General features: G+C 46.6%; 2 protein-coding genes and 1 long non-coding RNA gene across 10 annotated transcripts; 2 read left to right on the top strand and 1 right to left on the bottom strand.

The window, feature by feature from the left end:
* Positions 1–6991: 6991 nt before the first annotated feature.
* Positions 6992–27656, top strand: C8A (complement C8 alpha chain). Of its 5 annotated transcripts, none has more exons than XM_050977273.1 (12): positions 6993–7209; positions 9263–9359; positions 10291–10435; positions 11511–11655; positions 13818–14007; positions 15890–16090; positions 17393–17633; positions 21856–21984; positions 22588–22745; positions 24782–24863; positions 26885–27045; positions 27211–27380. In XM_050977273.1, exons 1-11 carry the CDS (start codon positions 7103–7105, stop codon positions 27034–27036), a joined length of 1647 nt encoding a protein of 548 aa, XP_050833230.1. In that variant the 5' UTR covers positions 6993–7102; the 3' UTR covers positions 27037–27045; positions 27211–27380. The 5 variants fall into 5 exon arrangements, with proteins under 5 accessions (XP_018768038.3, XP_050833228.1, XP_050833230.1 ...); XM_050977270.1 differs by having other exon boundaries at positions 24782–25004; positions 27231–27380; XM_018912492.3 differs by having other exon boundaries at positions 24782–25004.
* LOC127059846 (uncharacterized) lies at positions 11664–13573 on the top strand. The gene is made up of 2 exons (XR_007778048.1): positions 11664–11937; positions 13497–13573. It is a non-coding gene; the product is annotated as an uncharacterized LOC127059846 (long non-coding RNA).
* Positions 27657–32457: 4801 nt separating the features above from the next.
* C8B (complement C8 beta chain) lies at positions 32458–50448 on the bottom strand. 4 transcript variants are annotated; one of them, XM_009088925.4, is made up of 12 exons: positions 50255–50447; positions 48748–48883; positions 47570–47711; positions 46771–46912; positions 44618–44750; positions 43780–43977; positions 42230–42470; positions 39937–40065; positions 39081–39244; positions 36372–36525; positions 34415–34483; positions 32458–33034 (listed from the first exon to the last, which is right to left on the bottom strand). In XM_009088925.4, exons 1-12 carry the CDS (start codon positions 50317–50319, stop codon positions 32883–32885), a joined length of 1725 nt encoding a protein of 574 aa, XP_009087173.3. In that variant the 5' UTR covers positions 50320–50447; the 3' UTR covers positions 32458–32882. The 4 variants fall into 4 exon arrangements, with proteins under 4 accessions (XP_009087173.3, XP_030082545.2, XP_050833232.1 ...); XM_030226685.2 differs by lacking the exon at positions 34415–34483 and having other exon boundaries at positions 50255–50448; XM_050977275.1 differs by lacking the exon at positions 43780–43977 and having other exon boundaries at positions 50255–50448.
* Positions 50449–50743: the final 295 nt, after the last annotated feature.

Here is a 50743-nt window from a genome sequence, read left to right as displayed (position 1 = left end):
AGGTCAGGTTTGGCGATGGAAAGGGATGGGAAAGGGACAGGTCATGTTTGGTGGGGCAAAGGGAGAGGTCAGGTTTGGTGAGGGAAAGGGACAGGTCAGGTTTGGTGAGGGAAAGGGACAGGCCAGGTTTGGCATGGAAAGGGATGGCAAAGGGAGAGGTCAGGTTTGGTGAGGAAAAGGGATGGGAAAGGGACAGGTCAGGTTTGGCGAGGGAAAGGGATGGGAAAGGGACAGGCCAGGTTTGGCATGGAAAGGGATGGCAAAGGGACAGGTCAGGTTTGGTGAGGGAAAGGGATGGCAAAGGGACAGGTCAGGTTTGGTTTGCTTTTTGAGGGAGAGAATGGCACTTGCCCCCAGCACGGGTGCCCTCACAGCACTGTCTGTGCCCATGGGATGCCCATGTCTGTGGAAGTTTATGGGATCTCTGAGGTTTGGTAAGAAGGGATTGTAATGATTGTCCAGTTCCCCCCTCCCTGAGAGTGTTTTCAGGTCCCTTCCCACACCTGGCAAGCAAACCTGAGCAGGGATGAGGAGCCCCAGGATGTCCAGCAGTAATTCTCACCCCAAATTTTATGTCTCCCCATAGGTGACACCCACCCTTCTGCACCAACCCAGCCTGCACCCGGCTCTCCCCCACAGGCACCTCAGAGTGACTGAACCAGACATTTCCCCAGAGGAACCAGGAGTTTCCCTTATCTCTGGACAGCACAACCAGACATCCTTGCTGCAGCTCCTCTCCATGGAGAGATGTTCCTCAGGGTCCTCAGGACAGCCCAGTTAAATCAGGGCAAACAAGGCTTCTCCTATCACTGGGTTTCTGCCCTGGAGGACACTGAAAGTATCTGTCCAAACACTGAGCCCATGTTTTTACAGAGCATGTCTCCCAGGAAAAGCAAGGCTGGTTAGCTTGGCAAGAAGAGAGCTGAGAGCCTCAGGACTTCCTTTTTCCCTCTGTAACTGGTCAAATGTTATTTCATCTCTCTCTGGAGTGCTTGGTGTTTTCCTTGGAGCAGGGGCAGCTGCTGCATGGAGCCTGGGTGCTGGTGGCATTCAGAGGTGGCTGCTGATGGGGCTGGGAAGGCAGGAAGCCACAGGCAGCCTGAGCAATACTCATGAGCTGGCCCTAATCCCACACACCAACACTGAACCCCTCTCCTATAGGTCATTCCCAATAAGATGTCTGGAAAAAAAAAACCATGAAGAGACCTTAAAAATCATCCAATTCCAACCCCCTGCCATGGGCAGGGACACATTCCACTATCCCAGGTTGCTCCAAGCCCCATCCAGCCTGGCCTGGCACACTTCCAGGGATCCAAGGGCAGCCACAGCTGCTCTGGGCACCCTGTGCCAGGGCCTCACCACTTTACAGAGAATATATTTTTCCCTAATATCTGCCCTAACACACTGCCCCTCTTTCAGCTTGAAGCCATTCTCCTCCGTCCTAGCCCCCTCTGCCCGTGGGCATCGAGCAAACCCTTGCCCTGAGCATCCCTAATGCCTCCAGGAACTGACCCTGCTTTCCAGAGCCAAATGTGAGGGGAGCTGGAAAATACCAGGAAGAGAAATGGAGGGAAAGAAAAAGGCTTGTTTGTCAGGGACATGACTGGGAGCATGAGTCTGGTTCCTCACCACATGAAAAGCCAGCCCTGCTGCTGCTGCCTGCAGGTCTTGGAGAAGAAAGGGGGATCCTGCTGAGCTGGAAGCTGGCAGGGAAGTCTCCCAAGGCAGTGCTGGAGTCCCAGCAGGATGGGAATCAATGCCAGCTTTGTGTACAGGTAGCTGGGGAGGATTTATGACCTGCCCAGTGGTGTGAACACAGACCATGAATTAAAGCACTGTTGGAGAATCAGGAGGTTCTGACTTCAGAGCTGCAGTCCCGAGGAACAGGACAGGGCAGATCCCTCTAAATGCACTCTAAAATTTAAAGTGAAACGCCAAAAGTTTCTTTAAAACATGCATTTTGTGAGTGCTGGCCCATCAGGGCTGCCATAAACCACTCTGGGCTACAAGAACAGCACAGGGGGCCCGGGGCAGCCCTGGTGGTGGGAACACCAAACACGGCACAAGGGGAAGCCAAATCTTTGTTTGGTGTCCCAGCAAAACAGAGAGTGACCCCCTCCTTCAGGCAGAAGCTTGGGGTTTGCATCTCAGAGGCACCAACCCAGGATGGGAATTCCCAGTTTTATTCCCAATGGGAATAAACCCAAACACCACTATTGAGGGCAGCAGCCCCAAACACCCCCTGCACAGCACAGCCTCCCCAGAACAAACCACTCCAGCCTGTTTAAAAATTTTATATTTCATTTCTTGGCTGCTTTTCTCCCCCTGTAGTGAAGCATTTAGTACATTATGTAGTTGCATCAGTCTGACTTATCTTCCCAGAATCATTCTTATTCTATTCAGCTACTTAGTGGTGTTGTATATAAGTCTGGGTTAGAGATTTGGGATTTTTTTTTCAACTTTTTTATCCTTTTTGGATTTTATAGAGGTGCTGCTGGAAGCCAAGAACAACAGCAGATCTTTATATTATTCCTAATATTTCAGCTTATTCTTAATAGTCTTATTCTTAACATTTCAGCTTTTTAGGAAGGTGTGTGACTGGTGAAGATGAGGCAAATTTTGGGGCAATCCAGTCTTTTTTGGAACATAATAAAATGTAGGTATTGCCCATGACATAACTGGTGATAACATTAGCCCAGTGTCAAGATATCTGACAATTTGTTTTCCTTTGTCACAGCTACTGGCCCCACACCAACACTGGGAAAAAGCAGTAGGGTTCATATCTCTGGAAAAAAAAAAAACACCTAAAACCCCCCAAAATGGGAGGAAATGGAAAGCAGGTCACAGCCTTGTGCTAGGGAAGGATTTGGGTTTAGTGCCTCATTCTGTCCCCAGGAGGGCCAGGACACTTCCCCTGCACATTTCATAGGATTCTGGAATGGCTCGGGTTGGAAGGGATGCTAAAATTCCCACCCCCCGGCATGGGCAGGGACGAGGATGGCTGGAATCTCATCCTTTCCCTGCCAGGAGGTGATATCGTGGTTTTCCAGCAGAGGGGGAACGAGGATCACTTGTTCCACCACCGAGCTGCTGCTGGCTCTGTCTTTCACTGCCGGCAGGAGCCAGGGGTTTAGGAAAACGCAGCATTATTGATCCTTGTATTCCAAAACCCAACTCTTGCTGCGGCTGATTAGGAGCCCAGGGAGGGGACCCACACCAAAAGTTTGCAGATCAGCCCCATCAAAGCCCTGTAGGACCCACGAAGATGAATTTAAAAGCCTTGCAAAGTGTCAGGTAATTTCTCTGCCCAAGGCACAAGGTTGTCTCTGCAGTATGGCCCAGACCCCAACACTTAAGGGCACACCTTTTTTTAGCAATATAACCAATGTAATCCCTTCTGTGCTCAAAGCCAGGTGTTTACTCTGGTGGAATATCCCTTGTCAGAACAGTTCTGGTGTGGGAACCCAGGAAATTCTTCTGGCTGCCCTGGAGGACTCAGGATACTCCCAAGGGGCTCAGAGACTTTGGCACAGAGCCCCAGACCCCTGTGCCTTTGATTTGGCCCTTGGGAAAAAATTACCAACCTTTATATGAAGAATTACAAGTCAAGAAAGTTTTAGCAGAATGACAGTGAATTTATCACAGGGTGAAAATGTAGAATTTTGGGGTTTATAGGATGGGGTTTCAGGAGGCAAGATGGAGGAATCTGGGCGTGTCCAGTCCTTTCTCCTTCTTCTTCTTGGCCTCCATCTCCTGCTGTGATGGTGGCACTTTGGGATTGGTTTAGAGTAGAAGCTCACTGTCTAACAGAGGTGATAGGTATTGGGAAGTTATGGTAAATATTGTACAGGTATAAAAGATAACACCACCCCAGGGGTGTCCAGAGTGCCTCTGTCTGACCTGCTGAATGGACCTCAGCAGAGCAGGAGAAAAAATTTTATAGATAAGAAACAATAAACAACCTTGAGAACAAGAATAGAAGAGTTCTGACTCCTTCTTCGACAGCCAGGCTGGAAAGAGACTTTCCAAGGCATCTCAGGGTCATTCTGACCAGCAGAAATCCCAAAATTCGGGGTTCAGTGGCACCACAGGAGGCCTGGCAGGTCCAGCACTGGGGCTGGGATCTCCTGCTGGCCCTTGGGTGGACCTTTCCCACATCTCTGCACAGCCAGGCTCAGGGACTGAGATGAGCTCAGTGCTGCAGGGAGCAGTTCAGCTGGGGATGAAGAGCTGAGGAAATGGAAGGAGCTGCTGATGAAGGTGGGGAGGCTGAAGTGAAACAATATCCTGTATTCCTGTCAGGGAGTTTGTTTACACTGAGTTAATCTGCCCTGATTTTAGATAGGATTTTAGAGTTGTGAGTGAGGAATTGTGTGTGTTTTAATTCAGGGGTTCTTCAGTGTCAGGGAAAGAGCTCTGTGGTGGGAACAGCCCAAAGTGAGGATGTGAGCTCACTGCCCACCCCAGCCTGCCCACAGCCTTTTTCCATGCTCCTGAAGACTCCATCACCATGGGCAGCACAGCCAGGGGTCCAGAGGCTTAATTCAGGTTTGGAGTGAAGGATCCAACACAAACATTTCAGACACCTTGAATTCAAAATGTTCCAAATGGAACCACAGCTTTTATATATACATACACATATATATATATATCTCACTTTTGGAATGCATCACCTCTGAGAAAGGTTCTTTAATTTCCCCTCTAACGTGGAGTGCCTTGCTGGCTGCTTAAATCTCTCCCCCAGACGACCTCACCCATCAGGGAGAAATTGGTGTTGTGCCTGATTGCACAAACCAGCCCAGCCTTTTGCCTGGGAGATGTGCCACAAATAACTTCCATTATATATAGGGGGTGTTTCTGATGCTGCTATCAGGGGGAAAAAAAAAAAAGAAAAAGAAGATATAATGCTTCCACAGCCTTGCTCAGATGCTGAGGAGGCACTTGGCTGTGCAAAACAGCCATTTGTATCACAGGACAACCCAGGCTGGGATGAAAAACAGTGGGTGCATCCCCACCAGACCTCTATGAGCATGGACAGAACCTTTTTATGTCCTTCTGTCTTTCCAGCCACCTGCAGAGAGGCTGTGATGTGAGGGGGATTGCCTCAGGCCAGTTACATTTCCCTACCTACTTCTTCTCCCAGGCAAAAGCAATTTAAGTTTAATAGTATATTAAAAAAATATTAAAGCCCTTATTGGAGTTCTTCTTGCACAGGCAAAGAGAGGAGAAGGACTTTCTGAGCCCATCTGCAGTGCATTAGCAGGTAAAGGATTGCATTAAGGCACTCCCCAAGGTCACAGAAGAGCTCTGCTCATTTCATTTCAATACTGAGTTTACCCCCGTGCTACAGTTCTTGGTGTTTAGCAAAGACAAGCCCCAGGGTCACTCTGAACTTTAATTACACGAAAATAACTTGCTAAGAGGTCCTTTCATTTTGATAATTTACAGCACCAGCCATGGAAATGAGCTTTGCAGTTGATTTGGGAAATACACAGAATGACACTTCCAGCCCAGCCTTTTGTGGACACAGGACAATTCCCTGTCTGTTTAACAGCCATAACAGCCCAGGACCAGACTTTCCTACAATAATTACACTTTCCCTTGAATTTATTGAGGTTCAAACTTCCAGCTGTCTGCTGGGAACCCTTCATTTGTACACAAAGCATCTCAGGCTGCTTATGCAGAAGAAAAAGCAGGGAGAAAGAGGCACTTGTTTCAACACACAACTCCTCATAGAGCTCTTACTCTTTTTTTAACTGATGCCTGATGAAGATACAGATTCCTGGTGCATTTTTGTGCCTGCCCAGGGCCCTTAGGGGCATTCTGGAGGCTGTGAAAGCTTGAAGAAGCAGCTGTGAGGCTGTGGTGCTTGTGAGGGTCCCCAGGACGAGGTGAGAGATGAGAATCTGAACCCAAGTTCTCAGAAGGCTGATTTATTATTTTATGATATTATATTAAAGAATGCTATACTAAAAATATACTAAAGAAAGAGAAAGGATACATTAGAAGGCTTAACAAGAATGTTAAAGAAAAACCGGTGACTCCTCAGAACCCTGACACAGCTGGACCATGACTGGTCATTAAATTAAAACAATTCACATGCTGGATAAACAATCTCCAAATAACATTCCAAAGCAGCAAAACAGGGAGAAGCTGAAGCCTCCCAGCTTCCCAGGAGAAGAAATCCTGGCAAAGGGATTTTTCAGAAAATATCATGGTGACAACGAGGCAGCTTGGGCTGTGACCAGGTGTCTTTCCCATGGCCATTTTTATTTCCTTCTTACATGACAGAACTAAAAACTGCCATCTTGTGACCATTATCTTAAAAATAAGTAACCTGTGGTGTTCTTGCTTTCTGTGGTATTGCTCTCCTCCACTGGAGCACATCCACTAAGATGCCACCCAGCTAAAAGCATTAGAGCCACCACGAGCAGATGGGTTTGCACAAGGTATGGCCACGACAATTTCAGATGCAGGGGATGTCTTTCTCCCCCCAAATCACTTTAGAAAACAAGGAATTTGATTTTCACGTTGCAGTGGCTGTGCAGGGCCATCCAAAAGCCAGGTGATAACTCACATCAGCTTTAGAGGTGGGAAACTGCCTCGTGGGGCTGGCAAGGGCAGGAAGCTGAACTGACATTTCCTTCATGTATCTGGAAGGTACACGTTCCTCATAACACAATTTTGTGCTAATCTTCAATTTGCTGCACTGGGAAGCTTTTCCCTGGTCAGCAACCAGACACATCAAAATTACAGGGAAGTCACTGTGGGAAATAACAGGAATTTCCTCCTCCTTCAAATTAAAAGGAGGGCTCAGGCTGGGTAGGAAACACGCTGCTGCCATAGGATTGATTGACTTTAATGTGGAAACAGTTGCACAGTTTAATATATTTCCTTGCCAGAAAGCTGGGAATTTGTTTCCAAAAGGGCAAAGGCCTCTGGGATGTGTCCTGATTCTTTGTGATTGGATCTGTGCTGCTGTCAATGATTTACTGCAGCATTTTGGAGCCTGGTGGGCTCCATGCTCCTTCCAGCAGTCCTGAACTCTTTAAAGCTTTGGTTTGCAGCTGCTCCCTAGCAAACATTGACCCATGGCAGAGCGATGTGGTGGGGCCTGGCTCAGCTCTGTGCCTGGATCCTGTCTGTGTGCCCACTGGCTTTAACACCAGCCCAGGCGTGCAGGGAGCTCCAGGCACTGCCTTCCCACAGGTAAGTCTGCTCCCTTCCCCACATTCCCATTCAGGAATTACCAGCACGTCAATCAGCCCATCAGTTCTGTCCTGACTCGAGGCATGTGCACAAAGCTACCAGGAAAAAAAAAAAAATCAAAAACTGGCAGCTGTCCAAAGCCCGAGCCAGGCATCATAATTCCTTCTTAAAGGAACTGTTTGCACAATGATTTTCCTTTTACAGATGAGTATTAAGCCTTCTTAAACTTCCTTACCGAAATTACCAGGCTGGGTTTGGGCACTTGAAATGAATTCTCTATACAGGATGATTTATGAGTTAATATTTTTCATATTCTTTTGCATTCTAATTATTTTACACTCGACAACACGAAGCTAACAAGTGCATGTGAATAACCCAGTTTTCAGTCCAAGCCAGATCCTCATTCCTCAGGTTTTTTTTTTCCCCATGAACAATATTATTAACCTATCCAAGTGTCACTTGGGCTTTGAAGGAAAAGAATAAACAAGTTACATTTTTTTCTAAAGCTACAGTGTCATGATAGGGAAATGGGTGGAGTTTTTTTTTACAGCTATTAATTTCAAGCTTGTTGTAAAGGCAAATATGATTTAGGAGGATCAAAAAAAGGTATCAGTGATAATTGGAACATGGAGACAAGGAGAAGGCAGGAAGGAAAAAAACTGTGGCAGTGATACACTTAATTATGAAGGCTTATTCCGATAATCCCTTTTGAAAATGAACAAAGACAAGATTTTTGATGTTTGATGAACTTATCAAGCAAGGCAGAATAATGAAGAGGTAAATGTAAAATCCAATCGAAGGTGAGCCAATTAAGTACTTTGCGAAGTGCTGAAGGATGCAGCCCACAAATCCTCCTGTCACAGCAAAAAGGCATCAATACCTGCACGTCCTCCAGCTCTGGGTCCACCTGCAGGCTCCTGGGTGTTCACCTCACCCACGGATCTGCACCCACAGGCTCCCTCATTCATTTAGTAAATCTCTCCTTTAGTAAATCTCCCTTGCCCAGCTTCTGATGAATCCCCCATGAGCTCCATACTTCTGCTAATTATCAATATTTCTCTCTGGACTGCAGTCTTGTAAGTAAAACAGACTGCTCATTAGTTAATCACCAAAATAATAACAAAAACAATAATGTTCTGACTCGGAATAAACCCTCAAAATGCTTCGAAGGCTGTGGCAAACGCAGGGTTGTGTTTGCATGGCACAGATTGCTCCTCAAGACAAAGAAATGGCTCAAAACAAATGAAGGTTTTAGAGCAGAGACAGAACTAGAGATTGTTATGACTGGGCTGGGAGGCAGGAGAAATATTTTCTGGCTGTTGAGTAGTGATATTCAGAGTATGTGCAGAGAGTCCGACCCAAGAGCCACTACCATACCATACCTTTGCCCTTTTCTCCTTTCATAATATTCCTTTAGTGATTTTCTTCTCCTCAGTATTTGTGTATTTGGCTTTAGAAATACTCAGCCAACAAATTTCTTAGTCAAGGTCCTTTGTACTTTGTTTTCTCAGCACTGTTGGTGCTCTAACAATTCCCACCCCTTCACAAAGCCCATGGAAATCAGGATCTGATTTCACACTGGCCAGGAAAAATCCTGACCATTTGTGTAAAGAAAGTGACATCAAAACAGGCTCAGTAGTGATAAACATCCCTGCTCCTGGAGATTGTGATGTGCTTCTGAAAAGAAAGGCAAAAAATCAGGTTTTCTCTAAACCCTGTCCCTCCTTCAGGACATTCCTTCTGTTTACTCAGGACGGTTGGTCACATAAATCTAAAAATATATATACTTGCAATCTACCTATTGGAAAGGGCAAAGATGTCTTGGGAGAGCAGGAATCCCAAGACAAAATCCCCAGGTGCTGCACCTGCAGGCCTGCTCAATTCTGATGGTGAATACTTGCATGGGACATCTTGGGATGCTTCCCCATTCCTACAAACCAGTTTCTTGGTGGAAAAACACACACACAAAGATAATTTTCCCCCCTTCCAGCCTTCAGCCCCTCTCAAAACACAGCTTCAAAGACCTTAGACCACTCTTTCTTCCCCTCCCTAGAAGAAGCAGCAGAGATGTTAATTCTCCAGCTCCTGTTGACTGTCAGCTGAGCCAGTGGTCAGGATGGACTGATTGCTTCCCTTGCCAAGAGAAAAAAGTAAGGATCCACTGTAATGTATTCATTTATCTTCAGATGTGTCTGTGATGAGGATGTACACACATTAATTATACATATTATACATATTCATCATTCTGAAGCATCCAGTAAACTCATCCAAATATGATGGAAATGCTCCTCTGCTGGAGAGGCTCTCATTTACCCTGGTGTAAACTGGGGAATAAATTCATTGGAGGCAGCAGAACAGGAAAAGCAAAATCAAGGCAAATGATGGAAGAATCAGGCCAGAATACTTGCTCAAGACTTTCTTCCTTTTCTGTCTCAGATTTAATTAAGTATCCCCTGATTCTTAATGCAAATAGTCCAGTGAAAAGAAATTAGAAGCAGCCTTCATGCATCAGCTCCTGTTCTCATATTTTTATAACATTTCACATATGTCTTCATAGTTTGAGAATTTATTTTCACATACCTGACATAATTCTGCTTTCTACTGAGTTTATCTTATCCCTGCCTTTTTTGTTCCTGTGCTTATAGACAGTATATTATCAGTAAATAATAAGGCTTTTCTCCCTTTTTTTTCCCTCTTCCTAGTTTAAAGAGCAGCAATTCTCATTATTAATCCATCAGAAACGTTGCAGGATCAGTGTTGCAATTAGTGTCCGTGTCCATCTGAGCCTGGTGCATTGCAGGACAAAGCATATGCAGCTGGAAAAATGCCATATTTTCCCAAGGTATAAAACAGAGATATTTTTTAAAAAGCCCTTCCAGCCCCCTCGAAGTTCACACGTGCGAACTCCAGGCACATCTGAGCTCCCACCTCTCTGCTGACCCTCCTGCCTTTATCACACACAGAGCCTTCAAGCCACACACACACATAAATTTGGAATACCTATTAAAGTGGTAGTTTTGGTTGCATTGTGGCCTGTGGAGGGGGTGTCAGTGGGGGACACACGTGGCTGTGTCTCTGCAGCACCGGTACCGGCGGCTGGAGCGGCCAGCGGAGTTCGGAGGGCGACGCTGCGCGGGGCACCTCTGGGATGAGCAAGCCTGCCGAGCTGAGGCAACCTGCTCAGGGCCACCAGGGTGTGGGCAGGACTTCCAGTGCAAGGAAACAGGTGAGTGACCCAGGCACAAACCCCTGACAAAGAGGTTTTGGTCCTGGGGGTGTCAGTCCCCTGCCCCGGGCAGCAGGAGGGTGAACCACTACAAGGGAAAGCAGGGAATTTCCCCTCTTCAGTGTTTTGCCCCCACTTTTACAGAAATCCATCCATGCTGCTCTCAGATTTGGGTAGAAAAGAAGGCTGTGTGGCATGGAGAATGTGAATTTTTCAGTGGAACAAAGAGAGTAGGAATATTCTGCTCTAACTGCTGCGCTGTGTGCTCACGCTCCCCTCCGCTCCCACAGCACGCCACGTTCTCCCCTGCTAGAGACAGAGTTCAGTCATCAATCCAACCAGCAATCTGTTGGGGTGATTTAGTTATTTTTAGCCACCTCCAGCTCTGAGGATCAGGATATAAAACGGCTGTTCTCTGAAAGTTTGAGTAGCCTTGACAGGTTTTTGTTTCTACACAAATGGCTCAGACTTCCTTCCTAAGCATTTAATGAAAATTCTATCGAAATTTGGAGCCACAGGCCAGCTCTGTGACCAGCTCATCAGCTGGAGCAGGTTATCATCACTCCACTGGGGTAAATTAAGCAGTGCCAGTCCCCTCCTCAAGGCTTTCTCCACGCTCCCAGAAGCAAAAGCCCTTCCACATTGCCTTTCCTGCAAATACCTATTCTTGCAATTAATTATTGCAATAAACTCCCCAAATGCCTCCTGCAATGGGAAGAGGAAACATTGCACTTTAATAAGATGGACTTGACTTCCTTAAGCCAAGGGGTGAAGCTATTTCTACAGCAACTTTCTAAGAATGGGATTTTAGAAAATAAAGTCAGGGCAGCGAGGTGACCTCTCCTTGACTCCCACCTGATAGAAACCCATGGGAGTGGCCAGCTTGGACTCTGTGCTGTGCTTAGGTCCCAGAAGCTTGGGAAAGCCAACTCCCCATGGAATAACGCCGTGCTTAACACACAGCATGACTTCTTGTGGCCTTGAGATGTGGGTGAAAAGCAGCACAATCAATGCAAGCTGCCAGCCAGGATTTCTGGAGGGGGGATAAGCCACCGCCTGCATCTGTGCACTTTAGGGCGCTGCATTCAACGGCATCTCGTGTGCAACGGAGACAGAGACTGCAGAGATGGCTCTGATGAGGATAATTGTGAGGATGAAGATATTGAAAGCCCTTGTGAACATCTGTTCCCAATCCCAGGGGTGGAAAAAGTAGTCCAAGGGTGAGTAATTAATCAATAGCTGCTCCTCTCGCAATCAAAACAGGATTATGTTTCTTATATTGCTCTTCCTTAGGAATAGCAGTGATCCATGAATTGATGGGGGCTGTACCCAAAGGGGAGGTGCTGTCCCACGTGTCCAGGGATAGCCATGAGGGTTCATTCCAGCTTTTATTTCCAATTCTGTCTCAGATCTATGACCTGACCACAGAACATGTGATGCCCTTTTTATACTCCTGAAAAAATAGATCCCAGTTGTCTCACAGCTTTCTCCAGTTGTTAAAGGTAAGAGACTAAAGCAAACAGCAGACTTTGGAGATGCAGCACCCTGCTGGCATTCATCCTTAAGGAGATTTAACTCCAGGATTTAGGACTTTAGAGCACAGATTCAAGGCAGAGAGCCTGAGCTCCACACAAGTATATGTAAATACTCCTACCCACAAAAAGTATTTCCCTGCTCAGTTTCAAATTTTGATTAGGTAATACAGGCAAAAGAGAAATCCAGAATCAAATCGAAACTGAAAGACAAATTGTGACTGTGACACTTTTGATGAAAACCTTGTATTTTAACCAAGCTCAGTTTCCCTTGGAGAACAAGGCCCTGTCTGTTGCAGAGGGATTGGAACAAGATGATCTTTAAGGTCCCTCCCAGCCCAAACCATTCTAGGATTTTATGAACATGGGCTGCAGGATGAGAATGGAGCCAGCCATCGTGTAACTTTCCCATCAGCTCAATCCAACACTCTCTGGAGTCCATGAGATAAATATCTCCCTGGCCCAGGGCCTGGGAGGGTCCATCAAAAGTTTTATAAGGCATGCATTAATTACCACTGAGAACCCTGTTTAATTCTGCTCTCTGAAGTGTTTTTCCTGCAGAACACACAAAAGCAGTGGCTTTTGCTATCTTAGTCCTAAGGATGGTTTCGTGTTGAGAAGAGCAGTGCTGCTGCTAGTTTGAATAAAGCTTTCACTTTGGGCCATGCAATTACGTGGAATACTAAGTAATAGGAGGGATTTCAGAGGGCAGCAGCTGTGAGGGCTGGAGAGCAGGAAGAAGGAGGAATAAGGAAATAATAAGTGACAGACTTGGCAAAGCACAGGCTTCATGTCTAGGGAGGGTGTTAACTACCCCGAGAAACGGGACCATTATTAAAAAGAAAGCGATTAAATTAAGACAGAAAATAATTGCAGAGAATGCCAGGAAGCACTTTGTGACAATGAGATGCATTAGGCTCAAGAGGAACCTGGAGGAATTCCAGGACTTTGGGACTTTCATAGCTGTGCTTGCTGGGAGGGGCTGGGCAACTTCACTGATTTCTTCCATTTCTCCCCTGCGAGCCCAAATGAATGCCATGAAAATAAAATGGCTGTTTGCTCCTGGTAGCTTTGGGAAGGAGAAGCAATGAGACAACAAACCCAACCCAGCCTTAAGCTCTATTCCAGCTCCTCAGGAGGCCTGAGGGTGGATAACCTGGTGGGGGGGGGGTATCAGCATCAGGAGAACCTGTGACAGAGACCAAGGCAATAAAACCGGAGTGATGGATAAATTCCTTGTGAAAAATGTTGATCACTAGTTTTTAAATTTTTTAAAGTAATATATTTAGAGTAATAATCATTTGGGCAATTTGCATTAGAACAATATGAGACAATAGAAACAAAGAGTTATGGATGTCTGGGTACCTTTTCTGGGCAAAATAAGCCCAAAAAAAGACACATGTTAACAGAGGATTAACCCTTAAAAGCAACAGCCTGTTGCATATTCATACACCTCATACATGATGCATAAATTCCATTCAAATACAGGATTCTGGTCAGTGTCAACTTCTTCCTCTTAATCCTAACAGATCTTCATGACTGAACAAGGCAGGAAGAAGTTTGTTTCTTCTGATAATGGCGCAATAAATTCTCTTTCTCTGAAAGATTTAGGTGTCCTGTGGCTGCTATCTGGTGTGAGCACCTCATTCCTTTCCTAAAAAAATATCCCACATACACAGTTCCTATTTTAACTACAAATGTGACCTTTTAACTACACAACTACATTTACCACACTATTAAAACGTTAATACGGCGCTACTAATCCATACAACACAATACACATAGCAAATATCTGCACGGAGCCATATAATGTGCACTTTTCACATTCCTGAACTCTACCTCTTTCCAAGGTACAACATCCTGACAGAGGAAGGGGGGCAGAACATTTATGACCCGGGGTTTTTTGGAGGGCTCTGTGAGTACGTGTACAACGGGGAGTGGCGGGAGCTGCGCTACGACGCCGCCTGCGAGCGCCTGCACTACGGGGAGGATGAGAAGTATTTCCGTAAGCCTTACAACCTCCACCTGTACCAGTTCCTGGTGAGTGCTGCAGGGGGGCCAAGTTCAGCAGCAATTCCTCAGCAAAACAGCCAGGCTTCCTCTTGGGATTTCTGCTGGTCAGAATGACCCTGAGGTGTGTTTGAAAGTCTCTTTTCCCAGCCCGGCTGTCGAAGAAGGAGTCAGAACTCTTCTATTATTGTTCCTTATCTATAAAATTCTTTCTCTGGGCTGCTGAGGTCCATTCAGCAGGTCAGACAGAGGCATGCTGACTGCCCCTGGGGTGGTTATCTTTTTATATAAAAAAACTATGTGTACATTTTGTACCGTAACTTCCCAATACCTATCACTTGTGTTAGACAGTGAGCTTCTACTCTAGACCAATCCAAAAGTGCCACCATCACACCAGGAGATGGAGGCCAAGAAGAAGAAGAAGGAGAAAGGACTGGACAAGCCCAGATTCCTCCATCTTGCCCACTGAACCCCCATCCTAAAAACCCCCAAATTCTACATTTTCACCCTGTGATAAATTCACTATCATTCTACTTAAACTTTCTCGACTTGTAACTCTTCATATAAAGGTTGGTAATTGTTTCCATGGCTCTAGATCAAAGGCACAGGGGTCTTGGGCTCTGTGCCAAGGTCTCTGAGCCCCTTGGCAGGGGCTCAAGACCTCCAGGGCAGCCAGAGGAATGAATTTCCTGGGTTCCAACAACTTCCCACAAAGATATCAGGTACATTCTATCTCTAGCTGCTGTCTCTACCTCAGCAGGCACTTGATGTGTAAATGCTGGTTTATGGCATGTCAAGGAACACACGTGCTGTATCACCCAGGCATCCCCACTGCTTCCTCTGGCCCAGGCAGAGCCAAGAGAGAGGTCTAAATTTTTCTAAAAATTCTGCGATTTTTTCTCTAAATTCTGCTATTGATGATCTGTAGAGCTTGCAGAAGCCTTTTGTCTCTCTAGGGACTGAGCTGGCCATGTGTAAAATGGTAACAATGCTGCCGGTTCAATCTTTGGAAGCATTTTAAGTCTACAAGGGGCATAAATCTGAATTCTGAGTGAGACAGGGATCCTCCAACCCACCACCAGGGATCACAACATCTACAGTCCATAAGGTCATGTCTGATGCTGGACACTGATCCAAGCAGAGCAAGGATTCAATTTAGGTCTCCCACATCCTAAGTGGGTGCCTTGGCCACACTGTTAAGCATTTATTGTGTTTTCTGACATGAGTGAATGAAAGCACATTATTCCTGGGAAATATTACTCAATGCAAGTAGCTTTCATGCCCTCCCAGCAGGCAGAGGCCCTTAGACCCCAGTTTGAACACTGGGGCTGGCTTTTTACAGAGCTGGCAAATGACACAGCTCAGACTCAGCAGAGCTGCTCGATTCCACGTGCCAGCAAAGCAGAGCTGTCAAGGAAAAGGTCACTTCTCTAAAACACAGGCAAAACAATGTTTGTTTTCTAGCCTTGCCATTGTAAATAGATGTTGAATTTTTCTTTTCCTAAATAAATTCATCCAGAAGCAGGCTGGAGAGGAAAAAAAAAATTCAGTCCAAATCATCAAGATTTGGCAGAGCTGTAAGGAGCTGGAAGGAGGGTTTTATAATGAGAAATGTCAGGCTGTCTTAATAGGTACCATTACCAGCTCTGGCTTTGAGTGGCTAAACACAGACCTTTTCCCCTGCTTGGAGATGGAAGAAGCAAAAGGCTTGGCTTTATCCACATTTCTCACATATTCCCAAATGAAATGGCACGGGATTTAATTCCTTATATTCCTTATTCCACATTCACTGAAGTCAGTGTTGGTGCTGTCAGGAGCATCATGGGCTTTAACAGTGGTACTCCTTCAAGAAATAGAGATTAAAAAGGAAGGGAAGCACCTGAAAAATTAATGTCTGCTCCTTTCATTTTAGGCACATGCTGATTCTGGATTTGCCTTTGAGTTTTACGACGATTCAAAGGACCTGCTTGACGCCCTTAAAAGCGATAAATCCAAAACAACAGGCTTCACCATTGGAATTGGGCCTGGAGGTGCAGATCTCATGTTAAACCTGGGCCTCACTTTATCAGGTGGCAAAGGATCCCTGAAGAATTTCACACAATATGATGCAAAGGTAAAAAAATAAATCAAAAAAACAACCAAATCAGCGATGCATCTGCGCCAGCCGCATCATCTGTGCGTCGCATGGTCTGGCTGTAACTTATGTCAGTTTATTCTCTCAACTGCATTTTTTAACACAGGGTAATTGTGCCTTAATTTGTTCATGTAATTGCAAATGCATGATCGTTAGGAATCCTGTTTGCTGTTCTTGGTATGTTTCAGCGAACAGGGAGTGGGAATAAAATTGAATTACGGAGTGCCACGGCACACGTCATCTCACCCCATCCTGTTTCATGGCTACACTGAGCACATAAATAAAAACATGCTTGAAAGTGACGACGAGGGAGGAGGGAATATCAAGATGCTGATCAAAACAATTATCCTCAAGGAATGATCTCTAGTAGCAAATATATCTTGCTCAAATTAATATGAGCTGCCTCGTGAAGGGGAAACGGGCTACTTTTTACAGGAGGTTAAAACACCACGCTGAAAGAAATAGCACCTGATAATAGGGTGTACTTCTCACAGAGGGCTTGCATCATGGACTGGCAGTGATGACCTCTTTCCAATCTAATAACATGAGTGCTGGTATTTCCCACATTTACCGTGCCCCATCTCCACTTCCCTCCGGGCTGCTGACAGAAAACAATAAAGAAGAATTACTTTGATGGTGTTCCGAGTTAAAATGCCCTTAAAAGCTGTTTGAAATGAGTACCATTATAGTATTTACTGTGCCCTTGTCCAGACTCACATGATGTTTGCAGCTAAATGATGATCAGTTATTGGAGGAATCATTTAAAGGGCTGCTCGTGTTGCAGTGGAGACTTGTGCAAAGCAATGGCAAATATAGAGGTGGAGCCTTGGAGCTGCTGGTATATCCAGGGAATTCTCCCTCCATCAGCATCTTTCTGACCAAGGAATCTCCCCTCTGCTGGGCTGGGCTCGATCCTTGTGCTTTGCGACTCATTGAGTTTGTGAAAAAAGCAAAAAGGGAATAAACAGTATGGAAAGGGAACTGGAAAAAGAAATTGCAGAAATAAGAGGAGAATGGAGGGGATGCATGTGGAGCCCAACTCTGACCATATTCACACATCAATAAAACCCCCATAGTATCCAACCCCCAAGGCCCTCCACCTCCACAGCAAATCAGAAAGAGACTTTAAAAAGAGAATCACCATTATTTCATTTAAATCAGGCTTGTTTTCATACACACACTGACAGTCAGAGACTCAGGCTTTCCCCTGCAAGCCTAAAGCCTAGAAATTCATTTGCTTAAATTCATGTTGACTGCAGCTCCTCTCTCCTTCACCTGCAGGACGTTGGGTTCATTAGAGCTGTGACCAAGGTGCAGACAGCCCGCTTCAGGATGAGAAGGGACAGCATTGTTTTGGATGAAGATGTGCTGCTCTCCCTGCAGGAGCTCCCAGACACCTACAACTATGGCATCTATGCCAAATTCATCAACGACTACGGCACCCACTTCATGACATCTGGCACCATGGGGGGAGTCTTTGAGTACATCCTCGTCATCAATAAGGAGGAAATGCGAAGAAAAGGTCAGAAAAATCAAAATATATCCTCTGTTCTAAGCTTTCTGCTTTAAACCTGGCATTTCCAGCCTGGCAGCACTACTGGCCATGTGGCTTGGGATTAGCTTGAGTGTCACCAAATGTGGCTCCTGCTCTGATTTCAGAAGTGCCTGGGTGAGGGTTTGGTCATTAAGGAAGGAACCTGAGCATCATTTTTTCCATTTCTTGCTAATTTTCTCCTATTTCTTGTCATCTTTGTTCACCATGAATGCTTGAAGGCTGCAGAGCCACCCAGAGCTCAGCAAAGCAGCCCTCTCACATTTCAGCCTGTTCATAGCAAGGGCCACAATTTTCTGTAAATGGAAATACTGCACTGCCCTCAGCAATTCCTCTGCCACTTCACTCTGCTTAGAATCACCTCTGGAGACAAACAGACCCCTGTTAGCTTCAGTTCTCAGCAAGCTGGAGTGTATGAGGCTGGAGGGCCCTACCTCTACATCTCAGTTAGATAAAACACCCACTGCAGACACCAAAAGCATGAGAATTGCCACTGCTAGCAAGTCAAAAATGTAACATTTCTCCTAATCAAAAACATGGGATACAGAGCAATAATATGGCTCAATAACCAGGTTGTCAACTTTTGTAAAGGTGTCAACAATGCAACAGATCCCATTTCCCCTTTGGGCCATCACTCTGCTGTGCTGAGGGTGCCACTGCCTTGGTAACTCCAGGCCAGACACTGATGAAGAAGGAAATTTTGATCTTGGACAACAGGTGAAAATTGCTGTAATTTCAGTAATTTCAATAATTTTCATAGTTCTGCCCCAGATTCTGCCTCTGGTCTGAAATGGTTTGGTCCCATCAGCATTAGCACAACTATGCACTCCATACTGCACATTAACCATGCCAATTTTTCCACAAGAAATTACTGATTGAGAGAATTTTCATCAAGTTCCTGAACCTCCGATGTTTGGAAACATGGTGCCTCTTCAAAATACTCCTTCACTTTGAAGGGTGAGTGATACAGAAGTGAACAAGGTCTTGGCAAGCAAGTCTTCAGGAAGCAGACTGCCAATTTCAGAGGAAGAATTAATCAAGAGCATGTGGAGGGAGGCTATTATTTTGCTTTATCTTGTGCTCACTGCATATGTAAGGAGATTTACTGCCACGAGATGCCTTATCTTAGGATACTGAAGTCCAGCAAAAGACAAAAATGCACCCCAGCAGAGATGCAATTTTCATTCTAATGCAGCACCATTCTGTAATTTTTATCTAATCCAGGCTCTGCCAGAAAGCCCACCCTTACAAAGGCAGCAGTGCTGTGTGTCACACAGTGCTGACCCAGAAGGACCCACCTGCAGTGTCTGATATGCCACTGTCTGAAAGCATTTAGCTAAAAAAAAACCCTGAATTTCTCCAATGTTGATCACAGCCATGCTTGGAGGCTGTGTTTGCAAGAGGATTATCCTCCTTCCCTGAAGAATGGTTAGGATCAGGATACAAGTGCTCAAGTCTTAAAATCAGAGCTTCCTAAGCTGAGTCTGAAGCTCTGCAGATGCATCACTGAGCCCCCCAGGGCTGAGCATGGCTCTGCTTTAGGTCAACCACTGCATCCTCAGGGCCCACCCAGCCCACCAGGCTGCTTCCTAAATGCTCTGGAACACAGAGCATTCATTTTCTAACAGAGCAGGGACTAAAGCACAAACTCAGGAAAAAGATCCCTTGGCTGAGTCCTCCCTAAATGAGACACAGCTTAGGTGGTCACCGAGCATCTGGCTCGGACTTTGAGCACTTAGGAAACCTGAATTTTGAAAATGAAATCATCTGTTTGGGTATCCACAGCTCACTGCAGAGCTCAGGGCTGCAGTTTTTCGCTGCCAGACCCATTCCCAGCTTTCAGGCTGCAAGGGCTTATATGGATGTGGTCATGAGTGAAATAAATACATATGTCAGAGCGAGGCCCCTTGTTGCTCTGCCATCAATATTTTTCATTACTTGTTTTTAAAATAGATTGTTATGGTTCTATTATTTAGCAGAAAACAGTATAATGTGTTCACACATTACAAGAACATTTATGGGAGGAACATTATGCACGGAGTAAATTAGAAAGAGTCTTCATATATTCTGATTAATTCAAAATGCAGCAGTAAATCTTATCACTCCAGCACATTTAACTATCTCAAATTATATCATATAATACAAACAAAAAAAAACCCTATCAGGGCTCCCCCCTCAAGCACTAATATTTACTGAGGCCACCCTTTTGCAGTGATAACCACTTTTCATTTATCAAGACCCGATCTTGCCGCGACCAATGGCGAATGCTATCGACAGCCCCTCGCTGAACATAATTACTCAACAGGAACCATGGCAAATCAATTAATCAGGGTGTTCCTCAAGTTTAATTTTATGGCACTCCAGCACCAAGATAAGCAATCCCTCATGCTGCTTTGGGTGAGTGAACTTTACCCACTGTGTTTACAACTGTTGAGCAGTTTAGTACGAGTAATTGAGTGCCACACGTTTAATCTTTCTCAAGGGCCCAGTTTTGCAGTGGGATGCAGTTCCCAAGTCTGGAGCCTGTTTCAGCTCTCACCAGTCTGCAGAGCCTTTCTCAGGATGCTGAGTACCCAAGCAGGGTTTGGATCCACCAGGCTGAGGAGCAGATCTGTGTCCCAGAGCTGGCTCCAGTGAGCCTCTCCTGTAGGGTGGGCAGAAGGGAATGAGCTTGCAGGGGACACCCCAGAGGGACCTGCACAAGCTCTGGGCCCTTGGGAACCTCATCATGTGTAGGTGTGGAAAGGGATTCTGCCCCTCTGGTGAGGCCCCACGAGCAGGGCTGCACCTGGGGTCCCCAGCACAGGAATGACATGGAACTGGTGGGACAAGTCCAGAGGGGACACAAGCTTAGAGGAGTGGGGAACCTCTCCTGTGAGAAAAGGCTGAGGGAATTTAGGTTGTTCAGCCTGGACAAGAAAAGCCTCCAGTGAAACCTCACTGCAACCTTCCAGTGCTTAAAAGACATTAAAAAGAGAGGTTTTAATCAGGCCCTGTTGTGACAGGACAAGGGGTGGTGGTTTCCAACTAAAAGAGGGCCAGTGCAGAGTAAAGAGGACATGTTTTACAATGAGGTTGGTGAAACACCATTGCCTGGAGAGGTGGTGGATGTCCCATCCCTGGACACACTCAAGGCCAGGCTGGATGGAGCGCTGAACAAACTCGTGTAGCTGAAGATGTCCCTGCCCACGAGGGAGAGGACCAGATGGCCCTTCAAGGTCCCTTTTAACCCACACCATTCCATAACCCCTCAAAAGCAGAGCCACAAGTGTTTGAGCAATATTTTAAACACAAGCAAGGCAAAGCCCTGCTCCCCAGGGCTGAGGGGAGGCTGCTCAGCAGACAGTGCTCCAGGGTGGCATTGGACAGAGGTTTAAACTTCAGACCATTAAACCACAACACACAAACCCCACTAACCTCTGTGCCTCCTTTCAAACCAGGCTTCTTTGGAAAACCCTTTAAGGTCCTCTTGACAAAAAAGAGCAGTATAAAAGTTACCTGTTACTTACAATACCTGCATTTACTGAAATCAGTGGGCTCTTTACCTACTAAAGAGGACAGCCTTACATCTGCAGTACACTGAAGTGCTTACATAAACCCAGGCTGTATGAAATATGCACACTGCTTACCTTGGTGAAACCCCCTCATCAGCTCCCTTCTCCCCTCTGCAGCTGCCTCGTGGCTCTCCAGTTACATATTTCCATGATGTATGTGGTGGTGCTGGCAGCAGCAGGCAGGAAAGCTCTGGCAGCTCTCAGCACACACACCTTTCCTAAGGTACTCCTTAAGGTGCTGCTTAACCCATTAATGGGTGGGTCAGACCCTGAATTTAGGAAAATTAGTGAGGATCTATTGATTTCAGCTGCTCTTCCTGGATTTAGTTATGAGTTACTCTGTGAAAAAAACCAAAGTTTGTTGTTAAATGTATAGATCAAACAGTGCCTGAAGCCTTAAGATTTTTACTTTCTTCTAATATTTTCTAAGGAAACAATTTTTACAGCTATTATATGATAGGCCCAATATACCCCAATAAAATATTGGGGTTTTGCACTGTCCTCTATCCAAAACAGCTTTTGACTTCAAAATACAAACCATGAAAGTAACTGAATCTTTTCTTCAATGATAGAAAAGAGAGGCAGGAAAATGAACACCACGAGTCACTGAATTTACCTGTCTGCTTTCTGGTTTGCAGCCATCAGCATGGAGGAGATAAGTGCCTGTGCTGGGCTGTCCCTTGGCATTACAGCCAGCAAGGAGAACCTGGATCTGGGTGTAACCCTGACACACTCTGACTGCAAGAAGAAAGGACTCCTGAACACAGGTACAGCAGCAGGGCAGGGGTCCCTGGAGGCTCCTTGGTCACTTGTTTTGGTCACAGAGATTCGTGCAGGGCCACACAAGGTGTGAGGAAGGGAGCTCTGGTGCCATCCCCCAGACAAGGTGGGAGCACAGAAACTTTGGGTTCATGTCTCCAGGAGTACTGATGCCTCTTAAAAGAGCAGGAATTAATGTAGCAATATCTGGAACAGAGGCTGTGGGGTGGCTAGGAGGCTGCAGTCCACAGCAATGACAGACTGAGTCAAAATTGACTCTAAAAAGTACTCAAAGAATGTAGGAACCCCCAGAGTTGTACATTTCCTAATGAGCTATAGACAGTGTGACCTATTGCCCATGTCCTACCCAGAAACCAAGGCTGGAGGAGTGCAGGCTCTCCAGTTCTTATCAGCTTAGAGGATTTGGGATGCTCAAGTTGTCACCTGGTGATAAGGTGGCAGGCTCACCCCACAAGGAGGGAGCACTGAGCTCACATCCATCCCGGGAGGCAGCCCCCTGACAGCACAATTGATCTCAGCTCCACTGAGCAGTTTCTGGAGCCTGTGTGGAAACAGCAGCTGAATAACACCTGTGCAATTCAACTCTGCAGATCCTGAGAGCCACAGTGCAGTTGTGGAAGATATTATTCCCCGGATTAGAGGGGGAGATACCAGTTCCAGTGGAGGGCTCCTGAAGAGTTGGGATGGCAAAATGTATCGTCACTGGGGCAGGTCATTAAAATATAATCCTGCTGTTATTGATTTCCAGGTAAGGCTTTTCTGCAGTTGAAGAAACTCTCCTGCTCTAAGGAATGAAAGTGTAGTGGAGCAGATCATTTCGTATTTTTATTGTGATCCCATCACAGAACAAGATTAAATGTAATGGGCCACTGATCTGGTAACCTCTTATTCATTTCACAATGGGGAGTACATCTCCCACTGACTGCATCCACAGGGAGACAGACAAGGAGCTTAATGCTGGATTAGTGCTAGGTTAAGTTTCTGATGTGCTCCCCAACAGCTTCACAATGAATTGCAGCTGTATTTATCCCCAGTATCCTCCCTGGTGCTGTCCACCCTCCTGTATAAGCAGGGGACTCACAGGGGGCTGGGGAAGGTGTTTTGTTACCCAGCAGAAGCTCTGCAAAGGCAGCCCTCCTCCAGGAGTTCTCTGAGCAGGGAGCTCCTGGCTACTTTGTCAGGTGGGTCCTGTCTTTCTCCACGCTCCAAAAAGAAGGTCTGTGGCCATAAAAATCAGCCAGGCTCTATTCTCCCTTTTGTTTCACTGGATGCCCCATAAAATGGGAAGGTCATTGAAGCATCTTATAAGGGCTTCTGGTGGGGGGGGAGATAGGTGCAAGCAGAGGGGATGGAAAGGGACAGAGAAGGGCAATCCTACAAACAAATAACCCAGGGCTGAGCTGGCAGAGGCACGAGGGGGTGGCCACAACTCCTCAGCTGTGGTCAGCAGGACCACAAGTACCCCAAGATGCCAAGATCACCAGTCTGCTCCAGGAGAAGCTGTGGAGTGTGGGGGAAGGATCTCTGTCGTGGCAGGGACATGCTGCTATTTCTATCCCTTTTGTCTTAATTTGAAAGCAGGTCTGAAAGCTCTGACAGAGAGTGGGAGAAGGGAAAATGGATTTGGGAATTATCTGTGTTATTGGCAGGGCAAGAAGGACTGTGCAAACCTTCCTGGGCAGCAGCTGGTGGCAGAAAGATCTGATAACACAGAAGTGCTTTCAGTTCCAGCTGCAGGTTATTCACCTTTTTGCACAAGCCCCCATTAATTCTGGGCAAGATTTCTTGCAGTTTTCCAGTAAACCGTGCACTGACCTCTCTATTTTCCAGTAAACCATGCCCTGACCTCTCTGCTCCAGAGCTGAGCAGTCACCCTGCAACCAGAGGGGCCACTTCAGCAGCTCTTATCTGCAGTCCCTTCAGTTTGTCAAACTGGCTTGTGCAAATTTGCCTAAAAGCTCTTCCCAAAGCCCAGCTGATCCTGATCCTGCCCAGGAATCACCCTCACAGTGCCTTGCACAGTGAGCTGACACTCAGTTCTTCCCTGGAACAAATTCCTGGCCTGGACAGGGAGAGTTTGCCCAAGTGCATTGATGGACAAATGTAAATAAGTGTCCTCACAGAGTCACAAGTTTTTAGCTTTAATACTCATTGAATATTAATATTCAGTTGGGCAAGTTATAATTGCTGCCCAGACTGGACTATTTTTGCTGACTGGTATATAGGATTTTGCTGCTGGAAAATATGATGAGCGAGTTACATTCCCAAAGCTGTAGATGACAGTATTATTTCACTACATCAAAGGGCAAAAGATATATAGGCAAAATTCCTCATTCTCAGCATTTACTGGATATTTCACAACCTGGCCACTGCAAGGGATAGGATGGCAATAAATTTTGATGATACCCTCTGTCCAAAGCTCTTACCAAAACATTTTCTTCAAAGAGGCAAAAAGCATGCAAGGATCTCAGGGACTGTGACAGCACTAAGAAATCAGTCCAAAAAACGGGCTTACTGGGGTGTTTTAATTTATCATTCCAATCCCTACTAAATCTCCAAAGCATGTCCAGAAAAGCCAATCCCACACAAACCCCCAAGATGAGGGAGGTTTTGGAACGGTGGCTCCTCACTGGGGCAGCAACACATTTGCATGATGCACATGCAGCTGTCGAGGAAGACAAATGAGTTTTTCCCCGAGTCCTGAATTTATCCAGCAATGTCACAGCATCCCAGTCGATGCCCAGCTGAAACTGTCCCCATCCATCCATCTCCATCCCCCCGCAGCTGCAGCCCATCCACGACATCCTGCGCAGGAGCGGCCTCGGCCACATGAAGAGCCAAGAGCAGCACCTGAGGAGGGCCCTGGGTGAGTTCCTGCTGGAATTCAGCCCCTGCCGCTGCCAGCCCTGCCACAACAACGGGGAGCCCGTGCTGCTGGGGGACAGCTGCTCCTGCCACTGCCGCCCTGGCTCCCGAGGAGCCGCCTGCCAGCTCACCGAGCGCCCAGGTGAGAGCCAGCCCGCAGCAGGGCAGGGGAGAGGCACCAAAGGGCATGGATATCCCCTCCACGTGGCTAAACCAACAGCTCCTGGCATCCACACACCGATCCCTTCTGGGTTTTGTGGCTGGGTTGTGCCGGGCAGCCCTGCGGGAGACTGAGAGGAGCAGCTCAGGGGATGGGGGAATGGGTTTGAATTGAAAAAGAGCAGGGTTGGGTTAGATGTGAAGAGGAGACTCTTCCCTGTGTGCATGGTGAGGCCCTGGAATAGGCTGTCCCATCCCAGGCAGTGTCCAAGGGCAGGTTGGACATGGCTTGGAGCAGCCTGGGATAGTGGAAGGTGTCCCTGCCCATGGCAGAGGGGTTGGAATGAGATGTTCCCTTCCAACCCAAACCATTCTATAATGTATTATTACTATAAATAGAGATAGTAAAAAAAAAAAAAAAATTAATTGCTGGATTAAATCCAGGAAATCCTCTGGAGGGCTTGTGGCATCACACTAAGGATGGCTGCTCCAAACCAGGAGGAGCAGGCAGGGAGGGGAAGGAAGGGGAAAGGCTCAGGTGAAGCAGCTGCTCACACAACGTGCCACCAAAAAAGCCATTTTAGTAAAAAATTGCTACATTGCCAGATTTCCCACCCCCTCCTGGGATGCATTTTGACTAGACTGTCTATTCTGGGGTGAAAAAATATGTTTTTCCAAAGTGACAGGCTTATATTTATGTTTTCTGTGTCACTTTCTATACTATCCTAAAAAGTTAACTGTGTAGCAAAAAAAGCTGGGGTCAGAACAGGCTCTTTCATTTCCAAAAAAAGTTGCAGCTCTCTCTGGATATTTTTGTCCTGATTCATGATGACAAAAAAGAAAAAAAAAAAAAAATCTAAATCTCAGCACATGAAGCTGGCAGAAAAATCCATCTTCAGAGCAGTTCCACCAGGCAGAGCTCCAGGCCTTCAACCGTGGGCTCATCACTGGGGTCTCACCAGTGGGAAATCAAAGCTGTGATGAGACAAGGAGTTGGAGCAGAGCTGGGGAGATGGTTTGTGAGGCTGAATGCCAAAGCTTTGCTTCAGTGACTGCAAAGTGTTTTTTTCTAAAAAGCTCAGGCTCTTTAAGTTGTCTCCAAATCTTAGGAATTTGCTTGGGAAGCCCAGGACCTGCCACCAAAGCAGAACACTGGACCAGCCAACCCTGTTCTTGATTTTAGCAACCGTGGGGAGAGGCACACTTCTAAACTCCTGCACAATTTTTAGTTTCAAATTTTCAGTTGCAAAACTAATTTAAGACCAAACTAATTTTGTTTTTTAAAAGCACACTGTTCCAGCAGATGGAAAACACAGCTTCCCAGCCAGCACTAAGTAAGAGCACACACATCCATTTGCACTGTCTGGATTAATAAAGTGCCCAGGCCAGGCATGAAGGCCAGATGAGTAAATAAAAAACGACAGTAAATGACAGCCATCAAGCATTCCCATCATTCAGGAGCACGGCCATAATCCATAGTATCGACCACTCCTGACAACTCAGTCTGTACTGTAATGAAAAAGCTTTGAAATGACCCATCTCCAAAGGGACTTTCCACAACATCCCCACAGCTTTAGGGGACTTCTGTCACTCTGCCTTGGTCAGAGGCAAGAAGTTGCTGCATAGAGAGCTGTGAGCTGCACTTTGGGAAAGGAAAACCAGAGGGTTTCAGATGAGATGGATAAGAAAGAGCTGTTGGTGTTTGGGGTGATGCTGATTCATCTCCCCTGGCTTCAAAGCGCCTTGACCTCAACAGCCAGGGCCTAGCTGGCGTAGAGCAGAGATTCCATATCCAGAGAAGCTTCTGCTAGACCTGAAATCCCTTTTTTTGTTTGTTTTTCCCTTTCTCTCTGCGTGTCCCAGGTGGTGAGACGGACGGGCGCTGGAGCTGCTGGTCGGGCTGGTCCCCGTGCCAGGCGGGGACGGCGCGGCGCAGCCGGCACTGCTCCAACCCTGCCCCGCAGCACGGCGGGCAGCCCTGTGCTGGCAGAGACCTCCAGAGCAGAGCCTGCTGAAAGCGCAAGGTGCCTGGGATGGGGAGCTTTGGAACCTGGGCTGGGCTATAAATACTCCAGGGGTGTGATGGAATTAACCCCTGGGAGGAATCATTGACCGGTGATGCGTTTCTGCGTGCGCTGGATTCACCGTGTGAAACCTGACCAAGTTCTCCCGTGGTTTTGCCCCACCAGATGTGATGGGACCCCACCAGATGTGATGGTTTTGCCCTACCAGTGCCCAGCACCACTGCTGCAGCACAGGAGATGGCAGAGAACCCACCCAAAGGAGGAGGAGCTGCTGGGTGACCACGGGGCTGCAGCGTGTCACGGAATAAATTCACCACGAGTGTTTACACAACTGAGCTCGACTCCCAGGGAGTTTTTGTATTTTCCTTTGGGAAACACAGGAAAAGCTCACCATCTCTGCAGTTGGTATTGACATATGTACCACGAAACTTTTGTAAGTTGGCACTGTCAGATCTGTAAGTCCAGCATATTGGCCAGGGCTGCCTTTGTAGCACAGCCATATGCTGCTCTGCATGGAGAAGACTTCAGCCTAAAGATGCTGAAGCATCCTTGCAGAATGCAAGCCCAAGCTGATGAGGAATTTTAAATAAATAAATAAAGCAATAAATAGAGAGGCTCGAAGGCAACTGTTGGATGTTCCCACACAAGCAAAGGCTTTTCCTCTGTAAGATCAGTGATGAATTGACTATTAGCACGCAGGCATTTTATCTCCCAGGCACACAGGGCCTGAGAAGATGCTAACAGGCTGCTTGATTTAAGGGGCTTTTTTGAATGTGAGACGTAAATCTCAGCACAAGAATGCACACAGTATTGAACTGTGTCCAGAGACCACGGCGAGAGCCTGCAGCTCCCTGTTCTTAATGAACTGCCACAAAAACCCGGGATGGACGGGAGGCCAATGGCACTTCATTTTACTGAGCTTTTCACTGCAGGGGGAGAAGGGGGGGAAAAGCCCTGGGAAGGAATCAGGCATTATGAACAACAGCAGCACCAAAACCTCAAAGCACAAAGCAGCCCTTCTGCAGGCATTTGAACGGAGAGAGGGAGCAGAAAGGAGTGGTGGGTTAGTGAAAGAAATTGCCCAGGTGCTTGGAAATGCTTGTTTTTCAACTGTGTGTCAGTGGGATTTACAGGCTGACACTCAGCTGATGTAAATCAGTGTTGTCCCTTCACTGCAGCTGATTTATGGCACCTGAAGACCTGGCCCCATATTTTCTTTTGTGGGCATGTTTGCCAAAGGCCAATTTTTTCACCACTTTTTTTTTGGCTTGTAAATGAAACTATAGGCTGAAAACAACAAACCATGTTGTCTCAATCCCTGAGATGGATTGTTCTGTGAAAAATCCCTTCGCTGGGGGGCAAAGCTGTGGCCTTTTGGGCCAACCTTGCTATTCCAGGTGAAGGAGGTGTTCACCCAGAGAGGAATTTGCTCCCAAAGGTTGAATTTGGTGTCTTTTGAGTTAGGAAATGCAGCAGCATGAAGCACCCGTGGATCAGGGACTTGGACATCCAAAGGAACGTGAAATGTAGGATCACAACAGGTGATTTAATCAATTTTCTTTGGCATTGGGCAGCCTGGTTATGTGGAAGCATGAGACAGGGCTCTCACACCAAGGACCAGTTTGGATCACAAGCAATTCTTACCTTTACATCGACTTCTTAGGACTCAGGAAAATGCCTGCAAGTAAATGAGTACAAAGTCACCTCAGTCAGAAAACCAAGTATGCTTCTTTTTTGACCAGAGGGGAGGAATTAATGAACAGAAAGATCTGATGCCTTGGAGGCTGGGAAAAGATGGGGCCTGCAGGAAAACAACCTGCATCCTCAGCTTTTAGAGCTGTTTCTAAAAGGATAAATCACAAAAGAACCACTAAAAAAAAAAAAAATCCAAGTGAATAAAGAAACTGTATGCAAAATCCCACTGTGAAATTTAGAAATAAAAGAAGAAAAGCTGTGTTTTACCTGCAATTGTTCATTCCCATCACTCACCTCACAGCCCAAGGCACTGAGGCACAAACCCAAGGGCTTCCTTCAAACACCAAAGGCAGGTGGGGAGTGCCCCTCTCCTCCCCCTCCACCCCAGGGCTCAAACATCCACATGCTGAGACCCAGGAGCAGCGAGGCTGAATTCAGAAGAAAGGAAGAAGCTGCCTGTAAGGTCTAGGGAAAAAAAAAAAAAGATTATGAGCAATTACACATTTACAATGGCAGTGGAAGAAGCTAATATATCTCATGCTGAAGTGGGCAGCAGGAGAGTTGTGCAAGATGAGATAAGCAGCAAAAATGTAGGTTTCTTAGTTAAACTAAAAGCTTAGAGGGTACAATAAAACACTGCAGTTCCACCCGGGTTTTAATGAATGGATTTTCCCCTCTTGCACACTGACATACATTTGATATAGTTATTTATCCTATATATTTCTGGAGGCATATTTCCCAGGAGACCTTGTTTATCTCACTCATAAGCACATGATGGATGCGTGGAGCTTTGGATAAATGGTATCACAATCAGATATTTTTATGGATATAGGCAAACTGGGTTATTAACAAAGGAAGGGCAGAGAGGAACCAGCACGCAGAAGAAAATAGGGAATGATTGATGACAATACACCTGAGGTTGCAAGGTGTAGGCTCCAGATAACCAGCTAACAGAAGAGGAGATAAGGGCAGTGCTTGAGACAGAGCTGTTTTCTACCTCAGGGTCAATGTCACATCAGCTGCCCCAACGCCTGCGTCCCTCTGAGCCTGGCAGTGTAGAGCAGGCAAAAATTCCCTGGCAGGAGCAGCTCAAAAATTGTTGCCTTCCCTTTTTATAAAGTGGAATGCACAAATACAAAACTCCTAATCCCACCAGAAAAACGTGAAACAAAAGAAATTCCAGGTTCTCAAAGAGTATGGGGAGGGACTTGTGTTGGTGGTGCTGCCCTATCGTGTCCACCACAGTGGGACCTGTGGTGCTGCACTACAAAAAAGTAAAAATATTGGTTTAGAATGGTAATAATTACTGTATTCGACTCTAGCTTTTTGATTTACAGAATCAGGAAGAATTAAAATGGGAAATAAAAGGAAGATAAATCTGCAGGCACGATTTGACCTGAAATCCGGCAGCTGTGTTGGGTGCTCACTGGGCTCTTCAGCCACCAGGGTAAAACCAGAAGTTTGAAATCTGGGGACTCTAATACCTCTGCATGGACTTCCTGAGTAGCTTTCAACAAAACAGCTTGATGTGGGAGAGAACCTGGGCAGGAACAACTGCATCCATCTGAAGTGGGAGGAACAGCAGCATGATAAAGCAATTTAGCAGTACTGAGTTTGCAAATCCCCAGCTGCAGCCTGGATGAGGTTCCAGCCTCACAGGTAAAGTGTCTGTGATATGACACTACAGGCAGCAGATGAATCCAGCCTGGAAAGCAATCCAGCTTCCCACTGCTGATGGAGATGTTAGAGTGACAAGATTCCAGCTGGTTTTGTCCTGGGAAAGCTGGATGAAGCAATCACAACTCACCTGAAATACCCTCCTGGGAGTTCCCAAAGCCAGGATACCCCAGCAGCAATGTGTTCAAGCAGGGGGGTGCAAATAAATAACAGCTTCTCCATGTTTATCTTCTCTTTTCCTCATGAAAACTTGTGAAAACACAACATGGGATGAGAATCTCAACCAGAGGAATGGGCTGGAGCAGCAGAGGCAGAGCTGAGCACGTGCCCTCACACCAGGGTTATTAATCTGAACTTACACAGGGAGGGAGAGTTAGGAACACCAGTAAAAGATGGTACCAAAATTTAATGCCAACCAAAATGAAACCATAAAAGCTTCAGCATAGTATTCTTTATTGCCCTCCAGGTTATAATAAATCATTAGTTAGGTGAATCAAAGCACAAAATCACAAGGACAAGATAAAGTTATGTCCTTTATGAGAGGTTTCTAAGCCCACAGGCTGAATATTCAGCCACTGCTGAAACCACACTTCAGTCAGACTATCCTGATGATCTTGATGATTGTCAAACCTCTCCTCTCTTCCTCCAAAAAAAAACCCCAAAAACCAAACAAACCACAAACTCAGGTACTGTCACCACTTCAAAAAATCTGTGTTCTGGTTTGGGAACAACAGTCCCAAGTCAGGCTGCTGCACTTGGCTGTCCTTGCCACTGCAGGGGAGAGAGGCACCACTGCTGTGTGTTTAACCAGCCTGATGATCAGGAAAGGTGGGTAAATTTACAAAAGCCACTTGACTCATCTGAGAAATGTCCTTAATCAGATTACAGCAGTGATTCTCCAGAAGGGAAGGCAATGCCACTGCATTTGTGTCCTCAGAGGTGAACCATGCTCAGGGTCCTCCCCTCCAGAGCTTCTACTGCAAAAAGCCTGGAGGAACACCCTCCTTCACACAAGCAGTGACCTCTTTGACCATGACCCAAAAAAAGGAATTTCTTGGCAAATTTCCCACCACAGGAAAGGTATTGCAGCTACACAGTGGAAAAGGGAAATGTTTTGGGTTGGCAGCTAAATGATGAAGGCCATAATGAGCACAGAGCCCTCTTGTTTTACATATGCAATGTGCTCTGCCTTTCTTACAGCTGTCACAGGAGCCCTGTGGATAAGTGTGGAGGCGGCATGAGGGCTACAACTAAATGCATGTTCCATTGTTCAGGTGTCAGGGAGCCTGAGCTGCTCTCACAGGAATTGCATTCAGACAACGTCAGTCTGAAAGGAGAGGAAGGGATGATGCCAGCCCACCCTCACCAGCTCTGCTAAAAAACCCCTCAGAAGAAGAGTTTGACCTTGCAGATGTTAGAAGACTCACAGCACTCATGAACAACTTTGCACTGGTGGAATTGCCTCCTGGAGCAAAGCTGTGGCTGGTTATTTCACAGCAAGCCCAACCAAATGCCTTTGCAAAAATCATTTACCAGCAGCCAAGCTGCAGGAGGAAGCCCCTGGAAGGATGCAGGCCCACGAAATGGTGCACAGGGCTGCCAAGCTCCTCTGTTGTTAGACCTGGACTGTGATGCACAGCCCCAAGGATGGTAACAAAAGGCAAAACCAGTTTGTCTCTTTTCACAGTGAGCTCTCTCCAAGTCAGATGTCCCACCCTGGGTGGATCCAGCAGCAGCTGGAATACTGGATTTTATGAGACCAGACTCATGAGCCAGAGCTTGGCTGGGGCAAACGCAGCTACTAAGGGCAGAAGACCTTGAGGATGTGCAGGCAGCTTTTTCAAATTCTTCCACTTGTCCCAAAGAAGCTGTGGCTGTCCCTGGATTCCTGGAAGTGTCCAGGGCCAGGCTGGACAGAGCTTGGAGCAACCTGGGCTAGTGGCAGGAGTTCCTGCCCATGGCAGGAGTGGGAACAGAACAATAAATTGGGAAAGCAGGGCAGTGGGGCACAGTGGCTCTAAATGTCACATCAGACACTGCTGTGCTCACTGAGATTTAGGCTTTAATGTGCTGGATTCTGCTCCACACGACACAGGAGCTGTGCATCAGTGCACACCCTGCTGCATGTAAGATCAAAGTGTCTCTTCTTATCTCAAAGGAACCTTCAACAACAAGACAGTACAATTTGAAATCATGCAGCTACCAAATGCAGACAGAGATAAAGCTTGTCTCATTTAGCCCACTGCAACAAACACGGGGAAAAGGCAAAATATTGAGGTCAGTAAGCACATTCAATCCCACGGGACAACTGCACATCCAAAGGTGTGGCTCCTAGCACCCTCCCAGCTCCCAGTGGCTCCTGAAATGTTTCTGATTTGGGTCAGACCCAGCTCAGACAGCCAGTGAGGTGATGCCTTCCCAAGCAGTCTGGCCATCAGCTTTGTGTGAGTCCCTGCTGATTCCTCCTAGCAAGGAGCTGTCTCAGAGTCTGGCCCTGAGCAGGAGGAGCCACCATTCTGGGGGGCAGGGTTGTTGCACTGTCTCCTTCTTGTCCTCTGACCTCCTGAACACGGGGACCAGCTGGCCCAGCACCCCCAGCCTCCATTGACAGCAGCATCTGGAAAAGAAACAACAACAAAGCTGGAAAGGAGCACCAGAAACAAGCAGCTCTTTCCATGGGAAGAGCTGTCAGCTCCCATGAATTGTATCTGAATTTGACTCTGCCCCTGTCCACATCACTAACAGCACTCTGGAGTCATTAACAGTGAGGGATTGTTTCAGAGATGTTAATTCTCTGTGCAGCACTTGTGGTGTTTGTTCAAACTACACTTCAGGTAGACATGAAAGGGGGAGGGGGGAAAAAAGGAAATTAGCTTTATATGTGCTTGAAGGATGTTTCTCTCTTTGTCTTAGTCCAAGCCTAGATAGGAAACAGACCAACTAAACTCGTCTCAGCCACATTTCGAGGTGGTAGGGGCAGTGTTAGCACTTCAGTGAACAACAGCTTGACTATTCAGCTTTCCCTCCATTGCTTTTCCTATTACACTGATTCTTCTGGACCCTGAGCATGTGAGTGACATAAATTCAAAATACTGAGAATCACGGAGGCAACACATAAAAGGAGGAAATGGGAGCGAGAAATGAAGTTACAGTGTTGACAAATGGATGGACGTGAGCTTTGGGAGGCTTGGATGTGACTATGAGTGTGAAAAACAGACTGAAGCAAGGTGTCAGTGACTCCACCATTCAAGGCTCCATGGACTGCCTTGGAAATACCCAAAAATTGACCCCCTGTTGAGAGAAATCTTGGCTGAAAGGGCATTTCAGCCTGGCTCAGTTTGGACACAGCCATGCAGAATGAGTACTGGGTAAGGCTGTAAACAAAGCCAGTGATAAATGCAATGCATCAAATTGTGGGTTGGTGCCAGAGCTCTGGCTGCCTGAGATCTGGTATTATTTAGCATCTAAATTAATGAGCTGGAAGAAGTAAACAAAATGATTAAATTCATAGATGATCCTAAACTAGAAGGAGTTAAGAACATCAGTCAGGAGACAGCAGAGACATAAAGTGACCAAGAAGCATTAATAAATGCTTCAAAACAGAATAATAAGATTTTAAGATTGAAATGTACAGTAGCATATCTGGGGGAGAACAGTTTGCAACATGCTGGCTTTATCAAAGGGAAAAACTTAGCAAACAGAGCTGTTTCCTAAGGAGGAGACCTGAGGCTTTCCAGGGATTGTGAACTAGGCAGGAATTCCTATTTTGATCCAATTGCAAGGCATGTACATGCAAAAATTAACCCACCTCCTCAGGAGGGCACAGCAATTCAGAAAAGGGCAGGGAAAACTCATCTGTCCCCATTGCAGGGGCCCAGCTGGGTGCACTGGGCTGGGCAGACTGGGGCCAGCCAGGGCTGGCACCAGTCCCCATCCATCAGCTGCCAGCCCTGGGCACCCCTGGCCCAGCTGGGGCTGTCCCCTGGGCCCCTCTCACCTTGGCTCCTGCTGATCTCACAGGCGGTGCCGCGGGCGCCGAGGGGACACAGGCACTCACACTCTGCTCCTGAGAGCAAGCACAGCACAGATGGGGGGAATTACACACCTGGAGCCACACTTCCCAGCAGGCATCCACTCCTCCCCAGCACTTCATCTTCTGGGAGCAAGGGACAGTGGGTGAAATGGCATCATTTTTCTCCAGTGCTGAAGGGATCAATAGCAATAAACAGGGGAGCTGTGGCTGCCCTGCACCCACTGTCACCTCCCCTGACATTTGTTCCTGCCCTGCAGCTCAGCCTCAGACTCACTGCTGCAATTCCACAAGCCAGGGGACCACAGAGTCCTCCTGCTCTTCTGCAAAAGAGGTCACAGAATCCTGGAACGGTTTAGGTTGGGAGGGATCCTAAAGCTCAACCCATCCCCTGCCAGGGCAGGGACACCTTCCACTGTCCCAGGTGGCTCCAATCCCCATCCAGCCTGGCCTTGGACACTTCCAGGGATCCAGGGGCAACCACAGCTTCCCTGGGCACCCTGTGCCTCCCCACTCTCACAGCCAGGAATTCCTTCCCAACATCTCATCTAATCCTGCCTTCCCTGTGGCCTCCTCTGGACTCATTCCAGCAGCTCCTTTTAGTATTTGGGGTCTCAGATCTGGACACAGCACTGCAGGTGGAGAGAACTCTTGCTAAAGTGATAAAGAACCAACTGCAGCATCAAGAAAGAGCCACCAGGACAGGAATATCCTAACTTGGCTTTGTGGCAGAGGAAAAGCCCAATATCCCAGCTCTGGCTGCCCAGGGATGTGCATCCCTGGGGAACCTGGGGAAGAGTTCCCACTCAGGAAAATACATGGTCACTTAAAACCTTTGCTGAGGAGCTCCTAAATGAAATACTAACCTGGACTCAGCTCCTACAAAGTTATTTAAACAAAGGTCACCACGAGACAAATGCTTGAAGTGCTACAATCAGCTGCTGGTACCTGAAGTGATCATTTCTGCATTAGATACAATTTGATGATAACAATTCCCATCAGGACTTTTGCAGATGCAGATTGGAATTAAGCACTTGACAAAATGGTCCCTTTGTTAGAGGCTCTCATCACATCATATATCTCTTGTTTAGGCAGAGCAGTTTTCATTCAATTTATTTTTCCCCTTCATTTTTTAAATCACAGCCTGCCTACAGAGGAGGACAGCTTCTATCAGAAACAGGGGGAGGTGGTGGTGGTGATCACTGTGCTTGGCACTTATATGGGGCTTTTCATCTTCAAAACCCTTTTACAAACACTAATTAATGCTGAGACAGTAGTCACTTCTGCAGGAGGATCAAAACAAGGAGACTTAAAGATGTCAAGGATTTTTTTTTTAAATGCATAACTGAGAAGTAACAAATTCTTCTTTAAACTGATACAGATAATGGTCACTCCCATGACAAAGACACATCCCTTGGCTTTACAGTCTTCACTTACCAGGAATCTACAAACACAGCAACTTTGAAAACACAGAGTAATTCCCTGATAAAGAAACGACAGGAAAAACTAAAGAGCAACTTGCTTGCCACAGGCTCCCCACAAATTCCCAACTAATTTCCTTATGACTCTCTACATCCCCCTGAAAGGTGGCTGTGCTCAGGTGGGGTTGGGCTCTTTCAGCAGGCAGCACTGACAGGATCAGAGGACACAGTCTCAAGCTGTGCCAAGGAAAATAAATAATAAATTCTGAGATTCTTTATCTTATTAAAGATAAAGTTCTGGAATGCTCTGCCCAGGGAGGTGGTGGAGTCCCCATCCCTGGATGTGTTTAACAAAGCCTGGATGTGGCTCTGGGTGCCAGGGTCTGGCTGAGGTGTTGGGCTGGGTTGGACTCGATGATCTTGAAGATCTCTTCCAACCCAGTGATTCTGTGAATCCTGTGAACTCAATCAAGAGGGCAGGAAAGAGGAGCAGCCCCCTGTACCTCTCAGGAAGGGGATGCCATTCCCATGGCACGGAGCACAGCGACAGGAGCTGCTCTCCAGCTGGAACTCATCCAGAGCCCGGCGCAGGTTCTCCTTTATTTTCATGGAATCAGCCAAGTCAGAGGGAGTCACCAGCTCATACAGTGGCTCTGCCTAAAGGGAGGGGAGAAGCTGCATTAATTCCCAGTTAATTCCCATGCTTTAGTTCCCATGAGCATCCCAAGGCTGGGTGGTGGCACAGCTGGAGGGGGCAATGGAGGCTGTGTGGCACAAACTCCAGGCTTCCCATTGCAACGTGCTAAAATCTTGTGAACAGTGAGGCCACGATGTCAGGAACACTCCCAGGGATGCTCCCCTTGGTTTCAAACACCAGAGGAGCAACAAAATTTTTACTGTAACAAAATACAGCAGCCAGCCTGTTGGGTAAGAAACAGGCAAAGTTGCACAGGAGTTTCATTAAATCCTTTCTGATCCATTTTTCTGGTACAGACATTTTTAGATCAGATTTGCCCAGACTTACATTTTCTGAGTGAGCTCTTACTCTGATTTTGAAAGCATCCCCTAAAAACCATCCACAAAAATCCCCTCCTACAGCCCCCCAGCACAGCCAGAGGCACCAGACACAGGGATTCACACCAGCACTTCCACCTTCTCAATCCTGCATTTCAAGGCAGGTTTTTATCCTTATGGAGCCCAGAAAAGGGTTTCATTGCCTTCCAGGAGGGAGAGGATTTGATCTCCATCTGCAGATGGGGTCAGGGAGAGAAGACAAGGATGTGCACAGCACAGTGAACGTGCAGGACCAAGGAGACTTTGCTCACTCACTTATTTTCCTCCTGAGAACAAGGGAAAGTTAAAGTGGGGTGTCCATACTGCCAGTCACCCATTGCTGCCTGTGGGATGATAATTCCATGTGCCTTCAGAGGATCCATCCCAAATTCCCACCCTCACTGCAGGGACGCTGCCATGCAGCCCACACGCAGGAAGCATGAAAGATCACCCTCCTGCCAACACAGGCTCCAACCACAAGAACTAAAGAATGTTCCAATTAAAAAAAAAAAAAATCCTCATTTCCTGCTGGTGTACATCCACTCTTCATCAATTATCTGTGATCCATACTTTGCCTTTTGAATTCAGACCATACAAATGAGGAAATACACTAAGAGTGACCTGCCAAGTCCCTCCAGCAGATGATTTATGAACTGATTTGCTTTAGTTTTCCCTAACTAAGCATTCTTGGGCTGACATTTAGTCACACTCCACTGGTGCTTTTGATCTTCCAGCCCCACAGGGATATTGGTATGGAAATGAAGATACCAAATCCAAATTACATCTGCCTGAGGTTTTTCACTGGGCAGCCTGGTCAGTGATGCCAGGCAAGACAAAGAACACCTCAGTTCCTCATGGGAGGCTTTTCTGTGAGGGGGATTTGGTGCAGAGGGCTGCATTTCTCTTGTCTCCTGCCCTGAGACCTCCCAGTGCATTTCTGGAAAGCACCTCAGGGGCTGCAGCAAGGGCCAGATGGGCACTGGTTGTATTTCAAAAATGCTGATTTTTGCTTGCTTCACCTTTTTAGAATTCCTCTTTTCTTTTTCCCTTTACAAATGTGAAGATTTTTTGCCTAAAATTAAATTTTACAATGAAAAACAACTATAAGTCAACTTCCACCTCTACCACTCCAAACTCCTGTTTAAAAGGATGTTCTCTTGCACCTTTGTGCTATTCACTCATTTTGACATTACAGATGATGAGGCAGAATTGCTGCACACTTCTTCTTGCTTTTTTGCATTTCTAAAACTCTCCAGGGATCAAAAATCCTTGACTCTTCAAAGCCCAACTCCTGTTTTTAAGGTTCAGCTAATCTGCACAAACATCCAGGCATGCCCAATGAAAATGCACCTCAAAGAATGGTCACTGGTGCTCACAGAAGCTGATAAAGATCAAGGAAAATGGAAGCCCTTATAAAATACCTGCTGCCAGATGCAACTTTTGGTAAGTTATACATTGGTAAAACAGAAGATGATCGTCTGAATTGCCTGGCAGGCAGCAAGAAATGACATCTGCACAGCCAAGCTAAAGGGTTAAAGCTGTTTACTTTGTGTATTTCCAACCACAGCCCCTTTAAAGCATCCCACCTTTGCATTTCTGAACGCTCACTTAGAGAAGCTGCACAATAAGGTCTCTTGTCACTGACATATTTTATGAAAATCCTTTTACTAGGATTTTTCTTTTGAGAAGCTGAGAACCTTAAGAAAAGAAATGTAAACAATAACAATTTGATGGCTGTGGAATGCAGTCTGGAGATGGTTTACTAACAGGTGCATCTTTGATGGTTTACTGTAGATTGTTTTTACTTGACCACTCATGGTCCAGCTGTGTCAGACTCTGTTCAGTCACAAGATTTTATTATTCTTTCCTTTCTAGCCTTCTGATATCTCCTTTCTCTTTCTTTAGTACAGTTTTAGTATAGCATTTGTAATATAATTATAATATAATATCATATCATCTAATAAAATAATAAATCAACCTTCTGAAACATGGGAGTCAAGATTCTATTCTCATCTCTTCCCTCATCCTGGGGACCCACAAACCCCACCACAGTCTGTCATTCCTGGGTTTTTTTTTTTCCCCCTCTAAATCCTGCTTATTTAAACACAGAGTTCCCCAGGGAGCTCAGCTGGGGCTGGAGGAAGGGGAGGGTGCAGTACCTTCAGCTTTATGATCTCAGGGTTGTACTGCACAGCATCTCCCCACTGCTGCATGAGCTGGGCCGTGGGCAGGTCCTTGTGGGCCAGGGTGGTGATGTCTTCACTTGCTCCTCCACGGACCAGCACCTGGAAATCCTCCACAAACTGCTTCCTGGCAGTGCTGTCTGCAAAAATGCACTCAGGGGAGTGCCCAGCTGTGCCCACACTGTGCCACTGTGGGCTGCAGTTACCACTGACACCAAAACCGCTCCCATGCTGGAGCCGTCCCACCCGGAGGGAAAAGGGCCAGAGGTGCTGCTCACCTGCTGTCCTGCAAAGTGTGTCCTGTGTCCCTCCTGCTCCCCTGCAGGAATTCCCCAGCCTGCACCCTGCATCCCTCCCCTAAATTCCTTCCCCACGGTTTCAAGCTCACAGGTCCTTCCACAGCCCCACGCTCCTCACCGCCAGGAATATTCCCTGTTCTCCCCCATGGATTCCCAGGTGCACATTCCTGCTGTGCACACCCCCAGCTCCCCACGTCCCCAGAGGCTCCCACAGCACCATCATCTCCCTGTTTCCCCCATCAGGATGCAAAAGGAGGCGTGCTGGGTTGCCCTGCTGGGAGGTGGGGGTTGATATTTAACACAGAGCTGGCCAGGTGGGCGATGGCTGAGCAGATATTTCCTCTCTACAAAGAAAATCTTGGAAAAACCCCAAGCTCTGAGGTATTTCCCCCTCTGTTAAGCCAGGCTGGGGTTAGCCAGCAGACTCAAAAGTGGCTGTGAGGGAGTGGGGAAATATTTCAGGCAGGCAAGATGACAAAACCTTCCTTTCACTTTGACAAAGAAAGGAAATGGCACAAGTGTTTCGTGCTTACCTCCAATCTCTTTCAAAAGGGCTTTACAGCCAGCTGAATCTACTCCAAGCCCCACAGAGAATTTATCAAGATTCACAGCAATGTTAAAGCCCTTCTGTGCACATTTCTGGACATCTCTCAGAGAATAACCTAAATGCACAAAAAGTTTTAATACAATTATTTCATGTTTTATGTCCACGTACACAGAAAATGAGATTTGTAAGTATTTTTGCTTTAGGAAAAGAAAAGAAAGATATGATGAAGAAGGTTATTTTTTTAGGGGTTTTTTGTTACTTAACAGAACTATATGAAATGAAATCTCTACATTTTACAGAACTCAAAAGCCAAGTGAAAATGAGAGGTAAATGCTGGAAGAGGAGGATTTTAGTCACCCACCCAGCTCTGCTGGTTAAGCAGAGCTGCAGTGGGTAGGAAAACAGAGGATGTCTAAGCACAGACTACCCACCACCCCTCCCCACCCCCAGGCTAAGGTTTTTTAAGAGGAATAGATGAAATAGCTTTTCCTCCTTTTACCAGCTCACATCTCCAGTTCTCTTCTGCCAGAAGAGCCTTACTAAGTGCTACATGGAAATTCAGATTGGATACCAGGAAACATTTCTTCAAAAGGGTTATCAAGCCCTGGAAGAGGTTCCCCAGGGCAAGGTGGAGTCACCAACCCCAGAGGGATTCATGGGACATGTGGAGGTGGCACTTGGGGACATGGTTCAGTGGTGGCCTTGGCAGTGCTGGGTTAACAGCTGGACTCCCTGATCCTAGAGAGCTTTTCCAACCTAAAGGATTCCACAATTCTAAGATGTGGCAGATTGGATTCTGTGTGAGAGCACAGCAAGTACCAACCATGTCCCACAGGGTAGGATACCAGATCTGCAATAGAAAATTTCAGTTCCAGCACAAATATAATGAGGGATTTGAAGGGGAAAACCCGAATGCTCAGACTGGACCTACAAAAGAGAACTCACAGAGAACTTACAGCCCAGTTCAGCACTTGTGTGAAAACATTGTTATTGCTGCAGGATGCTGATCTGGCAGCAGACACTGAGCATTTTGATGCAAACAATAATACACTTTAGTTCAAACAAACATGGCCCACAGCAACAGCTGAGAAATTGGGAAACTCTGTTAGAATCTGAATACCTGAAATGTGAATCTAGATTCTGTCCCTCTCTCTGACTCCAGGGTAAGGAACTTCCCACACAGCAGAAGGACAAACAAGCAGAGTATTACACAGAGCAGAGCCCAGTAAATGCCTCTGCAAACAGAGAGCAGAGGCAGCTCCTCACCCCCCTGCCAATGAATAAATAATTGAGAGTGCAGCTATTGATTAATGTCACACTGCTCGCTCTGTCCTACACAGCAATCATCATTTCTCACAACAAAGGGAGCCAGGGCCAAAGAGCAGGAGCAATGTCAGGCACAGGAGTCACCCAGCACATTATTTACTGTTTCCTACATGCTGGAAAAGCTCTCCAGGCTAAAGGTGTTCCAAGACTGCCATTTGAAAGGCAGTGGAAAAAGAAACTTGGGTGAAGCTTTTCAAAGCTAACAGAAGTGTTAAGATCCACGATTCTCATTCATCTCAACATCTTGTCAGCCTCTAAAATGTGTTGTCCAAAATGCTTGCCACAGGGCTCTGTGAACTAAGCCCAGCCCATGATTTGAAAACCTCTTTATTCACTGCCAAGGAGCACCTCTATTCCCACATTTCCTGCAGGATTTCTTTGAGATGCTGTTGAGCCCTTCTCCCATCACCTCCCTGTTCCTCTCAGACCTGAGCCATCCTTGTATGCCTGCTCAGAGGTTTTCCCACCCAAAATCTGGCCCCAAAGTGTAGGAATGTGTCTCCTGTTGTCAGAGTGACAAAACTATCCTTCGTCCCCTTAAAAAGGAAAGAAGCCCAGAAGTTTCTCTCCTCAATTAGGTGAAAAGGGCATCTCATAGGCCTGGGGGACTTCACCTCAAACTTAAGGATAGCTAATTGGACAGGAGCCAAAAGTCCTGCGTGGGCAATTTACTAGAAAAAGAAGAGAACAAAGAAACTGATGGCTTTGGGGAGGTGTTTGACCAAGAGCAAGAACCTCTTGCACCTGGATTGATTTTTCCTCTGTAAAGAGTTTTGTTCTTTTGCCTTTTAATAAACCTTTTTGTTTCCAGCACTGCAACAGAAGCCATCCTGCTGATTTTCTGCCTCCAAGGGTAGCTGAGCTATCCTGGGTGTGAAACAAACCTCCAAGAGCTCACGACACCTGGCTCCAGGAGGCTCCAAAGCTCCTTCCCCACCATCAGCTGCACATACCTGCCTTCTGGAGCTCGTGGCCGTTCATGACCAAGGTGTACTCATAGATGCCCCCAAGGGTGGCCTCCTGGATGAAGTGTGTCCCAAAGTCCCGGAGCAGCTCCCGGTACTCCCCGTAGCTGTACTCGGCGGGGAGCCGCCGCAGCCGCCGCGCAAACTCGTGGTGCAGCATCAGGGCCCGGGGCTTCAGCTTGTAAACACCAACAGCCAGCTCAGCACGGGCGTGGAGGAACTTGCTGGACTGCAGGAAAGGCAGGAGAGCCCAGGAGCAGTGAGGGAGGTCGTTTTCAGGACAATGGAATTTGTTATTTGCGGTTAAACCATCAGCACTGCTCAGGATTTATTGATTTCACAGTTTCCAACTGGAAATCTCCAAGCTATTTTTCATCTCCTAAAAAAATCTCCTGTTTTTTGCAAAAGCAAAACTTTTAGTAGTAAGAGCTCCTGAGAGTCAGGCCACGAGTGGGACACAGGAAAAGGCAGGGCCCAGGTTCTGCTGTGGCACATCCAGAATGCAAGGACACCTCAGCACCCTGCAGGACTGCTTTACCCCTCATGAAACTTCATCTCTCACAAGCTCCCTCCTGAAAAATTCTCATATCTGAAATCATGATTTCTATGGGAAATGGTCATTCCCTGGCAGAGCCAGATTTATATTTCACAGACTTATCAAAACTGAAAGGAAAGAAAACACAAACACTCTCTCTCTCTCACATACACATATTTATATGGCTCTGGGTAGATATGTAAACATGGATATTTTTTTTCTCTCCCCTCTCTGGCATCAAAGTCTGGAAGAGAAAATGTCTTCCATTATGTTCAAAGGATTTAGTGCTCAGTTGTCTGGGCCAGCAGGACAAGCACATCAGGGAAGGGTCAGTATAGAATGCTGCAGCTTAAATAATAAAATCAGGACTTAATATTTGGTTTCTTTATGGGTATCTGTTGCAAATGCTTCTCATCAGCCTCTGATCTTGTTGTGAGAAATTCCATTTTGCAGGAAGCAAATGCAAGGAATACTTTGCCATTCCTGAGTACATTTTACACTGAAAGGAGACACAGATTGGTGACACTATTACACCACTGATATGAGCTGCCTTTGTTTATGGCAATAACAAATAAAAAAAAAATCAAATGATGGCAGTCATAGGAGTTACAGATTCAAGCTGAACAGGCTTTTCAGTTCCAATTTTTCACTACAAGCATTCAAAGGTGGATGCCCAGCAGGGCAGTGGACAGACCACACTGAGAATCAGAGAATTTCCACAGCTGGAAGAGACCCTCAAGCACCACTGAGTCCTCTCCACAAGTTGTGGCTGATTTCAAAGGCCAAGCAGCCCAGATCCTGGCTGAGAACTGAATGGAAAAGCTCCTGGATGCTGCAAACACAAAGGAAGGCACTGAGGGGGTAGTCAAGACTTGAACAAATGGCAGAATCCAGTTGGGGATTTATCCCAGTCCTGGCTGCTGGCCTGAGGAGGAGCCTCAAACCAACACACACACACTTACAAGGAAAACATTAACAGGGAATTAAGTGGAGCAGTGCTTACACTTGAAGAAAATCTTTTCATCCTCTGCATGAACTTCTTGAACCTCATGTCATTTGAATTGTAACCAAGTTCAAACACTTTTGGTATTTTTATACCGACACTGAAGCTTGACTGCGTGGCTTTTGCCTTCAGGACAGTGCTTTCATAATTTGAGTAGGAGTCATATTCAGTCATTGTAAATTCATATTTGCCTTTGGTCTAAACAGAAAGGAAAAACAACACATCTCATTTCCTGCACAGGGATTGTACACCTGAAGCGTGGGGAAGGAATGCAGACACAAATATACTTGTGAATTAATGCTTGCACTTTGAAGATGAAAAGCCTTGTATAATTGCAAAGCACTATTATTATTAACACAGGTACTTCAAGAATGCTTGATTTTACAGCAGCAGGAAAGCTCCCATCTCCTCCATACTGCAAGGTCCTCAGGCTTTCACTTAATACGTCAATCTTATGCAAAGAAGGTGAAATCTTAAACACAGGCATCAATTAAAGTACAAATTCTAAAAAGAAATGGTTTCCTAGTGGGCAGCACTCAAAACCATCATGCCATCAGAAGCACTAAGGTCGAATATATGATATTTGAAATACAGCTTTGATGCATGACAGGAACAAGTTTTCACACAAAGCTTGTGGTTTGTTCAACACCGTGGAGTGGGTGGGGCATGAGGATGTTCTAGAATAGGGTAAAAATCAGCCTGGTCCTACTGGGTGCCAAGAATTTTGTGATTTTTTTTTTTTTTTTTTTTTACAAACTGATCCAGCAATAAGCTTTGGGAACTAAACCCACTGGAATATGTGTGTGTAGGTTTCTTTGCAGGCACATCTGGCACGCACCTCTGGTGTGTAGCTTTCCACGTTGTAGGGCTTCCTGAACCTGGTGTCTCTGATGTAATGGGGAGAGCATCCCCCAGCATAGTACCTGTGATCTAGGACCAGCCCCTCCAAGCTGTTTGTGAAGATATTCAACCTGCAGGTGAAGCAGAACAGCAATGTTTTATGGTACCAGCAATTCAGAGCTAAACACTGAATGTCTTGGCTGAGAGAGGCAAAAGATTGTTTTGTTTGGCCACAGCTCTTTGTTTCACACTTCTTTATTCTGAAACCCCAAAAGAAAGCTTGGCCTCTTTCACTGTCCAACCAGCCCAGGTGCTGCAGAAGGACCTGACTAATAAGAAAGCAAAAGACAGAGTTGAATTTTGACACTTGCTGAATATAAATCACAATTTTCATCCCCCAGCTGTGGATGACACCAGTGTTACTGCCACCAGCACTGGCAGCTTCGTGGCCTTTACTGGAACTCTCCAGGAAGAGCAGAACAAACTGGATCAGCCAAACCCTCACTCCACCAGGCTGCTCACCCTGAGCACCCCCAAATATCCACAGCACCCATCAGAACCTTCAAAGGCAGCTTTGCTAATCCATGCCATCAACCCAGACTGATTTTTAATTCCCACTTCTTCATTCTGGTTTATCAGCCAAAATCTTTGCCAGGTTGGCCCAGGGGCAACCAGAGGTCAGCAGATCACAGTAAAAATTGTTGGGGAACAAGAAAAGAGGCACTCAAGCAACAGCTCAAGTAATCCTTGAAAGCACAGGCAGTTTTCCTTTGATTTCAGTGGATGATGGACAGAAACCTTATCTGCTCTTAGAAAGGATGCAGCACTGCAGTTTGTGGAGATGAGGAGATTAAACCCCATCACTGGCTTTTCCTATTGCTGCTGCTGGAGTGAAACTTCATCAAAAAAAACCCCACAAAAAACCATCAGCACTCCAGGACTCTGTTGGATCTGCCTCTCCTAAATTTGGGGAGAGAGGCTTGCATGATAATGACACTGAAGCTGTAAAAAAATAACTCTAATTTTAGAACAATCTGGGAAAAAAGGGAAGTCCACTAAAAGCAAATTACTGAGCAATTGTAGCTTCAAAGAGATGAGAAGCATGTTCCTATAATTGTCCAACATTATTTTTAATTTTGATTAAACTCAGAAGTACAAAGCATTAGCAATGACATGTGCAGAAGCCATATCTCCAGAGAATAATGAGAAAATTGTTTTTTTCTTGCAATATGATTTTCCTTTTTCTTTTTTTTAATGTAAAAAGCAATTTTTTCCCTGCAGAGTAAGAAAAAAAAACCCGTCTTTTCACACAGTCTGATCTTATAGAAAGTTGTCACAATCTTAGCCTGCAAAGGCTGAATCAATTCAGACTCAGATTTTAATCCCCACAGAGCTGCTAATATGCAGGTTTACCCTACCCTGCTCATAGAAAGCACAAAACTTCCACCACCTCTCAATGTCATGGAAGAAATCAAAAGAATTTGAACAGCTTTTCCCCTCCCCACCAAACCAGTACAGGGTGTAAGAATACAAACCCAAGGATTAATGGAATGATTTGGGTTAGGAGGGACCTTTTAAGGACATTTAGTCCCAACCTCTGACATGGGCAGAGACACCTCTCACTATCCCAGGCTGCTCCAAGCCATGTCCAGCCTGGCCTTGGACACTTCCAGGGATCCAGGGGCAGCCACAGCTTCTCTGGGCCCCCTGTGCCAGGGCCTCACCACTCTCACAGGAGTGAATTTATTCCCAATACCCCATCTAACCCTGTTCTCTGGCAATGGGAAGCCATTCCCCCTTGTCCTGTCCCTCCAGGCCCTTGTAAATCACCTCTCTCCATCTCTGTTCCCTCCTTCAGGTGAAAGGCTGCAATGGGGTCACCCCAGAGCCTTCTCTTCTCCAGGCTGACCAACCCCAATTCCCTCAGCCTTCCCTCTTAGCAGAGCTGCTCCATCTCTCTCACCAACCTGGTGACCTTCTCTGGACTTGCTCCAAGAGGTCAATGTCCCCCAGGCTTTGGATCAGGTTCCTGGATCCCAGCTCACTCCTGGATACAGCTCCAGCTTTCCTCTGTTCAGGGTTTGTCTGAAGCCACCCTAGATCATGCTCAGCCCTAAGTAAGAGAGCATCTCACCGAAGTCACAGCCTTACCCTTTTGCCAGGTTCTCTATTCCCCAGTACTCTTCCATCTTCTGGTCACATTTCCTGAACACTTTTTTGCAGTTTTTCTCATCTGATTGGTCCCCACAGTCGTCATCCCCATTGCAGAGCAGCCTCCGTGCAATGCACCTACCTAGGATGGAAGGGGAAAGTCACCCAGGAAACAATCTGTGATCACACTCCCTGACGTGGAGTCCAGGAGCAAAACAAAAAAAATCCTGGAATGAATGGTTCTAGCTGGAAAAAAATAAATCTAGCTGGAAATAAATCTAGCTGGAAAAAAAATAAATCCTTCTCTATCTGCACGGATCTCCAAATTCCATCTGCTCAGTTTCAATCTTAAACTTCCTTGTTCATCTTAGGCACAATTATTAAAAGTATAAAAAAAGTACCGAATGTTTTTGGTGATTTTTTTATTTTGAGAGAGGAAACATGCTGTTTCAGCAGGCCTTGTATATGGAATTGTTTTCTTTCTCTCTCCCCATGCCCACAATTACTGAGTGTTTTCAGTCTCACCAAAACACTGGAAGATGCAGAGCAGAGGCTTTTCCTTTGCCCCATCTCATGTGCTGAGCTCCTCTTGCTGTCCCTTGTGCTACAGATTTTGCTGACATAACCAGGTTACAATTTCCTGCTGGGAGGTTCCAAAGATGGCTAACACTCACTGACACAAACACAAGCACGGAAGGAGCCAGGTCAGTTCCTGGCATCCCTCTGCCCCAGCAAACTCCTGTAGAAGCCCAAAGTTCAGCACAGTGGCATCAGAAGTGATACCTGAGCAGATCCTTACCTGTAACTGCACAGACAAACCCATCACAGCGAGCTCTGCTCCTGCAAGGGCTGTTTGTGACACACTCCTCAGCTTCCCTGTCAGAGCCATCACAGGGATCTCCACTGAACTGAGAGGGCTGTTCCAGGCGGGCAAATCTGTACTGTGATGAAGTAAAAAATATTGACTCAAGTGCACAGAAATGGTGAATTTTATGCTTCTCTGGTTGAAAAACAAACTTTGTGTCGCCGGGATCTGATCTAAGCGCGCTCTGTCACATTAAAAGAGAAAAGTGTCAGCACACAAGTGTGAAGTTGTTATTTGCCTCTTTTCAAAGGTTTCTGATCTGCGACAGTTTTAATTTTACTGAGGAAGGGTTGAGGATTGGGAGGGATGAAGGAAAGTTTGCTTTTCTTTGACAGTTTGTTTAAATGAGCCTGACAGTGCAGTGTGGGACTTTGCAAGAGTAAGGAAGGATCCAGTCCCATCTCCTCTCTTTCAATTAGTGCTGGTAACGACATCCCTTGTTATTTTCTGTCAGTGTATTTACTTGCCCCTCTGTATCATTAGGGACTTTTTTCCGCCCACAACACTGCTGTGAAGCAGTCAATTACTCCATCCAATATGTTGTCCCTCCTTTTTTCCCTGGCTTCTGAGATTAACTCTGATACGAAGCTTCACTCTCCCCCCAACTCCCATCACTGGTTATAAGCCTGGGAACAGCTTCTCCAACTTGTTAGCAGAGGTCTCTCTAGCAACGGGGATTTTGCTCTTCACGCTGTTGGGATCATTACTTTCATTTGATGGGGCTTCTCGGGTGGAAAATGCTGGCTGGCTGACAAGGAAAAAGCATCTTAATCCTGAGAGGCACCGAGTGTCTCCAGGTCCCACAGGGCACCATTAGTGGGGAAGGTGCCTTGCACTGATGATGGAAAGTAAGAACTGTGTTTGTAAGTCCCTGCAAAGCCTGGCCTTACACCTTCTCAGGACAGTGAGGCACCCTGGAAAGCATTGGAATTACTGGGGTTGGTGAGCTGAAGAGCTAAAAGCCACCTGAAAGGAAAACCTACGGTCTCACCTGTACAGGGCTTTCCTCATCAGCCCCCCTCAGTTTGCCCAACCCCATGGACAAAAAGGACACAACTCAAGGAGGTCCCACCTCCTGGTTTCTCAGTGGTCCCCAGGGCACAGACACTCACCCTTTTCTTCTGGCAGGGGTCACACTTGCTCCAGGAGGACCAGGAGGAGAGGATGCAGTCGCGGGGCTGAGGCGGGATACTCGCGGAGCGGGCGTGCCTGCCCCTGGCCACTCTGGGGCTCGGGGACTCCTGGCCACTGTGTCCAACAACATGAGAGCTTCAGGCTGTGAAACTGTGAGCTCTGAGGACCTGGCCCCTCAGCCTAGGCCTGTGTGAAACCTCACACCAAGGAGAACTAACACTTGTTAGATCTCACCACACCTTGCATGCAACCTCTGGATTCCAGTCCTCATCCCGATGGCATTCATTCCACTGGCCCTCATTCTGTAAAAACCTGATCCACTCTCCAGTGCCTGCATGGGAAACTAAACCTATGGTCCACCAATCTGGGCTTCACCTCAGGCTGTGCAAGCAGTAAAACCTTCAGCACCAGCTGCTGCCCTCACTCCGTGGCTCCAAGGTCACACACCTCCATGATGAACATCAGTCCCAAGAAAAGGCCTGGCACGCACTCACCATTTCTCAAAACCAGGCTTAAGTGCCTCTCTTTGCCCAGCAGCCCATTTTCCCCCAAGCTGGCCAAAGGCACTGGTCTTAGACTCTACTCTCAGTTCATGGTCATTAACCCATTAATCCCTTTCAACCCAGTAAAGAACCTGAACCCCAAGTGTGAGCCCTTACTGCTCAGCCCAGCCACCCTCATGTGACAGCTGTCTCCAAGGTTTCCACCATACCACAGTCAAAATGCTTCCTCCTATTTTGGTGGATTCAGGATTTCTGATTAAATCCTTGTCCCAGACAAATGCTCTCTTGTTGCACCTTCTTCAAGTGGGGAGCTTTAGTAAAATGTTGACAATTAGTTTCTTTTCATACCCAGTTTGACAAGGAAACTACCACAGTGATGTTCCCAATTCTTCCACCCTGCCAAGGAACAGCATCAGCTGAAGCTTTAAGTATGATTTACTGCCTGGCATGGGGTTCCCATTAGAGCATATTAAAAATCACACTGAATAAAGGAATTACAAAACCTCATCAGCTTGCTGAGGCATGAAATCAAAGCTCAAAGTTCAGAGAACAGTGCAAAAATATAGTTAGATTGGAAAGATTACAAGATGCAGTTCTCTGAAGCAGCAACATCTATTACACCAGCAGAGAAAGGAACGGCTCTCAGCCACATTCTCACCACTCCTGCACTTGAAGAGCCACCCCCTGTGTGCCCAGCCCTCTGAGGGGCAGCCAGCACGGAAGGAGGCTGCATGTTCAACCAATTCCACGTTACAACACGAGCGTGGCAATTTGTCAGCTCCAATTCATCCCCAGGACTGCTCCTCTGAAGGCAGAAACGCCGCCGCCCTCCGCCACTTCCAAACGCCGCCTTTTGCCATTCATTAGAGACTCAGAAATCACTCACGACAGCAACTACAGCCCCTACAACACCCAAGCCTGTGCTGATCCTGGTGGTTTCTCCTGCCACCCCCTGCATGTGCCTCCAGAAGCTCTCACTCACCCAGAGCCATGAGCAGTGTGGGTGCCCAGCACGGCACAGAGCAGCAGCAGCAGTTGGATGCTCATCGCTCCGAGGTACTGCTGCAGGTCCCACACCACCAACAACCCACCCTGCCTGCTGTGGGGGCTTGAACAGGGTTCAAGCACAAAAAGAGGAACTGCAGAGCTGCTCTGCCCCCCTGCAAACAGCAGATGACCCAGCACCTGGCAGGCTCACAAGGTAAACGCTGCAGTGGTTAGCACACGGCTTTCCCGAGGAGAGCAAAGCTCTGCCTGGGAGCAATCTGCACCTTCCTTTGTAATGCTCCTTTCAAGGGATGGGGGAAATGAATATTTCAAGAAATGAAACATATTTGAGTCTTGGCAAGAAGGAAGTGATAAGTAAACTCAAGTCGGCTTTCTAGGAAGAGAGTGCAGAATCATTTATTTATTGCTGCTTTTCATGTCTGTCTTCCAGAGGAAGGTCAGACACGAGGCATAAGCACTTACT

This window comes from Serinus canaria, chromosome 8, assembly GCF_022539315.1.
Source record: "Serinus canaria isolate serCan28SL12 chromosome 8, serCan2020, whole genome shotgun sequence".
Lineage (NCBI taxonomy): Eukaryota > Metazoa > Chordata > Aves > Passeriformes > Fringillidae > Serinus > Serinus canaria.
Note: the sequence above shows the minus strand (reverse complement) of the source record. Positions and strands in the feature narration are given on the sequence as shown.

What these genes read in the sequence shown, in the direction of transcription:
- C8A (XM_018912493.3), top strand. Translation starts at nt 7,103, where the DNA reads ATGTGGTGGGGCCTGGCTCAGCTCTGTGCCTGGATCCTGTCTGTGTGC. An exon ending in GTGGAAAAAGTAGTCCAAGG is followed by an intron (nt 11,656 to 13,817) that starts GTGAGTAATTAA and finishes CCTCTTTCCAAG; the next exon opens with GTACAACATCCTGACAGAGG. An exon ending in TCCACCTGTACCAGTTCCTG is followed by an intron (nt 14,008 to 15,889) that starts GTGAGTGCTGCA and finishes CTTTCATTTTAG; the next exon opens with GCACATGCTGATTCTGGATT.
- C8B (XM_009088925.4), bottom strand. Translation starts at nt 50,319, where the DNA reads ATGAGCATCCAACTGCTGCTGCTGCTCTGTGCCGTGCTGGGCACCCAC. An exon ending in ATAGAGAACCTGGCAAAAGG is followed by an intron (nt 44,751 to 46,770) that starts GTAAGGCTGTGA and finishes CTTCACCTGCAG; the next exon opens with GTTGAATATCTTCACAAACA. An exon ending in TGGAAAGCTACACACCAGAG is followed by an intron (nt 43,978 to 44,617) that starts GTGCGTGCCAGA and finishes CTTTCTGTTTAG; the next exon opens with ACCAAAGGCAAATATGAATT.